A 72,089-nucleotide genomic window follows, 5' to 3' on the forward strand; every position below is an offset into this window, starting at 1 on the left:
AAATGACTATCAGTTACTCCCTCTCTCCTTTGTGATCTGGTATAAGGACAAGAATCAAGGGTTGTCGACCCTAGGGTTTCTAATATCTTCAATCAATTCTTTGGAACTCAACAATATTCTTGAGTTATAGAAGTTGTCCCAAAACACACCTGTGGAATTTGTAAATTTTGAGTTCGATTCTAACATGCTCGTAGCACGATGATCTACTGAATGTTTGATGTCTCCCCAGCCAAGTCACCAAAAAACTATTAGTGAACGGATCTTTGCCTTTCTTCAAATTAGTAAATTTCACACTGTGTCACCTTCTTTAAAAGATAAAGCTCACTAAACAGTTGGGTAAGTGTAACATATACCACTTCCCTTTAAATTTTTGATAGGTACAACTCCCTCCATTAGTTATTAAGCAAATAATCTAATTAATTTTAATTGGTATGCTTTTAACTTGAAAGCAAGTAAGGCTACCTACTTCATTCTTAGATGAGAGGCTAAAGATTTATACATATTTCAGAGACAATTTAGTCTTTACAAATACTTCAACATGAGAAATGAAAATGATTTGAAACAAAGTTTGAATCACCAGTTCAATGGTCCATAAATAAAATAGACGAGAAAATTAAACTTCTTCTCAAACACATATCTTTTGAAATTTCACAGGAAGGAGTCTCAGAATGATAACAACTTTCTGTATCAGAAAGATGATCACTGTTGTTTGATTAAATCAACATATGCAAAGATATATCACTACACAGATTCAGACAAAAAAACTCAAAGGTTTTCCTTCTCCCAAAAACAATGCGATCTTTTGTATATAAATATATTTCATGTAGCAAAGACACAACAATATATTTATAAATCCTTTTCAACTTCAGATTTCCAAAGTCTGATGACTTCCTTCAACAAAATAGAACTTCTAAAAACTAGAAAAGAAAACTAAGTAAAATCACAAAATTCTAATCAAAATCTAACCCCTATTCCGCCTATCTTAATTTAATTTATAGTTTATCAAACAGAGGAGGTCTCCCTAAAAACCTGACCTCCTCAAATTAGTTATGAAAACCAACGAAGTATATTTGGGATAGATGTCCCAAAGTCATTTTCATAAACATGAAAAATACATAAAAACAGAGTCCCAATCAACGCGTCATGATTCGTTTCCATCGCCATCTTCTCCTCCGCTTCTCTAGGCATCATGGGTGGTTGCAAGTTCCTATATTATGGATTGGTTCAGATTATTCATAGCATTGAGTTTTGCCTTGGCAGCCTCCTTATTCCATCTTTGCCTCACTATCTTTTCGATATGCTTCGGTAACTGATCATTAATGACGAATACTATGGACTCAATCTGGGAAACCTTTGTTATATCCTCTAGGGTGAAATTGCCTTTTGCTTTGATTTTCTCCATGCATATCCTAAAAGTCTTTATCGCATCCTGCATGTTCAGCCCACAAAACTCCAACTGCCAATCATGGTCCAAATTAACCACTTTGTTGTTGTTAACTAGACTGCATTGGAGGTCCTGAAGTTCATACATAGAAGTTTTGGCATCGAAGATCACGGATTTGAATGTGAGTGCCCGTCACATTATGGTCTTCTTCAAAATGAAGAGCTGGCATTCATCATTTACCAACTTGATGGAATGCTCCGTCAAGAACTGAGTGACTCCATACTCTTCAATCTTAGTGAGCACAGGCAAAACATTCTCCCATTTATGTTCCTCTTTCTCCCATGGTGAAGTTTGGTTCTTAATTTCTGTAATAAGGACCTATATCTCATCACATAACTTCTGGGAGCTTGTGATGTATTTTTCTCCATCTTTGATTACTCCTTCAATCCATCCCTCGTTAGCCTCTGCAATACTTTTAGCTCATTGAACCTGACTCATTATCTTTTTGTTTTCTAGTGAAGTAGGATCAAAGTTTTCTATAGCATGGGATACGGGAAGTGCTCCAAAGCAACGGATACTGTCAATGAACTAAGCAAGGATGTTTATGTGTCACTTTAGCTCTTTCTTCTCCCGTTCGTCTTTTTCTGACCTGGTCAACATTTTCTTAGTCGACACTTAGAAGAAATGGTTATCTAAATCCCTACTCATGTTTCCAAGCTCCACGTTAGTGATCTCAAAATCCTTCGTACTGACTTCTTTATCTTCATCCTTGGGCTTGTATGAGGCAATCTTGGCAACCCACTTTCCAGTTGCTTCATTATTATCTAGTCGAGCAGTCATTTTGAACCTTTTCGTCTTGGGGCCCTTCTCTGTGTATTTAACTACCATATCCTAAATTGGAATGGTCATAGGAATGAAACTCTACTTCTTGTTTATTGAAGTAGTTAGCCACCTAGGAGTTGTACTCGCACTGGTCGTTTCCTCGATCGCTTTAGACGGTAGTGTCATGGCTAGGGTAACTACATGGGATTCCATGGCATTAATGATATCATTGTCAAGATCTTCAACTTCAAATATCTGAGCATCAAGAGTTTTATCCTTCGCCTCTTTGGTCTAGTCCATTCTTTTATGCGCGACACTTCATGACTTGGTATATCAAGGAGTAGGGAAATCCAGAGCCATGTTAGGCTTGTGCTTGATATGAGATGGCTTTTTATCCTTACCTGCATGAACAGGCATAGAAGCAAGATTAGAAATAGACTTTGATGAACATAGAGTAACTTGACTATTTCTCATGGATTTAGACTTGGCGCCTAATTTCGCTTCTCTTTTCCTTCCGACCCCTTCTACGGTTCTCTTCAACACCCTTTCTATTTTTAGCTGAATATTGTCTTCTTCTCCCTCATCCTAGTTGATACAAGGCACTTTGGTTTCAGCCTAAGCTAAGTATCTCGGTTCAAACAGCTCTAGGTAATCCTCCTCAAGCCCATTTATGTCAAGTTTTACCTGTAGCGACATGACTTGCTCCAACACCATTCTCATGTTTTCCCTTTTGAACACCTTGAGTTCATCACTGCAATCTTCCCATAAGTCCTCTAATTGTTGAATCGGGAGATATGGCATTAAACCAAGACTTCGGGAGAAACCCTTATTATCAAAACCTTTCCTTTCATGATACAGTGAGAAATTAAAGTTTTTCAAATCCGCTCCAATGCTTAAAGCGTCTGACATCAAATTGTAGGATAAAGTCCTCAACTGAATAGGGAAGTGATCCTCCCATCTATCCCTAGGTTGTGCCTTCTTAATCATGGTAGCCAGCTGCCTACATACCTCTGCTAAAACAAAGCAATCTGAACAAAACCAAGGAAGCTTAAAGGGCTCTTCCTCAAAACTGCCTATTCTTATATAGCAAAAGCGAGGGAATTAGACGAAGAAGCTACCAAATCTCTTCACCAAAGCCTACATCCTCAAATATCCTCTTTGTTTTCACGCTCTTTAATTTATAGCACAAATCTCTCAGAAAGGTATTATGTACCCTTCTGAAGTCTTGCATGGCGTTATCTATTTGTAACATTGGATAAAAATCATATACAGAGACCTCTCCCTCAGTGAGCTGCCTAGGTATTCCTGCTATCTCCTTAACATAGGCCAAAAAATATATGAGGTATGACAACATGAAGAAATTTTGTTTAAACTGTTTGGCCATACTCAGCTACTCCCTCATGGAATTGGCAATCAACTCTGCCCAATCAAGGTATTGCTTTCCTTCTAATACCACTTGCACTTAGCAAGAAACCTAGTCATTGAAACTGTAGGCTTCCGTTGAGCCTCTGACTCAGTGCAACAATAACATGATGTCATGAATATGAGGAAGCATATGGTTCTTTTTGGGATTCTTAGGCAATCTAGAACCACCCCTTTGGGGAACCTTTAACCAATATTTTGCTACATTGTTCTGGTGCCCGACCCTATCAGAATTGAACTCAGTGATGGATTAGGCAGGAGAAAAGTTCAAAAATTGGTAGTCGGGTAATCTGAAAACATAGGAAATTACTTTACGGTTAATGGCAAGGAGGGTTTCGCCATTATCTTTCTTGATAGTCCCAGCAATTGGATCATATCTAGCGATGCATTCTCTAACCAATTCCAGGCAAGGGATAGCTAGGGGAAAGGTTGCCGCCTCTATAAGACCACTACTCAGGATTTCCAGAACAAAAGAACCATCAATTCCCTTGAACAACCTTTCTTTTAAAACTTCAAGATTTTCCCCTTTTAAATCTGTGTCACTAACTATAGGCTCTGAACATGCAAGACTAAAAACATTCCCAAAAAGGTGCAACGTGGACTTCATAATTCATAAATGACCAGCCTTATTTTCTCAGCAAATTCTACCATGAGAGAAGGAAAGCAGGTAAAAATCACTGGGAGGGGCTGAAAATAAACTCACCTTCACAGTTGAGAGCAATCTGGCGACTACCAGTGAACAAACCTTCTATCCAAGAAAAATGACTCCGCAGCAATGAAGAATAGATTTTCAGAAGATTAATTCCTTCATACCTTATAACAAGAAGAAATGATACGTTCTTATTAAGTACATTAATTCCAATCGTCAGTTTGAATGTGTTGAGCTTTTGGATTGGACATCGCACGCACACATTGAATGCATGGCGACATTTTTGAAGTAACCACCAGTTCCCGAAATGATTACTTGCCTCGGCAAATCAAACAATTAACGTCACCCAAGATATGGTTCGACTTTCCTCATATTTGGCAATAAGTACACCATCATATCCTTTATCCCATGGGACCCACCTGAGTGAACACACATGAACAATCTGAACAGACTTCACTGGGGTTCAAGTAGTTCAATACGTACACCGCTCCTAGGAAACTTCTCTTCTGAAAGGATTGGCTATGTTAAGTGTTGTTGACCTTTTGAGCCACACTGAACATGTTGAACACCCCCAAACCGTCTGTACTAGGTTCAAAGAGTTCATTGCTTGGAGAGAGATGATATAACATATCGTTGAGCACGACCCGTAAAAGAACCGCTGCAAAAACACTTTGAGTGAATATTAGTATGAAAACCTCCTAGATACCTATGAACCTGCAGAACCTAAATGAACCTCATGAACCTACTTCAAAATGGTTCAATGAGTTCACGAGGTATAAACTGATCACTAAAACATGGCATTTCCAATTTAAAAGCAATCTATCAGCAGATTAAGGTTTTGGACCGAGGGATCCCAAGAAAAGTGAGGACTTCAAATCAAATTTAATAGGGTGATTTACTCGTGTTATGGAGGATAAATGATGAGGTAACAGATATGATACACTTAGGGAAGTGTGCACATAGGGATATAGCTTGTAGGAGAAATTCCACATTTTGTGGTCTTATTTTGATGTTACACTCCACATTCAGTGGGTCATCCACCTCTTATGGAATGTTATATTTTTTCTCCTACCTATGTTGGCATTATGTGAACTGGTATGAGGACATAATGACATCGTATGTTGTCATCAATGTCAATATGTGAGAAGAGAGAACCTGTATATATGTGAACCGATAGATGTGAGAACCGGTATATGTGCCAAAGTGAAGTGGTACATGTTTGTTCAAGGTGAACCGACATGTTGATATGGGAACCAGTACATGGAATCTTTGTATGACTACTGGTTGGTCGTCTCAGATTAGGTTTAGGGTTTCCACCTACCTCAGGAATATGCGACGTCTCCAAACAGTGGAAACACGTGATGGGTTATCAGCTGCCATGCAAGCGATGGAGAATGTACGATGGGGATTGTCCTGAAGAGATCAAAGGTCAGGATTGAATTGATTGGTTTGCTTAACCTAAAAGTTTAGGGTTTAGGGTTTTTGCAGTCAACCTATCTTTTTCCCTGTAAGGTTGCTATTGTAACTCTATCTAAAGTTGTTGGCAAAATTTGTGTGTGTGTATCCAAGTGAAGTGATACATGATTCTTGCCAGACTAGAGGATAGAAGTGATATCTACAGAGTGTAAGTGTAGAAGGTGAAGAGGAGCTAAAGTGGATCTGCATTGGCATTGAGTGCTATCATCAGATCATTATTATACCTGTTGATCTTTAACCACTTCAATAATTATGAAATCCCTTAATAGGGTAGCCTTAACCGGCTTATTGTAAATCCTTTAACAGGGTGACTCAAATCCATTGAGTTCTTGAAATCCTCTAACAAGGTAACCTTTAACAAGGTTTAACCCTTAACCGAGTATATAGCCATCCCCTAGTAGGATCAATTCCTAGCAGAACCTATTGTAATGTCTCTAACCGGACAAGGCTCCTAACAGAGCAGACTTCTAAAGAGTTCACAAACAGCTTGTGGGTATTCATCTCCACCGTGGCTTTTCCTAGTTGGGTTTCCACATGAAAAATATGTGTGTCACATGTGATGCTTCTTTCTTGTGATGCTTTGTTATTTTCTGTCAAGCATATGATGATTCAGTGTCATATGTTTGGCAATAAATCATGATGAACTAGCTGTTATTATGTTTTGATGATAGATTATTTGTTCATGCATAAGGGTGAAATGGAAGTGTAGTATTGAGTTGAGTGGATAGTGTGTGTGTGAAAAAGTGGACCTGTAGCTGCAAGCACAACACTTCAATTAATTCATTGTATGCATGGTTAATAATCAATAATCAATAAGTAAGAAAACCATACAAAGCGACTAATTGTCTTCTAAAAGATGTGAGTATAAGATTGCTCTCAGATTGTTATAAGCAATACCAGTGACTAGACTACACCAAGACAAAGGATTTAATCTATATGATATTTAACTATATGGATGCAAAATAGGATGAACAATTCAAGCAATGATGAATATAAAAATGGATGCAAAATAATCTAAAAAGCACAAAAATCTTAATGACTCCAGAGCGAAATTAGTGCGATAATAATCTCCAAGCATGTTCTCAAAAATCTCTGGGGTGTATTGGAATGAGAGCTGAAGACTGAATTTATAGAGAATTGCCAAGAGAAAAGCTGAAAGCTCAATTTAGAATAAATTGAAAATAATTGAGAAATCATATTTAATTAACCTTGAGATAGATTCCAATTATAGTTTAATTGAAATGCATTCAAATTAGAAGCCCAAGTTGCATTGGAAATAATATTAAATTAATTCCATGCATGTATGATAAAAATAGATAATTCTATGCATATATTTTTAATTTATTCAAGAAAAGTTTTCTTTGAATGCAAGGGAACTTCTTTTTCTGAAAAGCTTTTGAGTTCCAATTTTAGAGAATAATTCAATAATTCAATTTAATTTCTTTTCTGATGTCAAGTTCTAAATTTAGAAAAAGAAATAATATCTCAAGTTTGATTTCTCTCTCAATTCAATTTTTTTTTTTTTTTTTCAATTTAACTCTTTGTTTGTAATTAATTCATCTTTTGTAATAAATTAATTCCTTTTGCATGATTAAATGGCAAATTTATTAATTAATTAAATATGCAAGGATATTTAATAAATTAAAATGGGATAATTGATCAAAATGATATTATTGGAAATGATTCAATTAATTAAATAAATATTTAATTAATATCGAGTAGTTGATTTGCCATGTGATATTTGAAGATTGAAGAATTAAAAATGTGGTCAAGATTGATTTAATTGCCTTTGGTTAGGACCTTGGTGATGTTGTTGAGATTAGGGGCCCATGGTTTAGATGACCATTTTTAGGGTATTACATTTGCCCCTCTTTGAATTAATGTGCGAGCAGTGCATTGGTTCAAAGAATGTGTGATGTCTAGGAGATGCCAGTTCTGAACTTGATTGATCATGAACTAGATGAAAAGCAAAGTGTTTAGCTTAATTTGAAGTGACAAAGCTGAATGAAGTTTGATTAAAGCGATATCAATCCTAAACTTGATTTAACTAAGGATGATAGAAGACAAAAGATACCGAACTTGAACTTGATTGATCAAGAAGTGGATCTTACTGATCTAGAACTTGATTGAACTTAGATGCAGTGAGCGAAGACAAAAAGAATTGATCTTGAACTTGATGGATCAAGATATGATGAAGATAAACTGTCCATCTTGATCAAGAAATGAATACTAAACACATGCTTAGATTGGGTGTGATAAAATATACTCTTTAAACTTTTAATTGAGTTTAAACGAATAATCAGTTTGATTTGAAGCGATGAAACCAATTAACGTTAAGATATTAATTCAGATGAAAGACAAATATCAGCTTGATTTGAAGCGATGAAACTGATATGCCCCTAGCGATTGATTCGATTCAGACGATCGAGAGATATCAACTTGATGTGAAGCGATGAAGCTGAGATGCCACTTAGCAATAAGAATTAATTTTCTTTGGTTGAAAATATTTTTGCTCGACTTTTGATGAAGATTTGAAAAAATTTCTTGACTATGAGACGTGAAGTCATAAGGTTGTAAGTATGTCCCCTTAGGAGCGAAATCGAAAGATAATGAGGGTAAATGATTAAAGACAATGATGTGGCGAAAATAAGTTATTTGAGCACAAATTGATTCGAAGGAATATTTGAAATTTTAACGTTTGATTGATAATGAATTGAGCACAGAGTTGATCACAATGTTGATGTGTAGAATTGAAATTGAATTAAGATGTGAAATTGAGCGCAATTTGAAGACAGAATGAGCATTTGATGAAAAGAACACTAAGTGATCCAAATTGTGAAATTGACTAGCAAGATGAGCTCAAATTTTGATTTCGATCTCGAAAATGGAATCAGAATGGGCAAATTAGTTAAGGGTACAATTTTCGTGGCCATCGGAGCAAGTTGAAAAATTAGGTTTTTGACTATATATGGGACGAAAGTGTCATTTTCAAATCATTTTAACCCTCCAAGTTTGAAAATTCAAAAAGCCTTATGTGAGAAAAATGGTGGTCCCTACTCGTCAGCATTGATTCGAGCACCAGAGAAGACATAATCGACCCCAAAACTATGAGCCAGCGGTAAGTGATCCATCTTAAGCCTCTTGATGTTTTCAATTTTAATTTTTTCTATTCATTTTTCATGTTTTTCGAATGTGTGAGTCGGGTTTTATCGCTTTGTCGTGCGAGACAGGATTCTGTCTCGTATGAATAACTGGTAAAAATTCTTTTGTCGTTTAAGGTCATTTGGACCTCACCCTTGTGTCATACGACAGGTCTGTAAAAAGACCATTTGCTCGTGCGACACCCAAAAGTTTGTCGTTTGAAAATGATTTGTTGTACTGCACCTATTCTTTACTCGTACAAGGTGCTGCCCTTTCTATGTTTTATTGTTTGGGAAACAATGAGCATTTTTTAGTGTGTAAATGTTGAAATTTGATTTTGCATTTGACTTAGTTGGATTTGCGTGATCTTTTACTTCTCTTGTAGGCTCATTTAGAATGTTTTCTGATTTGTCTTTGTTGGTTTTTTGCAGGTTTGATTACCTCCAGTGCTATTCAGATGCGTTTATCCTCCCACTATGGCATTGGTTCGACATTTATATGAGGTTGAGCAGGCCCATGTTGACTTGTGTGGGTTTACTCATTTATTGAGATTACCTAATATCCGTGTAAACCACGGAATGCTAACAGCCTTGGTAGATCGCTTTCATTCAGAACATAATATGTTTCATCTATCAGTAGGGGAGTTGACTATCACTCCCGAGGATGTATATAGGATCCTCTGTATCCCTTTTGCTAGGGATAAGGTGGATTATGATTCAGGGCATCTACCAGGATTATAGGCAATCAGGCATGTCTTCAGTGATTCTGACATTTTGACTCATTCCATGAGTTGGGACATACTGATGAGCAGGTACAGTGAGGAGTATTTTCTGGCATGTGTCCTAGCAAGTTTTATTGGTTGCTTTTTGATGCCGGACAGAGGGCAGTAGAGTTTTCAGTGCGGATGGGGCCGAATGCTAGAGAAGTTGATAGAGACCCCTCAGATACTTGGCTGGGGCTCGTGTCTATTGGCCCACATGTATCGAGAGATGCATGAGATTGTTTATAGAGATGGGCATAGCATGGCTGTAGGTGTGGGCTTGGGAGAACCTTCCCGTGTGTCGACCAATAGTAGATGATAGTAGAGAGCTAGGGCAGCCAATTATATATAGGTATGCCAGTTATATTACGCAGCCCCATCTGGGCAAGATAGATTTTTGGTGACGACATCTTGATGACTTGATAGTTGTTGTCTGGAGACCTTTTAGAGGCTTAGAGCCATGGGATGACTGGCAAGGAGTATGCAGGGACCTTTTTGTGACACACCCACTAATCGGGAGATCACAGACGATTCTAGAGCGATTCGTCATATCTTGAGTGATGAGGCAGTATGGCCAGCCTTAGGAGATCTCGTAAGAGTATACCACTTATGCTCGATATGCAGATGAGGAGAGACAGGGATGGTTGCCTCAGTTATCATATGCTTTGGTGATGCAGGAGCTGATAGGATTACACTGGTTGAGATGGGATTACCTAGATGATGTTGCGGATGTGGGGGTATTGCCCCAGTATAGAGATCATTTTCAGCAGCATCCATTTCCACGATTCATAGATCCGGGTGAGCAGGCTCCTCAGATTGAGGATGTGGAGGATGATGCCCCTACACTGGCATAGGAATAGGGATAGAGGCAGGGATAGGGACAGAGGCCAGAGGCTCCATGATGGACTGGTTGTGATCCTGGTGCTAGCAGTAGCAGGGTGCCAGCTGATGTTGGACAGTAGAGGGGTGAAGGTGGATCCCTTGGGAGAGTAGGCGTGAGGCTGGGTGGCAGAGAGGAGGAGCGAACAACTCCGAGGTAGGTCCAATAGCGGAGGGATGAGCATGATGGAGCGACATGTGGAGATGGTGGGGGAGATGGTGGTAAAGAGCTTGCGAGAGTGCAGGGGGCTGACACGGGACGGTCGATGAGAGCACGTCTTGCAGAGCTACAATCATAGATGATAGTGGCACAAACTCAACTGGCAGAGCAAGATCTTCAGCTTGCAGAGCTGAGAGCAGAGCGCGATCATCAGGTCGCAGCGATGAGAGCGGAGCAAGACACCCTTCAGGAGGAGGTTTTGCATTAGAACAGCAGAGCAGCCTACTATGTCACAGCATATAGCGTTGCAGATCCAATAGCTCAGCAGGTCATTCCTTATTCCTAGTATATGGCACAGTTAGAGGGAGCTCGGGCACCTCATCAGGATCCTGGGCATCAGGCTCCTCCTCCTCCACCAGGAGATGAGGGAGAGGGCCAGAGCTAGATACTCTTTTGTAGCTCAGATATTTTATTTTTTTGTAGACACACCCATTTTTTTGTAGTCTATACGATTCTTGCTCCGATGGGAGTTTGTATATGTCATTCGACATCATTTTGTACTCTTATTCTTGACATTATATATATATATATATATATATATATATATATTTGAGATCTGATTTGACTTCATCATACTTGTGTTAATTCGCTTATGAGATGTCTCTTATATGATTTATTCTATATGTATGCATTTCTTTTCAATATGAATGTATGTAATGCAACTGATTATGAATGTACATTTTTTGTTTCTTTTATATGCAAATAAATGATAATGCAAATGAGTAATAATGAAATGTATGAAGTTATATGAAATGTTATGTATGTAGCTAAAACATCTCAAAACACAAGTACTCGATCAGAGAAATGATGATAAATAGACCACTTAGTGTAAGAAATGATGATGCTTCCAGCTCTCATTCAGAAGATAAAGAAATTATTACCATACCGAAATCACTCTAAATTCACAAAATATGCAGAATGAAATGTAGAATGATATGTAAAATGCAACCTAAACCTAGTCACTGGATTTAAAATACTTAAGATTCATCACTGAGCATAACAAACACCACAGGCAGGTTAGAGGTCCTTTCTTTTTCAATGTGCAATATTAATTTTCTTGTCCGTAATGACCCTTTTTTCGTTCATATCCTTGGACAGATTTCGTAGGGACCTGAATTGCATCATAAATAAATTCCCTCAAAACAAACAAAGAAATGATATGAACCTCCCTGTAGCATACAAATAAGCGGAGTTGAGGTATGTGAGGCGATTTCACCTTAATGTGAAGGCTCTTATCATAGACACCCAGCTAATTTATATGTTTCCAGATCATCGGGATCATTCCTACAAGTAGAAAATAAAGAAAATATTATGCCCCCAATCCTTGCTCCTCTTAGTCACAATAGACTTCCTCGAGTTACTCAGAGGGATAATAATCGAAAACCAATATAAAAGACAGCACACAAATAAAATTTTCATTCATAGCTCAAACTATTCAATGATTGTTTTCTATTATGTTGTTTTGCTTGTGAACTCAGTGATAAAACTCTTTGGTAGTTAGGAGACAGGTGACTGACTCAGAGTGGATGACCAAGTTTCACTGACAGAAAAATGACTTGGTTGACACTTCTTAGGATATGTAATGTGCTCTGTCGAGTAACCTAAGATTAAGAGGTTGATCGATTTCAAGTCATGAGGGTTCCAATGAACCAAGAGGTCACGAAAGTGACTGAAAATATGTACAAGCAAAAGCAAAAGATGCATGAAAGCGGGAAATGCCAATGTTGTGTTGATAGATGGAGCGCTTAAGTACAAGAGGCACCTATTTGCCAGGTTTTCACCTACTTGGCAGAGATTCTTTTTTTTTTACCAAGGTGCTTGTTTACCAGGTTTTCACTAGGGCAATTTCTCTCTTTATATATTTTCTTTTTCTTTTTCTTTTTCTTTTTCTATTTTTTTTCTTTTCTTTTTCTACTTTTTTTAAATTTTTTTTCAGGACTTTTTCAGCTATACATGTGGCTGGAGCAGAGAATTCTAAGTGAAGAATTTATTCAAGTGGATGGTGTTAATCAGTTCATAGAGCTGTTCTCCTTCCAAGTTTGAGAGTTGATAGGCACCAGAGCCGTATGCTGTAGTAACAATGTAGGGACCTAGCCAGTTGGGTTCAAACTTCCCTTTATTATCGCGAAATTGTTGATTTTTTGGATTTTCTCTCAAAACTAGGTCACCAACTTGAAATTCTCTTTGTCAAACTTTCTTGTTATATCCTCTGGACAATCTCTTCTAATACACTCTGAGATGATCAAATGCCACTTGCTGACACTCATCCAGTAATTTGAGTTCTTGCAATCTAGATATTCTATTATCTTTATTAGTAACAAGACCTTGCAAAGAAACTCTTAAAGATGGTATTTCTACTTCAATAGGTAATACTGCTTCAGACCCGTACACCAAAGAGAAAGGTGTGGCCCCAGTGGGTGTTCTGATACTTGTTCTATAAGAACATAATGTAGGATTGAGCTAAAGATGTCAATCCTTCCCTGACATGTTCACTGTTCTGTGCAAGATAGTCAGTAAGTTTTTGTTAAAAGCCTTGGCTTGTCCATTACCTTGCGGGTAATATACTGATGACTAGTGTTGCTTTATTTTGAATTTCTCACAAAGCTCATCTAGATCTTTATTCTTGAATTGTCCTCCATTATCAATCACGATGGACGAAGGTACCCCATACCTACAAATGATATAGTTTAGGATGAACAAGGTGACTTGTTTACCAGTTGCTTTAATGAGCGGAACTGCCTCTACCCACTTGGTGAAATACTCAGTGGTGGTTATGATGAATTTATGTCTATTGGATGAAGCTGGATATATCTAACCAATGAGATCAAAGGCCCATTGCTGAAAAGGCCATTGTGTAATGAATGGTATGAGATCCCTTGCGGGGGCATGTATGAGATTTCCATGAAGCTGACATTTCTCACAAGTCTTAGCAAATTTTATGGCATCTTTTTCCATATCTGGCCAGTAGTAGCCAGCCCGTAATAGTTTCTGAGCTAAAGTAAGACCATTCGAATGAGATCCATAAATACCTTCATGAACTTCCAATAATTCAAGTTTAGATTCTTCAGTTTCTAGACATCTAAGCAATGTACCATCCAAACCTCATCTAAACAAATCGTTAGCTATGATAAAATACCACGAAGCGTTACGAGCTAGGTTTCTTTTCTCATTTCAGGTAAGATTTTCAAGGATAATTTGACTGCGTAGATAGGAATAGATGTGGTTGTATCGGGATGAGTCATGTCCAATAATAGAACAGACTATTTGGGTCTCAGGACAATCATAAGAGGGGTAATATAACTCTTCCACCAGGAAATCAAAGCGAAAATTAGACTCCTATAGCTCAGGTATAGATGCCAAGGTGGCCATAGCATTCGCTGCTCTGTTTGTTGATCTAGGAATCTGTTGGAATGATACAAAAGCAAAGTACTTCTTGAGATCATCTACCATCCTCTTGTAAGGCATCAATTTCTCATCTTGAGTCTGATATATATCATTGATTTGATTGATGACTAGCTGAGAATCTCCATAGATATGTAATTCAGCTACCTTCCATTCAATAGTTAGTTTTATTCCATTCACCAAAGCTTCATATTCTGCAATATTGTTTGTGCAGGGAAACAAAATCTTGTAAGACTTTGGGATTGAATACTTTTGAGGATTAATAAATAATATGCCAGCACCTGAACCATTTTGAGTAAATGAACCATCAAAGAACATCTTCCAGGGCTGTTGAGTAAGGTGCATTATAGATTCATCTGGAAACTCTATATGAAGCGGTTGAGTACCTTCAAGTGGAGCTTCAGCAAGTTGATCAGCAATTACCTATCCTTTTATGGCTTTGCGTTCCACATATTCAATGTCAAACTCTGTAAGGATCATTACCCATTTTGCCAATCTTCCTGTAAGTGTTGCTTTATTAAGAAGATACTTGAGTGGATCGATTTTGGCCACCAGCTTTACTGAATGTGCTAGCATGCAGTGTCTCAGTTTTTGTGATGCAAAAACTAATGCCAAGCATGTTTTTTCTATTATACTATAGTTCATTTCATAAGACACCAATGTCCTGCTGATGTAATAAATACCTCGTTCTTTTTTGTTGTCATCCTATTGCACTAGAAGTGCCCCCAGTGATGAATCAGTTGTTGATATATATAGGATTAGTGGTTTACCTTGAATAGGTGGCATCAATATCGGTGGATTAGATAGGTATCCTTTTATCTGTTGAAGATGTTGTTCACACTGCTGATCCCAGTTGTATATTACTCCTTTCCTCAGTACCTTTGTGAAAGGTTGAGCTTTGTGTGCTAGCTGAGAAATAAATCTTCTAATGGATTGGAGACATCCCTGTAGACTTCTCATTTGACTAATGCTCTTTGGAGGTGGCATTTCCATTATAGCCTGGACCTTCTCAGGATCAACCTCGATTCCCTTCTTTGAAATGATGTAGCCCAGTAGTTTACCAGATGTCACTCTGAGTGCACTCTTCTTTGCATTTAATGGGAGCTTGAACTTTTCCATTCTGTCAAGTATAGGACCTAACTCTTGAATATGCGTTGATCTTTTCATAGTCTTCACTAAGGTGTCATCAACATAATCTTCCATATTCTTATGCATCATGTCATGAAAGATAGTTGTAACTGCTCTTTGATAGGTCGCTCCTGCATTCTTCAACCCAAATGGCACAACGTTCCAGCAAAAGGTTCCCCATGCATAGGTGAAAGTTGTCTTTTCTTGATCTCCAGGGGCTATTTTGATTTCATTATATCTAGAGAATTCATCCATTAGTGAGTACATTTCATACCCAGCAGTCATGTCGACTATCATATCAATATTTTGTAATGGAAAGTCATCCTTCGGACATGCTTTGTTAAGATCTTTGAAGTCAGTGCAAACTCTGATAGATTTGTCTACCTTTGACACAGGTACTATGTTTGAAATCCATTCAGCATAATCTATACTCTAATGAATCCAGCTTTGAGCAGTTTTTCTAGTTCAGCTTTGACCAATAACGCTACATGCGGGTGCATCTTACGGAGTTTTTGCTTAACTGGTTTTACTCCTGGTGTGATTGAAAGATAGTGCATAATGAGATCAGGATCCAAGCATGGCATATCAGAGTATGTCCATGCAAAGTTTATTTTCTTTTCTGAGAATAGATGAGTGAACTCCTTCAATTCTTTTGCTGATAGTGACTGAGCTACATGAATGATGTGTGGTGTCTCTTGACTCCCAATGTTCACTAGCTGAGTTGGCTCAATCAATATAAAGGACCTTTCATGAAAATGACTTGGCAGTATATCAAGTACCTCACCTTTGGGCGCCTCAGAGAGGTTTTCACCTTTAGGTACATCCTTTATTTTCTCTTTTTTAGATTCTGACACCATCACAATGTAGTTTTCACCATCAGATCTTTTATTTTTATTTTTCTTATTTTTGCGACTAAGATACTTGATATCCGCTTTAGTCATATTTTCACTTCGTTCACTGGTGGAAGAGTCTATAGGTTCGACTGCATTGAGATAATAGGCTAATGTATGGTCATTGGCAAAAGTCAGTATATTCATGGGTTGGTTCCGTAAAGTACAGTCAATCAATTCGGGACGTACTAAAGATAAATTTTGGATAGGTTCAAGAGCATTCACGGTATTGTTATCATAGTTGCGGATCGAAAAATCGAGTTCTAAAATGATACCTTGCACAAGTGTCTCGAGACTAGGAAGAGTCAAATCATGATTATGAAAATTCACGTTAATATTTAATAGATCTAATCCGATAGACGTACTTGTAACATCGTTCACTATGCCAGACTGGACTTCATATCGTGGTTTAACCATAATAAAAACTAGTAGAGAAGTTTTCATTGTTTGTATCTGATGATTCAGGATTTGAGGCTGAGTACATATTGTCTTGAATAGGACTGTCATCAGAGTCATCGAATGAAGTTTCCAAACCTTCTCCTAGTGATTTAGTAAGCATATGTATGGTATTAATACCAACATATTTAATACTGCAAGTTCCTTCATGTTGTGGTTCATTTGTCATTTGTATCTGACACACCTGTTGACATGATCTTGCTTTTTCTACTACTTGTTGTCATCTACTCCATTCAGCATCTTCTAGACTGATAACTGGCTCTTTTTCTGTATCTTCCAACTCTCCTTGTGTAGTACTATACGTGATTTGTTCTGTTTTAGGATAAGGGCACATAGATGAGAAGATTTCTGGTATTCTCCCTTCTTTCAGTCCTTGTTCATAATTTGCTTGTCTCCTTTGTCTAACTTCCTATATTTCTTTCTCTAGTTTTATGCATGCCAGCTCTTTAGTATCATCTATGGCACTGCTAGATCCTTTTGAAGTTCCTGTAGTGGATGTGTCTGAAAGATAGTCAGGACCCCATTCATACTCATTTGAATCAGTTTCTGAATCATCTACTAGTTGTCTGCCAGTATATATGACTAGAACTTTTAATGGTGCAAATAACTCTCTAAACTTTTCTACTTCTTCTTTCATATCTTCTGGGACCTCTACTTCTTGTAGTTCTACAGCTGACACCATCGAAGCTTGAGCACTGATTGTTTCTTCTTTCTTGATGGCCGATTCCTCTTTCTCTTTTCTACACTCTGCTTTTGTTTGTTCATGATCTGCTTCATGTAATATTAAGGGCGATATACTTTTCATGCATTTAAACTTAGAAACATGTTTTTGGTCTGATATCTTATTCGGATTGTATCCCAACCCATCCTTATCATGTGTGGATTTGGTTTGTAGCTAAATTAGTTTAGTAATACCTTCTTTTTATTTGCCCAAAGGACCAGTACCTGAGTACCCCATGCGCTGAATCATTTTGTAACCATGACCATATTGGTTTGAGGAAATCTCATAATGTCGTACCTCCTCATTTTGACTATCCACCTTAAAGAGCCAGTTAAGAACAACATCCTCTTCTATTTCATTTGCCAAGGAGGTAGAAGACTATACAAAGAGACCATCATATATAGTATTCAAAGCTGAAGTTTGTGTTCCCATAGCCTCTGATGGTTTACCCAACTATTTTGGTGAGGGAGGAAGAGAAACTAATGAAAGTATTGGTTCTATCTGGTAGTCATCCATGCTGGTATTTGTAATCTTCAATCTCTTTTCTAAGTCTTTCTTCAGCGCTTTTGGATCTTCATTTGGAGAGGCTGCCCTATTATGAGGCACAAAAGTATATGCACCTTTTGTCAACGCATTACAGATGACCTTTGTATCAGCAGGAATACTGACCTTAGCCCCGTTATAAGGAAACTTCAAGCATTGGTGATATGTTGACGGTACTGCCTTCATTTCATGAATCCACGGCCTGCCCAATAAAATATTGTATGACAATGGAATATCGAGAACCTGGAAAAGGACATCTCTCTCTACCGGTCCCACTCTGATTGGTAATGATACTAGACCTTTGGAGGTCCTTTCTTCCTCATCATAGGCCTTTATTGTTATTTTCTTGCCAGGATCAATAACATTTTTAGAGAATCCTAGTTGTGTAAGCAAATGATAAGTACAAATATTCAACCCCGCGCCTCCATCTATCAAAACACGTTTGACTCTGTGTTTGTGGATCATGGCTTCAATATGCAATGGTTGGTTATGTGGATAATTTGATGAATTGTCATCTTCTTCAGAGAAGGTCAAATAGTGAGGTGAAGTCAGATGACCCACCATAGACTGAAAATGATCAATGTCTAAATCTTTTGGAATGTTGGTAGTGAGCAATGCCTTGTCTAGGATTTCTTTATGAGCATATGAGAGTTGTAGCAATTCAAAAATTGATATTTGAGCATTTGTCCTCTTCAACTGTTCAACTACACTGTATCCGGAAGATGATGATGAAGTTATCCTCTTAAATTTGTCCAAGGTTGATTCTTTTTGTTTGTTTGGCAAGGCTGTAGGGTTTGATGTTTCTTGAGCCAAGTTGGAAGAACTAGCTCCTTGTAGGGTGACTTTCTTTTGAGATCGAGTCAGAGCTCTTGTGTATCGTGATTCATTTGGTTTATCTTGAACTATAATCACATTGCAATATTCCAAGTGTGAAGGCTCAATCATGTTGATAACGTTGTCCTGACTGGCATAAGTATAATTTACTTTGGCACCTCCTTTCATTTTTGAGGAATCACCTTGTTCATAAACAAGCAGAGGGTCTTTAAATGCTTTATGATCAGCATTAGTTGGATGATTCCCAGCAACAACTTTGCCAGTGTCTATGAGATCTTGAATCTCATGTTTTAACTTCATGCAATTGTTTATGTTATGACCCTTATTCCAATGGAAGTCACAATATTCATTTTCTCTCCACCATCTTGGTTTGACTTCTAGATCATATGGTCTGGAGTTATCTGGTAGTTTTATCAAGTTGTTTGCCAATAGAATTTTGAAAGAAGATTCATATGATTCTTTGAGAGGAGTAAAATCACGTCTAGGTTTGGAAAGCCAAGGCTTTTCTTTGAACCATTCCTTTGCTTTCTTTGGTGAATTCTCTATGGCAGCCTCAACAGCTTTAAGTGCTTGTGTACAACTAGCCAAGTTGAATATTGTGGATTTTGAGTTGGTTTTAACAGTGTCTACTACTCCATCATTAACAACATTCTTATTATTGTCTTTGCCAAATTTCCAATACTTGTTCTTCTCTTTAGAGATAGATCATGTTTGTGTTTCTTTCCAAGGTGCAATATCCCCCTTCTTTATGAGCACATCTTCCATTTGAATGGCATTATCTACCATTTTGCTAAATGATGGGTGTACTTGCATTTGTACGTTATATTTCAGTTCGGGGACCAAGTTATTAACAAATATATCCATCTTCTCTGAGTTTGGAATAGGTCGTGGGTACCTAGAAAACATCTTTCTCTAGCGTTGGAGAAAAGTAAGAAGAGGTTCCCTTATTTTCTATTGAGTATTACAAAGATTGATCATAGTCACAGGGTGTCGAATGTTATATAAGTATTGTTGTAAGAATAGTTGGATTAACTCTTCAAATGTTTTTATTCCTTTGGGTAGACTTGAGAACCATTCCATTGTTTGACCCCTAAACTCCTTGGGAAGAGACGCATGAGGTACGTTTGATCATGCATGAACTCCATACTAGCAGCACTAAATTCCCTAACATGATCTTGAGGATCTAAGGTACCATCATATTTGTCAAACTTTGGGATTTCCACTCGTGAAGGAAATGGAGGCATGTTTAGATTTTTGTCAAATGGAAAGGGACATATTGTTTCTAGAGAATATTGTTTTGGGATTTTGTCCTTATTTTTCAATTTAGTTACTTCCATCCATAAGGCTAGCAACTGTTTGTGTACCATGAGCATAGGCAAGTCTTCTTTTTTAGTAACAAGTGTCTGAACATCATATCCAATAGGAAGTTTGGCACCCTGTTTTGCTAGTTCTAAGAAATAGTCTTCTGTCTCTCATGTCAAGATAGCTTTCATCATTTTTCTAAAGTCTTTGTCCTTTTGACAATCAAGAATATCTTTTTCTAGAGGCTCTGTGTCTTCGTCAACTTCACTTTATGAGGTATCATTGTCATTTTTGGAAGTGTTATTATCATCTTTGTTTCCATCATGGTGTTCCATCTCATACATAGTAGGAGATTTAGGCTCATCATAAATTGGTCCATCTGATGACGATGGTATGTCAATGAGTGGGTCCTTCATGTAGAATGGATTATCTTGATATTTGAAGGTTTGTCCTTTGCCTTTGGCTTCTTTCCTATGAGAACTATTGGTTTGTGTAGGCATTTTTATGGATTAGTGTGACCTTAAGTTGTTTGTGATGTAGAGGTCAAGATCAATTTCAGAGCTAGTTTGTTCTGTTTAGAGTATTTTTTTGGGAGAAACAACTAAGATTCAGTCTGGTTTCAAGAACGATCTATCCTGTATAAGACGTTTTACCTAAGTTGATTCTAAGCGTAGTGTAAGATTTGGTCTGATTTCAAGAACAATCTATCCTGTATAAGACGTTATCCAAGTGACTAAATTTGATAGGTAGTTGATTGAACTAGCTGAAGAGTGATCGACCAAATTGTGCAATGCAAGTGGCAGAGGTACACTGTCTTGATCTGTTTATGCTCAGGAAAATTGATAACTAGTATTATGTTCACTATAAGCTATTTTTAGGCAAGTTTGACTGTTCTATTCTAACAAAACCAGAGACTCGTACAACAAGAATTTCTGGACCGGATGACAATATAGTAGTTACAGGACAACAATAGTTCTATTTCGTATGAGTTGCTACCTCTTACCGTTCGACAAACGGGTATGTGCAGGATGACAAAAAACTCAAGACTATTCTATTTCATACAACACAGGATACAGATCCAGATAAAAGATAAATGTGACTCGTACGACATAGGATCTGGCCTAGGATGACAAACAAGAAGACTCGTACGACATAGGATGTGATGCAGGATGATAAATTATCAGACCCATACGACTATTCATAGGGCAGAGCTTAGAAATTCTGAGTTTTTTCGATTGTTGAGTATGATAACTGAGTATGACCAACTCTGAGATGGACTGATTTTGGACCAGGATACAGAATTTTGACTTAAGATGCATAATTTTCTGGCATGGACAAAGTTTCAACTCAAGATGGACTAGTTTCTGACACGGACAGAGTTTCGACTCAAGATGGACTAGTTTCTGACACGGACAGAGTTTCGACTCACTGAGTTGTTTCTTGTTTTCTCCAATTTTGGTATTTCAATTTTTTTTTGTTTTAGGGATGAAAAACATAGAAAACAAGTAGTATAAATAGTGACTACAATCACAACATGCAAACCCTAAGGAATTTGGTGAGGAAAGAAAACCTTTGCTGGTAGACTTAGATACACACCCAATAGCTAATCAGAATTGTTGGAAAAAATGGTGTCTCAACCTTGCATTTATGTGAGGTTACTATTTATAGTAAGTTTTCATTTGAGCACGAAATGGTGCGAAACTCTCCCTGAAGCTTCTGGTTGGCTAGATAAGCATTTCGGTAAAGTTTCGTCGCAAGGTCACAGCTAGTTTTGAAGATATTAAAGTTTTCATCTTGGAGGGGTGCAATAAAATGTTTAAACTTAATTTTGGGGACTTTAGAGGCTCCGAAACACCCTGAAAAGTGATCGTAACTAGTGAAGTAGGTTACAAGGTGATAGAGCACTTCGCGAGCTTTCCGGCGCTTCAAACGGTTCGTCAATCAGACACCCGGTTCTCAAGTTATGGCCTCCGGAAGTTTGTACTCGTGAAATAGGAAAAAATAATTTGTATCGGATACATAAATGAGCTGTAAAAGGGAGCGACACGTGTTGATGTGTGCTTTAACATGTCATAGAAGGGAGATAAGGTCGGCTACACCTTATTGGGTGGTTTTAGCCCATGGTTTTGTAATACCGTTTGACGGTTTCTTGTATTGTATCTCCTATTTATGAGGTGTGTGAGATAGAGGTTGTGTGTAAGAGTCTTATGGCTATTGAGTTGCCTCTGAATCTCTGATTAGTGCTACTCCTGTGAAGAGCTTGCTCTGCAAGTATTTTGTAATCTGTTTTTGATTGCTGAATAAAATATTAAGCTGCTTTTGGAGGGTGGGGTTTTTCTCCCAAAAGGGTTTTCCCCACGTAAATCATTGTGTTGTGGTATGAATGCTATTATATCTATTTCTATTTTCTGTAACTATTGTAATGATTTGAAAAATTTTTGCATTACCCTCCTCTCAAGGTTAGTGTAGGAAGTTGTTTCCGCTACTTAACTTCCTTACAAGTGGTATCAGAGCCTGATCACCTTTGGTTTCAATTGTGGGCAGTTGGGTTTTTTGAACTAATCCAGATTTGAGTGGGAGCTTGTGCAGAAGACACTTTATGATCTTGTTGCAGGAATATTCAGATGGCGAGTTCGTCAGGGAGAATAGAGGTGGAGAAATTTAATGGAAGTAATTTTGAGATGTGGAAGCTGAAGATGGAAGATCTGCTAATAGATCGAGATCTTTGGGATGCTGTTGATGCGAATGTCCAAAGGCCCTCAGATCCTACTGCGGCAGCTCAGTATGATGTTATGGACCGAAAAGCCAAGGGTCTAATCAGACTGTGCCTGGCAGACTCTGTTCTAATCAATGTCCATGAAGAGAACTCTGCAAAGAAGCTATGGACTAAGTTTGGTGAGATGTATCAAGTGAAATCTTTATTAAATCAAATTTTCTTAAGAAAGAAATTGTATTCCTTGAAGATGGAAGAGGGTGGACGAATTGCAGACCACCTAGAAGCATTCAATATGATTGTGACTCAATTAGTATCCGTTGGTGTTAAGATGGATGAGGAGGAAAAATGTCAGATCTTGCTTTGCTCTTTGCCTGATTCGTGGGATTCTCTTGTTATGGCTATCGGTAGTACTTCTGTTGTTTTGAAATCTGAAGATGTGGTGGGTGCCCTACTCGGTGAAGAGATGCGAAGGAAGGTATCCATCAGTTCAAAGGAAGCCCTAACTGTTTGTGGAAGACCTAAGGAGAAAGGCAAGAAGAATGAGAAGCGTGGCAAGTCCAAATCCAAAGGGAGATCGAAATCTCCTGGAAAGTCCAAAGTCATTTGCTGGAATTGCGGTAAACTGGGTCACATCCGTAAGGACTGCAAAGAAGAAAAGAAGAAGAAAAAGGAAAAGTTCGATTCTGATTCTGAATCTGACAAGGACGATGGTGATGCCTTTATTGCGGCTTTGGTGACTCATGCAGGTAATGATGCCTGGCTAATTGACTCAGGTGCATCTTTTCATATGACTTCCAATAGAGATTGGTTTTCTGAATATGAAGGATTTAATAGAGGTAAGGTGTACTTGGGTGATGATTCACATCTAGACATTGTTGGTCGAGGTAAAGTTAGAATCAGGTTTTCTGATGGTAGAATAAAAAGGATTAATGGTGTGCTGCATATCCCTGGATTAAAACGAAACCTGTTATCTGTGAGCAAACTGATAGATGCAGGTGTGCAGGTAGTCTTTTCTGAAGCAGGATGTAAGATGATTAAGGGTGCTATGGTAGTTGCTAGAGGTGTCAGGTTTGGCACTTTGTATAAGCTTGAAGCATACACTGTTGAATGTAATAGCACTTCTGTAAAAAGCAAATTTGCGGATACTTCACTAGAAGATTTGAAGGTTTCACCTTCAGCAGATGGAAATGGTTTTTGGGTACCTAAGGGTGCTCTTTCATCTGAAGCAAAGTTACCTGCAGAGAAGACTATGTTATGGCACCAGAGACTTGGCCACATTGGAGAAAAGGGTCTAAGGACCTTGAAAAATAAAAATCTTGTTGAAGGTTTGAATGATTGTAATCTTGACTTTGATTTCTGTGAGCATTGCATTTATGGAAAACAAAACCGCGTTTAGTTTTACTCGAGTTCTCATAAAACTTGTGGTGTTTTGGATCTTATCCATTCTGATGTGTTTGGTCCAGTAGATGTCTCTTCGATTGGAAAATCCACATATTATGTTTCATTTATTGATGATTTTAGTAGAAGGACATGGGTATATTTTCTAAAGAGTAAATCTGAAGTTTTTAGTCGTTTTAAAGAATTTAAAGCAATGGTTGAGTTGCAGACTGGAAAGAAAATAAAATGTTTGAGAACTGATAATGGCGGTGAGTTTTGCTCTAATGATTTTGATAGATTCTATAAAGACTGTGGAATTAACAGGCATAAGACAACTCCGTATTCTCCACAGCAGAATGGAGTTGCAGAAAGAATGAACAGGACACTGATGGAGAAGGCTAGGAGTATGTTGAGTGGTGCTAGTCTCGAACAAAAGTTTTGGGCTGAAGCTGTTGCCACTGCTTGCTACCTGATTAACAGGTCTCCTACATCAGCTCTTGTTGATAAAACGCCTATGGAAGCATGGTCAGGTCACAAGCCTTCATTGAGACATCTTAGAGTTTTTGGTTGCGAGGCATATGCACATGTGCCAAAGGAGAAGCGAACAAAGTTGGAGAACAAGGCTGTGAAATGTATCTTCATCGGGTATAGTTATGGTGTGAAAGGATACAAGCTTTGGGACCCTGTTGCACAAAAGGTAATTCATAGTAGAAGTGTTATTTTTAGAGAAATTAAGTCTCCTTCTGTTACATTCCAGCCAGAACAGACTAAAAAGGAAGATGTGATTCAACTTCCTTCTACACCTGAAAGAGTTGAATCGAGACCCCTAGATAGGCAAGAATTTGAGGAGAGCTCATCTAGCTCTGAATCTTCAGAAGAAGAGGAAGAACCTCCAACTCAGCTTGTTCGAAGGTCTACAAGACATAGACAACCACCTGAAAGGTATTCACCTGATGATTGGAGATGTATTTTTGCTTTGAATACTAGTGTGGATGAACCGAAATCTGTAGAAGAGGCATTAGGTATGAATGATGCAGAATCCTGGAAGATTGCTATGGAGGAAGAAATGGCAGCTTTGAAAAAGAATGATACATGGGATCTTGTACCATTGCCTGAAGGACGAAAACTTGTTGGTTGTAAATGGGTGTTCAAGAAAAAGATTGGTTCAGATGGAAGCATTGAGAAGTATAAAGCAAGGTTGGTTGCAAAAGGCTACTCTCAGGTTGAGGGTGTTGATTACGGTGAGATATTTTCTCCTGTTGCAAAAATGACGTCCATTAGATTTTTGCTTTCTATTGCTACTGCTTATGATTTAGAGGTTGAGAAAATGGATGTGAAAACTGCTTTCCTTCATGGTGATTTGGAGGAAGATATTTATATGACACAGCCGGAGCACTATGTGGTGAAAGGCAAAAGTAATTTGGTCTGTAAATTGAAGAAATCTTTGTATGGCCTCAAACAAAGTCCTAGGATGTGGTACCAGAAATTTGATACATATGTGTTGAGTTTGGGATTTGAACGTTCTAAATCAGATCACTGTGTTTATTATAAATCTTATGGTGATCATTTCTTATTCATTGCATTGTATGTTGATGATATGTTATTCATTGGTAAAGGAAAAGGTATGATTTCAGAACTGAAGTCTCAGCTCGCTGCTAAATTTGAAATGAAAGATCTTGGTGCAGCAAAGCACATCCTTGGGATGGAAATTAGAAGAGATAGGGTGAACAGAAAGCTATGGCTAGGCCAGAGTAAGTATGTGAATTCAGTGTTACAGAGGTTCAACATGCAGAATTGTAGACCATTGAGTGTTCCTTTTACAGTTGGAATGAAACTATCTATTTCAGATTGTCCTACATCCCCATTGGAGATGGAAGACATGAGCAAAGTGCCTTACCAAAGTGCGGTTGGAAGCTTGATGTATGCTATGGTCTGTACTAGACCAGACATTGCCCAAGCAGTGGGAGTACTTTCTAGATATATGTCTAATCCTGGTAGAGTTCATTGGGATGCAGTCAAAAGAGTCTTCAGATATTTGAAGGGTACTTCAGAGTATTCTTTGTGTTATCATGGTAATTCAGTTGGAGACATGACTTCCCTTGATATCCATGGTTATGTGGATTCAGATTGGGCAGGTGATATTGATAGCAGAAGATCCACCAGTGCTTATGTGTTTACTTTGTTTGGTGGTGCAATTAGTTGGATGAGTAAGCGACAGGCTGTGGTTGCTTTATCCACTACTGAAGCGGAGTATATGGCAGCTACTCATGCTTGTAAAGAGGCCATTTGGCTTAAGAGACTGTGTTCGGATATTGGAATAAAACAAGGTACAGTGACAGTTTACTGTGACAGTCAGAGTGCAATTAGCCTAGCTAAGAACCCGACATTTCATGCCCAGACCAAACATATTGATGTTCAGTATCATTTTGTTAGAGATATGGTCGAAGATGGTAGGGTGAAGCTGGTTAAGGTGGAAAATTTGATGAATGTTGCAGATGCTTTAACTAAGGCTGTGAGCACAGAGAAGTTCAGATGGTGTTCAGAGTCTATGGGCCTTATGGCCCCTAGCAATTGATTCATTGTGTTGACATTCCCTTCCGCTCATGCAAGGTGTTCGACAAGTGGGAGATTTGTTGGAAAAAATGGTGTCTCAACCTTGCATTTATGTGAGGTTACTATTTATAGTAAGTTTTCATTTGAGCATGAAATGGTGCGAAACTCTCCCTGAAGCTTCTGGTTGGCTAGATAAGCATTCCGGTAAAGTTTCGTCGCAAGGTCACAACTAGTTTTGAAGATATTAAAGTTTTCATCTTGGAGGGGTGCAATAAAATGTTTAAACTTAATTTTGGGGACTTTAGAGGCTTCGAAATGCCCTGAAAAGTGGTCGTAACCGATGAAGCGGGTTATGAGGTGATAGAGCACTTCACGAGCTTTCCGGCGCTTCAAACGGTTCGTCAATCGGACACCCGGTTCTCAAGTTATGGCCTCCGGAAGTTTGTACTCCTGAAATAGGAAAAAATAATTTGTATCGGATACATAAATGAGCTGTAAAAGAGAGTGACACGTGTTGATGTGTGCTTTAACATGTCATAGAAGGGAGATAAGGTCGGCTACACCTTATTGGGTGGTTTTAGCCCATGGTTTTGTAATACCGTTTGACGGTTTCTTGTATTGTATCTCCTATTTATGAGGTGTGTGAGATAGAGTTTGTGTGTAAGAGTCTTATGGCTATTGAGTTGCCTCTGAATCTCTGATTAGTGCTACTCCTGTGAAGAGCTTGCTCTGCAAGTATTTTGTAATCTGTTTTTGATTGCTGAATAAAATATTGAGCTGCTTTTGGAGGGTGGGGTTTTTCTCCCGAAAGGGTTTTCCCCACGTAAATCATTGTGTTGTGGTATGAATGTTATTATATCTATTTCTATTTTCTGTAACTGTTGTAATGATCTGAAAAAGTTTTGCATTACCCTCCTCTCAAGGTTAGTGTACGAAGTTGTTTCCGCTACTTAACTTCCTTACAAGAATACGGCCGCTGAGTCTCACGCAATGGATTCTCAACGTCGTATTATTCGACTCCAAATGCTAATGGGGGCACGAAATGACAAATATCTTGGGAGAGTTACTATCTCTTTTGCACAGAGATTATCTCCCTTTTGGAGATGAAATGGGTAGCTTCTAATTTTGAATTGGATTTAGTCAGGGATCCATTCGGCGCGTCGAGGTATAAACTCAATTACGAGGTCTCCCAACCTTGAAAACCAAGGTTTAATATACCCAAAGGTACAGAGGAGAGCTATTCCTGAGCACTGTCGTTGACTTGATTTTTATTAAATCATGTTTATTTTATAGTGGGTTGGAGTACTTGGCATTTAGCCATTCCCACTTAGGTCGTTCCCCTCTCACCAACCATTTCTGGCTAAAGAGTTATTAGCTCCTCAGGAGGGCAGGCTTGCTAAAGATATACAAATCTCAAACAAAGAAAAAGCCTCAAGGGTCTGGATTTCTGATTGTCTATGCAGACAAGAGCATACTCTCCTACCTCTCAGAATTTTCTAAAAACACGAAATACAGATTTATTCATTAACCAGATAGCAAGTTAGATTCCTAAAAAATGAATTTAAAGAATACACGATGTTTAGTTGATTTCTCCTTAGGCAAACTGCAAAGACAACCAATCAGTAGTCATATTGTCTTTGTGCGACAAGCATATTCTTTGATAAGCATTTTGCAAAAACTGATTAGGCTGCGAAAAAAAAATTCTGAGATAGACAAATAAATAGTCAAGGTCAGTCATCAAAATAATCAATAAAAATGAGGAAATTTGCCTTTTTAACCAAAAAATACAGATTCATATGACAGGATATTGACTCGTACGAGACAGAATCTAAGGTTGTACGATACAGGATCTGGACTCGTACGAGACAGGATCTGAGTTCATACGAAAAGTTTTTGGGCTCGTACGACACCTGCAATTTATCATTCTGTGCTGTGGGAATTGTCATACGAGATGACACAAAAACTGTACGGCCAAAGATCCGAAAACCCAAAAATCTGAAAAATAACAAAACGAAAAAAAAATCAGTCTTGGAGGCCGAAAAATGTAGTCTTCTGCCCCACAGTGGGCGCCAGAAATGTGTGTGTGAAAAAGTGGACTTGTAGCTGCAAGCACAACACTTTAATTAAGTCATTGTATGCATGGTTAATAATCAATAATCAATAAGTAAGAAAACCATACAAAGTGACTAATTGCCTTCTAAAAGATGCAAGTATAAGATTGCTCTCAGATTGTTATAAGAAATACCAATGACTAGACTACACCAAGATGAAGGATTTAATCTATATGATATTTAACTATATGGATGCAAAATAGGATGAACAATTCAAGCAATGATGAATATAAAAATATATGCAAATTAATCTAAAAAGCACAAAAATCTTCAATGACTCCAGAGCGAAATTAGTACGATAATAATCTCCAAGCATGTTCTCAAAAATCTCTGGGGTGTATTGGAATGAGAGCTGAAGACTGAATTTATAGAGAATTGCCAAGAGAAAAGCTGAAAGCTCAATTTAGAATAAATTGAAAATGATTGAGAAATCATATTTAATTCACCTTGAGATAGATTTCAATTATAGTTTAATTGAAATGCATTCAGATTAGAAGCCAAAGTTGCATTGGAAATAATATTAAATTAATTCCATACATGTATGATAAAAATAGATAATTCCATGCATATATTTTTAATTTATTCAAGAAAAGTTTTCTTTGAATGCAAGGGAACTTCTTTTTTTGAAAAGCTTTTGAGTTCCAATTTTAGAGAATAATTCAATAATTCAATTTAATTGCTTTTCTGATTTCAAGTTCTAAATTTAGAAAAAGAAATAATATCTCAAGTTTGATTTCTCTCTCAATTCAATTCTTTTTTTTTTATTTCAATTTAACTCTTTGTTTGTAATTAATTCATCTTTTGTAATAAATTAATTCCTTTTGCATGATTAAATGACAAATTTATTAATTAATTAAATATGCAAGGATATTTAATAAATTAAAATGGGATAATTGATCAAAATGATATTATTGGAAATGATTCAATTAATTAAATAAATATTTAATTAATATCAAGTAGTTGATTTGCCATGTGATATTTGAAGATTGAAGAATTAATAATGTGGTCAAGATTGATTTAACTGCCTTTGGTTAGGACCTTGGTGATGTTGTCGAGATTAGGGGCCCATGGTTTAGATGACCATTTTTAGGGTATTACAGATAGCGAAGTGAGTAACCGATTAATGCTTATTCTTAGCTTTACCGGTTGCACTCTGTTTCAAACCGGTGTCACTGTTTGCCAGTCATTTGAAGTGTTTGTTGTCAAACCGGTTTAGGACTGTGTTTTAGTCTGTACCGATTCAACCCCCCCGCTCTCAGTACCGGTTTGGTACTATCTGTTCATCATTGAGTTATCAATTGGTATCAGAGCATCCTTCAGGTCCTCTGTGTTGTAAGCTTAACTGCTTGAGGAAAAGATCCTTATCTAATGATGAAGAGGGAAGGTCCAAAGTTCAACAGAGACAACTTCAAAATATGGAAGGACAGAATGAAGATATACATTAGAAGTATGGGTGCTCAACACTGGAACTATGTTGAAAATTCTTATGTCATCCCTACCGGTACTCTTACCGATGACCAGAGAAGAGAAATTCAGGAGAATGGGGAAGTCATGGAAGCCCTAATGAGTAGTCTTTCCGACATTGAGTTTATTGATGTCTGGGATAAAGATAATCCCAAGGAAGTATGGGAAGCTCTAGAGAAAATCTATGGTGGTGATGAGCATGTAAAACAAGCCAAGGAGGAAAGCCTCAGGGGTAAGTTTGAAGACATGCAGATGGTTGAAGGAGAAAGCATTCAACAATATCAGATACGAATCAAAACGGTTGTTGGAGACATTAAGAGTGTAGGAGGCAAAATAGAGGACTCCACCATTGTGAGAAAATTCTTGAGGTCCTTATTACTGGTCTATGCTATAAGGGTTGCTGCTATTCAGGAGCTGAGATCTATTGAAAACTCTAAGGTATCCCTAGACTCCATAATTGCTAAGTTGATTGCATATGAGTTGAACAGTTATGATGGTAGTGTTCAAAAGATTGAGTCATCTTTTAGAGTATCTATTGCACCATCAAGAAAATGTAAAGAAGCAAGTACCAGTGGTGAACCCAGACAGTGCAGAGAAATGAATGATGAAGAGTTCTTGATGGAGTTTGAAGCTCTTCTTGCCAGGAGATTTTTGAAGGGAACCGATAAATACAAAGGTAAGCTCCCTTTAAAATGTTTTTCTTGCAATCGGATTGGACATATTGCTGTAAACTGTCCTAATAATGATAACAAGGATAAAGTGGAGGGATTCAAGAAGTTCAAGGGAGGAAACCAAAGGAATTGCCTTGTTGCAATTGATGGAGTCACTGATGAGGAATCAGAAGATGAAGAAAATGAGGACATTGTGTTTGTAGCAGTCAAGGAAGATGTGTCAGACAAAAAGGCTCTTGCCTCTCATCTTGATAACTCCAATGAGTGGATTATTGATAGTGGCTGCTCTCACCACATGACTGGTGACCGGAGCAAGATTATGTCACTGGAGGAGTATGATGGTGGTGTGGTTCATTTTGGGAATGATGCACCATGTATGGTGAAAGGCAGAGGGTCCATCTCTCTAAATGGAAGAAGTAGTGCCGACAATGTGTATTGGGTTAAAGGTCTTAGACACAACCTATTGAGTTTTGCCCAGCTGAATGATACTAGACTCGCTCTGGAATTCAAAAATGGAATGTGAAAAATCAAAGGAAAAGATGGCGAACTGATGGCTACCGGTATGCAGACCAAAGGTAACCTATTTCAGTTGAATTCTAATGTAAGCACATGTCTTATGGCTAAGTTTGATGATAGCTAGATATGGCATAGGAGACTCTGCCATGTAAACTTTGATAACATTGTGAAGACCAGTAAGATCAAAGCAGTTAGAGGATTGTTGGTGCTGAGTAAACTAGAAAATACCTTGTGCGGAGAGTGTCAACTGGGGAAAATGTCTTCCTCAACCTTTAAAGGTAAACCTTTCACTACTGACAATTTGCTTGATCTTGTGCATACTAACTTGTGTGGTCCTATGAAAACTAGAAGTGTTCAAGGAGATAGGTACTTCATGATTCTCACTGATGACTTCTCAAGGATGATGTGGGTCACATTCTTGAAAGACAAGTCTGAAGCTTTTGGGAAGTTCAAAGCCTTCAGAGCATTAGTGGAGAAGGAAAGCAGTAAAAGGATCAAGTGCCTTAGAACTGACCAAGGAGGGGAATTCACTTCCAGTGAATTCAACAAGTGCTATGAAGATCATGGCATCAAGAGGCAACTGTCTACCCCTCGGACTCCACAACAGAATGGTCTAGCAGAGAGGAGCAATCGGACAGTGGTTGAAGTTGCAAGAACAATGTTGATTCAAGGAAAGGTTGCTCACACCTTTTGGAGAGAAGTGGTGAGCACTGTAGTCTATACAATGAACCGCGTACTCATCAAGAAAGGCAAGGATAAAACTCCTTATAAGTATTGGACCGGTAAGACACCTGTGGTCAGCTACTTTAGAGTGTTTGGTAGCAAATGTTACATCAAGAAGAGTGAACATCAAGGAAAGTTTTAAGCCAAATGTGATGAGGGAATATTCCTAGGATATTCCACCAAGAGTAAAGCTTTGAAGTGTTACAACAATAGGACTCAGAGAATTGTTGAAAGAATAAATGTAAGAGTTGATGAAAACTTTGGAAAATCTGAGGAAACCGGTAGTATACAAGTAAAAGATGAACCAGTTACAACTTTCTGGGAACCAGTTGCCAGTCAACCGAGTACCAGTAACAGTGTCCCTGCACCAGTAAATGCTGATGTTGACGAAGACGAGGATGAAGAGGAAAAGAAAGAAGAACCAGTCAAGACTATTCCTCAGTATGTTAAGCTGAACCATGACCCTAAGAAGATCATAGGGGATAAGGATGTAGGAATCCTTACAAGAAGGAAGATCAAAGAAAACTCATGTATGATCTCTGAATTTGAGCCTAAATCATTCAAAGAGGCACATAAAGATGAAGACTGGATCAAGGCAATGGAAGAGGAACTTGACCAGATACAGAAAAATGGTACATGGTCCTTGGTACCCAGACTGGAGCATAAAAATGTCATTGGTACCAAATGGTTTTCAAAAATAAGTTGAATGAGGATGGCACAGTGATTAGAAACAAAGCTAGATTGGTGTGCAAAGGCTATGCCCAAGAAGAAGGAGAAGACTATGGAGAAACCTTTGCTCCTGTGGCCAGATTGGAAGAAGTTCGTACGCGTCTTGCATATGCTGCCTTTAAAGGATTCAAAGTATATCAAATGGATGTAAAATCTGCATTCCTAAATGTTGTATTTGAAGAGGAGGTGTATATAGAGCAACCAGATGGGTTTTCCCTATCTGAAGACAGTGACATGGTATGTAGGCTACATAAAGCCTTGTATGATCTAAAGCAAGCACCTAGGGCATGGTATGAATGCCTGCATTCCCATCTTATTAAGATTGGATTTGAGAGAACAATTGAAGTTAGCAATATCTACTTGAAATCTAAAGGAGATCAGATTCTGATCTATGAGGTATTTGTTGATGACATTATCTTTGGTGGAGATGATAAGATGAGTCATGAGTTTGCAGATGAGATGAAGAAGGAATTTGAGATGTCACTCATAGGGGAGATTAAGTTATTCATTGGACTACAGATTCAATAGATGAAAGATGGAATCTTTATAACTCAGTCCAAGTATGTCAAAGAGGTGTTGAAGACCTTTGGCATGGAAGAGAGCAAACCGGTTGGTACTCCGATGGTGACCGGTTGCAAACTATCAAAAGAGGATGACTCTGCAATGGTTGATGAGAAGGAATATTGATCAATGATTGGTAAGTTGCATTATGTAGTGCATAGTAGACCAGATATTGCACATGCAGTTGGCATTACTGCAAGGTTCCAGAAAAGTCCAAGAGAATCCCACTTGGTTGCAGTCAAGCAGATTCTTAGGTATCTGAAGGGAACAGTTGATTATGGGTTGTGGTATCCATACAACAATGACTTCAACTTGAAAGTATTTACAGATGTCGATTGGGTAGGTAATGTGGATGACCGGAAAAGCACAATCGGTGGTGCATTCTTTCTCAGTGGTAGACTAGTCTCATGGATGAGTAAGAAGCAGAGTTGTATCTCTCAGTCTACAGTGGAAGCAGAGTATGTTGCAGCTTTCATGAACTGCACTCAGACAATCTAGATGAAGCATGTATTAAATGGCTTCAAAGTTCCTGTATCTGAACCAGTAAGCATATTCTATAATAACACAAGTGCTATCAATATTTCAAAGAATCCAGTTTTACATTCTAGAACCAAGCATTTTGAGCTTAAGTATCATTTCTTGAGGGAAAAGGTTCAGAATAAAGAGATTGCATTGGAACATGTTTCCAGTAAGGAGCAGTTAGCAGACATATTCACCAAGCCTCTCCCATAGGCTACATTTATGTACTTAAGAGGTGAATTAGGGGTACTACCACTTCAGGTGGTGAAATAAATGTATTTGCTCCACATCAGTCAGGTATTGCACAGCCAATTTTTTTTTTTCAGGATTGATGTGTTGAAGGATGCTACTCCTCAAGGGGAGCAGCATAACAGAACATGGAAGCTTGTGCCTCCACTTTGGCATTGTTTTCAAAGGGGGAGAAGAAGTGAAGCGGAGAAGATATCTGCAGAAATTGATATGAAGAGATGTGAAGCAGAGAGATATCTTTGTATATTGCCATCAATGCCAAAGGGGGAGATTGTTGGCATTATGTGAACCGGTATGAGGACATAATGACATTGTATGTTGTCATTGATGTCAATATGTGAGAAGAGAGAACCGGTATATATTTTAACCGATAGATGTGAGAACCGGTATATGTGCCAAAGTGAAGCGGTACATGTTTGTTCAAGGTGAACCGGCATGTTGATATGGGAACCGATACATGGAACCTTTGTATGACTACTGGTTGGTGGTCTCAGGTTAGGTTTAGGGTTTCCTCCTACCTCAGGAATATGCGACGTCTTCAAACAGTGGAAACACGTGATGGGTTATCAGCCGCCATGCAAGCGATGGAGAATGTACGATGGGGATTGTCCTGAAGAGATCAAAGGTCAGGATTGAATCGACTGGTTTGCTTAACCTAAAAGTTTAGGGTTTAGGGTTTTTGCAGTCGACCTATCATTTTCTCTATAAGGTCGTTGTTGTGTCTTTGTCTAAAGTTGTTGGCAAAAGTTGTGTGTGTGTATCCAAGTGAAGTGATACGTGATTCTTGCCAGACCAGAGGTGAGAAATGATATCTACATAGTGTAAGTGCAGAAGGTGAAGAGGAGCTAAAGTGGATCTGCATTTGCATTGAGTGCTATCATCAGATCATTGTTATAACCGTTGATCTTTAACCACTTCAACAGTTGTGAAATCTCTTAACAGGGTAGCCTTAACCGACTTACTGTAAATCCTTTAACAGGGTGACTCAAATCCATTGAGTTCTTGAAATCCTCTAACAAGGTAGCCTTTAACGAGGTTTAACCACTAACCGGGTATATAGCCATCCCCTAACCGGGTGATCCCTAGCAGGATCAGTTCCTAGCAGAACCTATTGTAATGTCTCTAACCAGACAAGGCTCCTAACAGAGCGGACTTCTAAAGAGTTCAAAAATAGCTTGTGGGTATTCATCCCCACCATCGTTTTTCCCAGTTGGGTTTCCACGTGAAAAATATGTGTGTCATATGTGATGCTTATTTCTTGTGATGCTTTGTTATTTTCTGTCAAGCATATGATGATTCAATGTCTTATGTCTGTCAATAAATCATGATGAACTAGCTGTTATTATGTTTTGATGATAGATTTTCTGTTCATGCAAAAGGGTGAAATGGAAGTGTAGTATTGAGTTGAGTGGATAGCTAAGTGAGTAACCGGTTAATGCTTATTCTTAACTTTATCGGTTGCACTCTGTTTCAAACCGGTGTCACTGTTTGCCAGTCATTTGAAGTGTTTGTTGTCAAACCAGTTTAGGACTGTGTTTTAGTCTGTATTGATTCACCCCCCCTCTCAGTACCGGTTTGGTACTATCTGTTCATCATTGAGTTATCAACCTACCCTTTTTTTCTCATTGAGCCACATGTCATGATTGTGTGCTCGTATATCTATATGGCCTTACCTATATAAGTTGGCTCATATTCATTGTATTGGTTAATCTGGTTGATCATTTGTATATTGATGAGAATACAGATTGTTCTTGTCATTCTATTGTCTCTCTTTATTCTTTTCATTGTGCCCTTGATCTTGGAAAAATCTCACATGGTATCAAAGCTATTGGGGTTTCATTGATTGGTTTTGGGAGACATTTTGGAAGGCTTCTATTTTCCGATCTGAGGGACTGTGCATTTTGGAGGCATCCTAGAGCATTTTTGACCTCACCATTGTGTCTTGGGGACCATTTCCATAAAAATCGAGTATAAGCTTGGCCTATTTTGGCAAAATTCAATTTTTGGGTGTTGGAGAATTTTTTTACCCAATTCAGGCGATACGGTACGGAATTTTCATATTTTTTTTAGGGGGTCCATACCTTCTGTCTAGTCAGCAGTGCACAGTCAATACACAGTCAGCCTGGTCTATGGGTGCAACGGCCATTTTGATGGTTAGACAACCATCAAATTTAACATGATTTTTTGTTGACGTCAGCATTTTTTGAAAATTTTAGACCCCTCTCCATTGAGTAGTTTGGATTTTTGGGTCAACTTTGGAGGCTCATAACTTGCTCAATTTTGCTCCTTTTTGGGTGCAATTTTCTTTGATTTGGGCTAATTTTTCGTGCTCTTCGTAGTGGTATTGTTATTTTCTAATTTTGATGCACAATTTTTTAAAAAATTTTGGATTCTCTCAATTGTACTTGTCCAATTCTCAATTTTGCAACTTCAAAATCTTCGTTTGGGCTCATACAACCTCCTTTTCAGATACCATTTTTTTTTGAAAGTGCATATTTTTTCATCTACTTTCATAATTTATGATCAGTTTTTAGAGATATTGATTGGATATTGTACATTCATATATTGGTATTTTTTGGCCTACTTGGTACTTGTAATTTGCTTGGATCCTAGTTTAGATCTCTTACATTATTAGTTTGAGTCTCCTTTGGCCTTTTTGAGGCAATTGTAAAGTTGAAATTAGAAGTCCACTTTGCCATTTTTTGCAAGTGGCCCATTGTACACACACTAAGTATAAAGTGTCAAATCATCATTTTATTTTTTGGCAAGGGGTTCTTTGACTGAGTGAATTTGGGGGGGTGTCTTGTGTGATTGTGTCTCTCTTTCCTTTTTCTCATTCATTTTTGTTGCAATGAGTCCTCATAAACTTCCACCTTTAACTCCACATAACTATGCATCTTGGAAAATTAAAGCACGGAGCAAATTAATAGAAAATGGTCTCACGCATTACATAGATGGAACAATAGCAGCACCACCTGATCCAAAGACTGATCCTAATGCTCAGTTAGAATGACTCACTAAAAATTGCATGGCTCTTGGAACTTTGCGCAAGTATGTATCAGATGACCTCATCTTTCACATTGATAAGTGTACTACAATCAAAGAGGCTTGGGATATATTTTAGAAATTGTATGGTCAAGTTGATGAAATCAGAGGTTACAAGATTGACAATGAGTTCACCAACTTGGATCCCAATAATTTTGATACAATCCAAGGTTATGTCACCAAAGCAAATGAGCTAAGAGGAAAGCTTAAGGATTGTGGAATTGACAAAAAGGATGCTCAGTTGATATTCAACTTGTTGGACAAGCTTGCACTAGAATATGCAGCATTTGTTTCTAGCTTCCAAACTCATAATTTGATAGTGGGGAGTTCCTACACTATGCCTTCATTTGATTCTTTCACATAAATGTTGATGTTGGAACAATCTAAGTTGTTGAACATGGGGCTTCTCAATTCTTCAAAGTCCAAGGCTTTGGTGGCTAGTCAAGGGAATCAAGGAGGTCAAGGCAAATATTCCAACAAGAAGAAGAAGAAATCTAAGTCAAAGCCACAACAGGAAAAAGGCCAATCATTGTCTCCATCACAAGGCAATTTTTCATCCTCTTCCAAGAAGGGGACTCGACCTAAGAAGGATAAACCAACTTGTGTATATTGCAATCTAAGTATGGTCCTGATGAGCATCAATGCCACACCAAGCAAGTTGATGAGTTGACAAATCTTCCTAAGAAAAACAACATCAACTTGCCATCAGCCTACACAAAGAAGGATTCATCTCCTTCCTCTTACTCACAGTCTAAGGGAAAAGGGCAAGCATTTGTGGCTACAACAGGTTATTCACAACAGTGGATACTTGACTCAGGTGCCTCTTATCACATGGGTTCTACAAAGGAGCAGTTTTCTTCATTGCAGCCATCTAAGGTACCTCACATTTACATAGGTGATGATACACAAGTTAAGGTTGAAGGGAAAGGTTCAGTTGACATGGATGATGGAACATTTGAGAATGTTCTCTATGTTCCTAACTTGTCTACCAATCTTCTCTCTATCTACCAAACCACTCTATGGGAATGGGAAAAATATTGATTTTACACCTGATTCAATTGTGGTAAAGGAACTTGATAATGATGTCTTGGTAGCAGTGGGACAAGTCAATGACAACTCAAGGCTTTATTCATTCTCCCACTTTGTGCCAAGTTCTCCTTCTAGGGCCTTGCTTACTCATTCAAATTCAAAAAGTAAGCTATGACATGAGCTAATTGATCTTTGGCATTCTGTTGCATAAATTCCACAACAGAACGGAGTTGTAGAACGCAAGAATAAAACTCTCAAATAAATGGCTAGCTATATGATACATGCACATTCTCTTGATCCCACCTTTTGGGCAGAGGCTATCAGTTGTGCCACACACATCCAGAATCGGGTTCCTCACAAAGCTTTGCAAGGTATTACTCCTTTTGACGCTTGGGCTGGTAGGAAACCGATTGTGAGACATTTCAGAGTCTTTGGGTGTCCACCATGGGCTCGCATACCTCCATAGAAATGCAAGGCATTGGAACCTCAGAGTAGGCCTTTCAAGTTTGTTGGATATCCTGAGGGTGTTAAGGCATATAGATTGATGGATCTTGATACACATGAGGTGTTTATTGAGAGGAGTGTTCACTTTGAGGAAAGCTCTCCTACCTTAGCCTCTATACCTCCTCCACCTTCCTCCATTGTGGATAGTGATACCAGTGATTCAGATGATGAGACTCCTTCCACTCTGACTCTCAGGGTTACACCTCTGCAGGGTCCACTTGCAGTTGAGGAGCCTCATTCTCCACCTCCACCTCAACCTCGTTGGTCTCGACAAACACTTGAGCCAGCGGGTTCTCTTGTTGGGGAACCTTCAGATACATGAAGGACTCGATCAGAGCATCAATATCTTCCACATGCATTCATTGCTATCGCTTTCGATCCACAGACATTTTGGGAAGCATATGGGGTTCCTGAGTGGGACCAAGCTATGGAGGAAGAGTATAGTTCCTTGATGAGGAACAACACATGGGAGTTAGTCCCTCTCCCTAAGGGGAGAAAGATGGTTCGATATAAGTGGATCTATCAGACCAAGCTTGCAGTGGATGGTAGTGTGGATAAGTATAAGGGTCGACTTGTTGCAAAGGTTTCTCTCAAGTTTGAGGTGTTGACTATACTGAGACCTTTGTGTCCGTAGCCAAGATGAACTCCATTCGCTTGACACTTGCTATTGCCACAACTCATGGTTGGGTTGTACATCAAATGGATGTGAAGAGTTCTTTTCTTCATGAGGATCTTGATGAGGAGATATATATGGAGCAGCCACAGGGTTTCATCCAGGATTCTTCCTTAGTTTGCAGACTAAGGAAATCTCTTTATGGCTTTAAGAAGGCCCCCAGGGCTTGCTATGCCAAGATGGATTCCATTCTTCTCTCAGTAGGATTCAACAGGTGTCATTCCGATCCAAATGTCTACATTTTGCGACAGGATGACTCACACTTGATACTTGTGCTCTATGTTGATGATTTGATCATTACAAGGAGCACCGCATCCATCATTGACAATGTCAAATCTTCTTTGCATGACAGATTTGCTATGACTGACTTGGGTCTTTTGCACCACTTTCTCGAGATAGAGATTTCATAGTCATCTTCCAAGATCACTCTTTTGAAACCCAAGTATGCTCTTGATCTCCTTGCACACTTTCATATGGTTGATTGTAAGCCTGCTCCAACTCCCTTTCTTTCAGGAGTCAAGATTGAGGCTCAATGTTCTTCTCCACCAGTTGATGCCACATTGTATCGTCATCTTGTGGGTAGTCTCATTTACTTGACTCACACACGCCCTAATATTTCATTTGCAGTTGGCATGGTTTTTTGTTTCATGCAGGAACCACATGAGCTTCATTGGAAATCTGCCAGACACATCCTTCGTTATATCCAGGGTACACATCACTATGGGATTCACTATGCAGCAGGCACAGGACTTCGCTTGGTTGGTTACACAGACTCCGATTGGACTGGTGATCTTAATGATCGCAAGTCTACCTCAGGTTACAGTTTTCACCTTGGTTCATGCCCCATTTGTTGGCAGAGCAAGAAGCAGCATGCTATTTCTCTCTCTTCGACTAAGGTTGAGTATCGAGGAGCTATTAACATAGCGACTGAGACCATTTAGCTTCAGCGGATTCTCACAACGTTTGGGTTCACCACTCCATGGCCGACAATTCTCCATTACGACAATCAGAGTGCTATTGCAATCTCGAAGAACCCGGTCCAGCACTAGTGGACCAAACACATTGAGATCCATATGCACTATATCTGAGAGCTGATTCAGGAGCAGGTCAGTGATTTGCAGTATTGTCCTAAGCGGAGCAGGTTGCTGACATCTTTACCAAACCTTTCACAGAGAGTAAGTTCCAACAGTTGTGAGCTCTCTTAGGGGTGTGGGGTGTCTCATTAGGGGGGGTCATCTGACTTCTCCTTCCTCTCTTATGGGGGGGACTTTTTCCTCTTTGAGGTTTTGTCCTTCTTCTTTGAGAGTCTTTTGTACATTCATCTCTCTTTTTTGGGGGGGGGAGGGTTTCCCACTAGGTTTTCTCCCTTTCTCCATTTGTGAGAGATTGCATTGCATAGTTTTGCTTGCATTTGCATATTGTACATAGGTACCTATCATGGCCTCATAGCCAGGACCCATCTTGCATTATTGACTTGAGTCTTCATTCCCCTAAGTTGCACTTAAGGGGGTTGTTGGTGTAAATAAATATTCATCATGGATATTATTACACTTTACTTAAGTTAACTTAGGATAATGCATCTCTTCGTAGTTTGGATATGAGACACTTAGGGAAGTGTGCACATAGGGGTATAGCTTGTAGGAGAAATTCCACTTTTTGTGGTCTTATTTTGTTGTTATAATCCACATTCAGTGGGTCATCCACCTCTTGTGGAATATTATATTATTTCTCCTACGTACCCCTAGTATTTCTTACCTACCCTTGTTTCTCATTGAGCCACATGTCATGATTGTGTGCTTGTATATCCATGTGGCCTTGCCTATATAAACAGGCTCATATTCATTGTATCAGTTAATCTAGTTGATCATTTGTATATTGATGAGAATATAATTTGTTCTTGTCATTTTATTGTCTCTCTTTATGCTTTTCATTGTGCCCTTGATTTTGGCAAAATCTCACAGAAGTAAAGAAGACAACCACTAATGCTTGAGTGGTGAGGAAACCCTCGCCCAGTGAAGCTCAATCAATAAAGAAGCCTAAAACTCAAGGTGAGCCATTCGATAAAGCCAAACCAGGTAAAAAAATAGAAATTAGAACTTGATGAATCTCTAAAATCGGGTAAGCTTGAAGGTCCTTATACTGTTGTGCCTCTGAAATCCTTGGATGAAATTATTAACGAAATTATGAAGGAAGGAAATCTCAAGAACTTGCCTATATATTATGAAAATTTTGATGACAAAGATCAAAGGGCTATTGAGGAACTTGTATAATATATGAATATTTTTAGTAAAGCATTGATAGAGCTAGCATGTATTTTGAACCAATCTTCTTGCCTTTTCTAAGGATTTTTTATCTTTGTTCGCAATCATTAATAATTTTATAATAATTTTGAAGTGTTGAAAAATCTCCATACAATACATCTAATCATAATGATTTTTTTCATTAATTGTAGGTAAAGGAATACCAATCAACTCCACTATGCTAAATTCACCTTTTTATTACAAGAGAATGAAATTAAAAATTTCCTTTAGATTCTTTGATGCATAATTTTTTTGTAAACTGAATTTTTTAAAATTTGGAAATCCCTCACCTCTTTTTATGTTGATATTTTATTCTTTATTGCAATGTCATTCACTTCCTTTTTCACAAAAAAAATGCTACTATTGCTCACAACCAAATTGTAACCTACTACACTACAAAACTCACATATTACTATGCAATATTTAAAGATACTCTAATACCATATTGAAGAAATACAATATAAAAACTAGAAAAATAATAACAAGTCAAAACGTAAATATATAATATCTTATCAACAATTAATTACGTAATAACTTGCTTGCTTTTTTTACAGTGGTAAAATAAATATTTTTTTAAGGGTAAAACGCTATAAGCAGACATATAAATATTATTAAATTATTAGATATACATAAGATAGAAATAATGCCATGAGGAGGCATAGTAGAATACGAAACTGGGGAGCAGTGCTCGACCCAAACAACATGAGATGAATTAGGGGGCCTAGCGCGACCTAACATAAGGAAGATAGCCTACAATAAACATAACAGAGAAGAGCCTGCGAGTTTCAGAAAAGAGCCATGACATTTCTAGCGAGAGCGCATAACAACGAGTAGGAGCAAATAACAGGCAAAAAAACCCGTACATACATATGTATTAAAGAGAACCAAGGAAAACAAAGGAGATTGAAGTTTAGCCAGCCTAATTCTCACCATCGATTCCTTCATGCTCCTTTAGCTTGAATTTGAACATAGAAATGAGCCATTTTGCAGTAGCATCGATGGTCTTCTTAAATACCTCTTGACGTTCCACTGGCAAATTGGTACTGAGGTTCTTTATGTATCTTTTAATGTATGTCAAAATTTACTGATTATCAAATGAAGCACTAATACATTTGGGGTCAAATTCTGATGGAGGTTTCCGACGGACAAGGAGCATTGTGTGAAAATTTGATTTTTTTTTTTTTAAAATGTCCGTGTTCGTTGGAATTCTGACGACCTCAGACATTTTATTAAAAAAAAAAAACACAACGCATTTTCATTTTGAAAGCAAACCGAAGCCACTGCCCCCCCCCGCCGGAGCGATCTCTGCACTGCAAGCAAGGTAAGATCGGACATTTAAACTTGCTTTGCACTCCTTAACATGATCGGCCATATTAGGTTCCTTTGCAATTTTTCACTTGGGCAGATTTTGAATGTTTCTTTTGTGCAAGCAATTCGGTGTTTCCTCGTTCTTTTGTGTAAACAAATCTGCATTTTGATCTTCTTTGTTTGATGAGTTCACTATTATCTCCCTCAGATATCAAATATGTGTGCTATGAAGGGGAAGACCAGTTGCCACTTATAATGAACATAGTTGATCAAGCGCTGAGCGAGCCCTACTCCATATTCACTTACAGATACTTTGTCCACCTCTAGCCTCATCTTTGTTTCCGAGTATGTATGTATGGTGGATTCATTGTTATTCTCGTGCCAATAAAATCTATTAGCTAATCTAAAACAATGACAATCACCTTCTTAACTGACTCAAATCTGTGTTAAGTGGTAGATCTCTGATACCCCTTTTGAAAAACAATGAACCAAACTTCAATAAACCTTAGGAGAACGCTGTTTCTATATCTATATAAGCTAGCACGCACACACTTTTCAATCTTTCTATTGGGTTTACTATTTGATTTTTAGTAGAGTCCTTCAATTTTCTTTTGTATGGTTAGGGTTCTGCATGGTCATAATATATGTTTTTTTTTTACAAGAATGGCATTTTAAAAATGAGATGAATTTATAGTGAATTCTAGATGGTAAGCCATGCCAAACTTGAATTCCCTGTTAGATTTGCGAGTTCTCCATTAGACCTGGGTAACTGTACTATGTCATTTTCATGAGAGATTATTAACAAACGTCCTCCCTTATGAGAGACAAGGAATCCTTAAGCTTCAGCATTAATATTTGGAAGAATTTGAATAATTGATAACAAAGCACAATTGTATGGATGTAGAACTTCAGGAGAAGTACACATCGTGTAGTTAGAGAAACTTAGCTTTCAGTACAAAGAATTAATCGTAGCTCCATCTCAGATTGTTAGACTTGAGGAAAATGTCTTTATCAGGTGTACAAGGTTCTACATATTAGATCACTTACCCAAAATCCTAGCTAGGCAAAGAGACCTACCAAAAGAATTTATAATGATGTCGCCTACTTGGAAGCTGTCATATTTCCAACAATTATTATACATTATTGAATGCATTACCAAGTTATTATGCCTTTTTACAATTAATTCTACATTTCATAATTCATAGCGTTCTATATTATGATCTAACCTTGTTACTACCAAACTCTAAGGGAGGAAGGGGTGATTGTGTTGCCAGGGTGCTGAGAAACCAAACTACAACATGCTCCCTCAAGGTTTACGGATGCAAACCCTTACCCCATCTTGGGATTATACCCTCAAGGTTTACAGAATCTGATCCTTACCCCATCTTGGGACTACCTAATTGGTTGGAATTTGATCGTCCCTACCTGAGCACAAATCTAGCCCATCCTCCATAGGCATTAGCAGAAATAATAGAGATTAAATCAGAAAGATATGAATTTCATCTAATATTTAGTTACATAAGAATTCCTTATAATTATGATATTTAGTACTGATACTGCTAATGAAATAACCAGATTTCTATAGGAAAGTATTTTATTTCTTTTATGCTCTTAACCTTATTCTAAGAATTGCATTTATATATAAATCAGAAAGAACAATAAATCCATATTGTAACAGCAAGGGTATGCTCAGCGTACAAGGTTGTAAGTCCAATGTTGTTTGCTCAGCATTCAATAACTTAACTTGAATATCTTTTCCCTTATTCGTTGCCTTTGGAATGGTCAATACGCTTGCTTAAATATCTCTCAAGGTAGACGGAAATTTGTGTCATTTTGAACAAACATCTTCCTTGCAAGGGTGGCGACCCTTCATCGCTTATTTCACATTCTTAACTAATGATTGTTTTGTCCGATATTACTAAGAATATTTGCATTAATACTCATTAATACACACATAAATTGCTGTCATAAATTATGTTATTCTTTGCATATACATATCTTGTTACTATTTATTCCCTGCAATAGAGTTGATCTTCATAGAAGTAGAATCGCTGCATCTTGGATCTCCTGCATAGTTAAGATCACTCCACTACTATATCTCATCCTTAATCCAATTGCTTAAGTATAGCATGGTTGCCTCTTGCCAGATACATTACTTTCTAGGTTCTAACACCTCAGAAAATTGTGAAGTCTCATAAATGAGACAATTTTTTGATCAACAAGTTCTCTTTATTTATTTGTTTCTGTTTTCGTTCATGCTAGAGGGCAGATAAGAAGTGGTTGATAGGTGGGGACATGACAGTCCTCCCCTCCCTAAATTGCTTGTCCCCAAGCAATGATTTTGAATAAATCTTCTTAATCTGAGGATTCCTCTTGATGATTTGTAATCTTAAGACATCAATTGTATTTTGTAAGAACTGTTTTGTTGTTCCTATGGATATCTCTTCGAGACAAAGCAAGACAAACTTCCCATATGTTGAGAAGCATGACATACATCTACACACATCCTATTCTAAACTGACCAAAAAAGTAGAAATCTCATGATGATAGAAATGCGTTACAGTAACCATAGATATTCATGTAGACATGCTAGAAATGCATCATGTTAATGTTTGTAGCTTCAGTCGAATGATCATTTAGAATACATATAATATATGTTGATTAATAATAATATATTATTATGTTATATTATTATATTATTATTAATCATATAAAATTTAATATTCAATATTAATCTATTATATTATTCTAAATTAATAGTTGATTGATGAAACATTATAATATTGATTAAATTATTATAATTAAAGAAGAGACATGTCCGTTCAAGGACATGCCTCTCCAAAGGAATATATATAGTATAATGTTATTCAATTTGAGAACATATAGAATTCCAAGAATGCAAGTTGATGCCCTCCTAAATGGCACAAGATTAGCTTAAGATCAAACAACACAAAACACACAAGATGTCAGAGTTAATCAATCAAAAACCAAAACATGAAGGCATTCCAAGAGAGATACTAAAAGAGACATGCTAAATATATCTAATAAATAGAACAAATGATCATGAGACATCTCCAACTGCCTCTTAGCATGGCCTTAGCTTCTTCTCCCTTGTTCCTCTCCTCTCCAAGTTCCAAAATAGTGTAGCTCTCAGCAGCTTTTTGCACTATGGATGCTTATGGAGGATTGAGATTGTAGCATAGCTCCTAAACATGAAATAAAAAGCTATTTTAATGCTAAAATGATGAGTTTTAACCAAAAGACAATATTTAGTTATGCTATGCTAAATGCTCTCTAAAATGGCTATAGTCTAAATGCATACAAGTTTTCTGGATCTGGATTATGAAGGAATGGGCTCTATTTATAGGAAAAATGGAGCAATGGATGGTTGAGATTGAGTAATCTCAACAAGGGTCAGGATTGAATGATTTCAAATCCATGTGAGGGCTTTCAACCCAATCCCAGGATGACAAGTGTCAATGTGAGATAGGTTGAGAGGAGAGGGAATAAGCATTAAATGCCTGACATGACTCTGGGATTTTAGAGTCAAGGTTGGTTGAATGAATAAACTCTTTATTCAAAGAATAAAGCTTTTATCCAATGGATAAAATCTTGTGCAAATGTGAAATGGATGAATATGGTCAAACAATAAATGTTTGGGGAGACAAGATTTGAAATAACCATAAATGGTTATGTAAGAGACATAAATGGTCATGTAAGAGCCATTAGTGGTCTTGGAAGACTTTGGGGGTTAATTTGGTTGAAAGTTGGAAGCCTTTAATGGTTTTCAAAGACTTTGGGGTTTTTGGTGGTTGAAGGTTGAAAACCTTCAATGGTTATCCAAGACTTTGGGCCATTTGAGAAGTGACTCCATTTTGCTTAGGAATGTGACAATATTTAGGAGATGGATTAGGCTAATTAGGAAGGGTTTAGAAGAATCTAGAAGGGGATTAGATTTTGCAAGTGGATTTGGTGGGTGAGGGAAAATAGGATTTTATTGAAATAAAAATTCATTTATTTCAATAATGTGTGCAAGTTGCATTTGTAGGAAAATGCAAGTGGGGGGGTTTTTAAAATGATTTAAATAAATGTTAATTTATTTAAAAGAGGAAAAGGGGGATTTAATTAAATAAATTGATTTTATTTATTTAATTGATTTGAATTGGATTTAATGAATTAATTAAAATAAATTGAATAATTTATTTAATTAATAGAAGAATGTTTGGGGATGAATTAATTAAATATTAATTTAATTAACTGATGGCTAGTGGATTTTTAATCAAATAAATACGAAATATTCATTTAATTAAAATGGATAGATTTATGTGACTACATTTGCCCCTCTTTGAGACGGTGCGGTTTATCGCGTCGTTTCAAAGAAAGAAAAATAGGTGTGAAGAAATGCCCCATAAAATGTAAATTTAATGGGTGGTAAATGATGCCCTCCTAAATGGCACAAGATTAGCTTAAGATCAAACAACACAAAACACACAAGATGTCAGAGTTAATCAATCAAAAACCAAAACATGAAGGCATTCCAAGAGAGATACTAAAAGAGACATGCTAAATATATCTAATAAATAGAACAAATGATCATGAGACATCTCCAACTGCCTCTTAGCATGGCCTTAGCTTCTTCTCCCTTGTTCCTCTCCTCTCCAAGTTCCAAAATAGTGTAGCTCTCAGCAGCTTTTTGCACTATGGATGCTTATGGAGGATTGAGATTGTAGTATAGCTCCTAAACATGAAATAAAAAGCTATTTTAATGCTAAAATGATGAGTTTTAACCAAAAGACAATATTTAGTTATGCTATGCTAAATGCTCTCTAAAATGGCTATAGTCTAAATGCATACAAGTTTTCTGGATCTGGATTATGAAGGAATGGGCTCTATTTATAGGAAAAATGGAGCAATGGATGGTTGAGATTGAGTAATCTCAACAAGGGTCAGGATTGAATGATTTCAAATCCATGTGAGGGCTTTCAACCCAATCCCAGGATGACAAGTGTCAATGTGAGATAGGTTGAGAGGAGAGGGAATAAGCATTAAATGCCTGACATGACTCTGGGATTTTAGAGTCAAGGTTGGTTGAATGAATAAACTCTTTATTCAAAGAATAAAGCTTTTATCCAATGGATAAAATCTTGTGCAAATGTGAAATGGATGAATATGGTCAAACAATAAATGTTTGGGGAGACAAGATTTGAAATAACCATAAATGGTTATGTAAGAGACATAAATGGTCATGTAAGAGCCATTAGTGGTCTTGGAAGACTTTGGGGGTTAATTTGGTTGAAAGTTGGAAGCCTTTAATGGTTTTCAAAGACTTTGGGGTTTTTGGTGGTTGAAGGTTGAAAACCTTCAATGGTTATCCAAGACTTTGGGCCATTTGAGAAGTGACTCCATTTTGCTTAGGAATGTGACAATATTTAGGAGATGGATTAGGCTAATTAGGAAGGGTTTAGAAGAATCTAGAAGGGGATTAGATTTTGCAAGTGGATTTGGTGGGTGAGGGAAAATAGGATTTTATTGAAATAAAAATTCATTTATTTCAATAATGTGTGCAAGTTGCATTTGTAGGAAAATGCAAGTGGGGGGGTTTTTAAAATGATTTAAATAAATGTTAATTTATTTAAAAGAGGAAAAGGGGGATTTAATTAAATAAATTGATTTTATTTATTTATTTGATTTGAATTGGATTTAATGAATTAATTAAAATAAATTGAATAATTTATTTAATTAATAGAAGAATGTTTGGGGATGAATTAATTAAATATTAATTTAATTAACTGATGGCTAGTGGATTTTTAATCAAATAAATACGAAATATTCATTTAATTAAAATGGATAGATTTATGTGACTACACAAGTATCAAATTGAAGCTATGGTGACATATTGTGGCATTAGTAGGGATTATCTCTATTGACCACACCTTTCAAAGATAGTATCCCCTAGTTCTCTTCATAGAATGGACCATTGGATGGCTCATAGTGGTATCCTATCCTACATTTATCTTGATGGCATTGCCTTGTCTAGGAAATTGGCAAGGATGCTTGACCAACTTGGCTTCTTGAAGCCCTAAATGTTCATGGCTTCCCAAGAACCAGTTGGTCAACTTGTAAGATATGTATATACATGTTTTTATATCCAAAATGTAGGTGCAAGAAGTTTTGTGGCCATGGAGCCCTACGCAAGTGTGTCATTTGGCTAGGGTCTTTGAAGAAATTTGATGCTTTGCTCTTCTATAGCAAATGCATTTATCAGATGGACAAACTTGCTTTGATGTTTAAGGTTGTATGTCAAGGCAAAGAGGCTTCCTAAGCCATAATGAGGATGATTGCATTTTTAGTTTGTGAAAATGATGTAAAAGACAGTGAGTCACTATTTTGGAGTTGATTTCCATTCACTTGCTTACTCTCCACCATACATTGGAGTTTGTAAAGCTTTAAACCTCCTTCTATTTGTTTGCAAACAAGATCAAGGAGTGGTTTTTGACCCTGCCCATGGGTTTTGAGGTTGCCAAGATCAATTAATGATCTTTTAGGCAATGTAGTAATGCCTAGCTGGCTGTCACTATCAATTATGACTAATTTTTACACTTTTGTTGAAGTTGTTTATGCTATCTTCCTCTTCCAAATAGCAGGTATGAAGGACAACAAGCATCCAAAGATAGGGCATTAATAAAGAGCACAAATCAGACCTTTGGGAAAGAGTTTAGATAGTGTAAAGTGCAGGTCCAAAGTGAAAAAGCAGTGAAAGGGCAAAAATGCAATCATAATTAACTTGACAGTGAACAACTTATTGTTTTGTAATTGCCAATGCCTTTTTGTGCAGGGCTAATGTGATTCTCTTGTGTCTCGAATGATAGACATGTTCTCATGTTCTAGAATGTAATTGGTTTTCATACTAAAGATGTGTTTGTAGAAAGCAAGAAAGGAAAAGTTGTCAATGTTGCATACTCCTTATGAGCAACTTTTGTAAACCTTGTTCTCTAACCCTTGGAAGGTGTAAAACTGTCTTTTCATGGCCTAATTAGCTTAGAAGACTCAAAAATGTCTCTCAGAAAGTCTACAACAGGCAAACTTTTAGTAAGAATTTGCAAACACAATGCTCAGAAATTCACACAATCAGCTACATTAAATATGTTCTCTATTAAGTTCAATGTTTTAAGATGAAAAAGAAGAGTTAAATGGTTTTCGTTCGATTTACAAAGGCTCCCAAACAACTCTTCTCTCTACTGTATTGTTGTTGGTGAACTTGAAGGTTATGAATGGTTTATCCAACATAACAATCTCAAGTATGTTAAGGTGTGCCATACATGTCATTACAGTTAATAAATGGTGAATCATGTACCATTAATATTCTTTATATTAACACCTCAAACTTTTTTTTTTTGCTGTAGATTGATAGGTGAGTTTTTCTTACCACCATCAAATATTCTACCTCGCTCATACCGAGAATTATCTGCCATTATGAAAGATACTAGAATGGAGTATCAAACAATAGATGCTTGTCCCAATGATCATATTATATATCATAAACAACATGAATTTGGAACAGAATGCCCTGAATGTCATATCAGTAGATGTTGAACAGATCAAATAACAAAAAAGGTGTCTCTCAAGGTTCTCCGTTATATTCCCATTATTCCACGTATGCAACGATTATTCAAGTGCACTAGCTTGGCACAATTTATGGATTACCATGCACGCAATAGAAGTCGAGATGACATTATTCGAATGCCTGTGGATGGTTCAGCATTTATGGACATAGAGGAAAAGTGGCCACACTTTAAAGAAGAACCTCGTAATCTTAGGCTTTCATTGGCAGCAGACGATGTCAATCCATTTGGAGAGTTGAGATCTGTTTACTCAGTGTGGCCTATTTTTGTTATCAACAATAATATTCCTCCATGGATGTCAATAAAGAGGGAGCACATAATGTTGGCAATGATTGTTCCAGGTATTTTATCATTTAATAGTCATCTACATTTAATTATAAATATTGCAGTAAAATGGTCATAATAATTATGTAATGTTTTTGTTCATTCCACTAGGCAAGTACCAAGTTAAAGATATGAATGTATATATTGAGCCTCTTATCGACGATTTGCTGGAGTTATGGAATGGTGTGACCATGTATGACATCTCTAGACCAATAGGACAAAGACAATTTCAATTCCATGCAATGCTTGTATGGACAATACGTGATGCCCCAGGGCTAACACATTTTTGTGGTACGTTATAGTGTTCAAGTTGCACATGATAATTATAATTATAAAAATTAACAGATTTAATAGAATTATACATTATCTTGTAGGTCTTCCACCAGTTTGTGGTCCAAAGATGAAATCCTATCATTCAAAAAGTTTAGGAAAGCAGGTGTTTGATGAGTATAGGCACTTCCTTCACAAAAATCATAAGTACAGGAATACTGAAAAACATCTTTTCAATGGGAAAGAAGAGACTACATCAAAGCCACGAAGAATGACTCCTCACTTATGGAAGTTGGAATATAATAGAATTAATCATCAAGGTAATGTCATTCCATTTGATGGTTTATGTTTGGAATTTGAATTTTTCTATCATGTTTTGTTTACTGATGATGTAATTGATGATATTGAAGGTCGTCAAGGCATGGATGGCCACCTTCCAAAGGGACTAAAAAGTTATCCCAGACAATTCAGTAGGTTGCCTTACTACGAGCAGCTACAAATTGTGCATTTGTTTGATACAATGCATATTGGAAATAATATAACAAAGACATTATGGAAAATATTGGATGGAAGGCGTGACAACTAAAAAATTGTCAAAATTTGTAGTGACATTGTGGAATCCAATCATGCAATGAAAAATGTCATTCAATCAAATAGCAATGGAGATCATATTAATATAAGTGCCCTTCCTTGGTTATTAACAAAGTAGCAAAGCAATTCTATAAAAGAAGTCATACAAAAAATTCGATTTCCCACAGGATTTTCTGCGAACATAAACAATCTCATATCAAAGAAGAGTGAATTTGGGCCAGGGATGAAAACGCATGATTGGCATACCTTCATTAAGGTAATTCATGTTCTTGTGTATTTACTATATATTTGTATACTGCGCATGTACTTTTCATTTTATTATGTTAGAAAACAATGAAAAGATCATTTTATAATTGTTGCAGTACGTTCTACCTCTATCTCTCCCAGACCACTTCGACAATAATATCAAGCAAGTCATATATGATCTTGGAAAATACATGAGGTAAGTAGTGATGTTTGTTCAATTTGTTGTATAGATATTGTATTTGCCAATTGTTTTACTTGTTATGCAATATATTGTATATTATTTTGTAAAGTCTCATTTATATATTTTTGCATCTTCAATCTCTTTTAGGTGGTTGTCATCTAAAGAAATCAACAAGGAAGATATAAAATATTGGAAGAGAAAAATCCCTCATCTAATGTGTGAAATGCAAAAGTGTCTACCTTCAACTTTTTTCAATGCACAAGAACACTACCTCATACACCAAGTTGAGGAGATCGAATTGTGTGGACTTGTACACACTCGGTCAATGTGGATTGTTGAGAGGCACTTGAAATTTTTGAAGGCTTTGGTTTGACAAAGAGCACATCCTGAGGGTTCTATGGTGGAGGGATATATGGTATACCAAACTATGGTGTACATTACTGAATATCTTCCTAAGTTTGCAGCAAAAATCCATGTAGATCGCATTTGGGATCCCAACCCCATTAAAAAATTCAAAGGGGAGCACTTGATGGGGAAAGGTAGATTGAAGAAAGTGAGAGGTAATTATAAGATGTTATTGTAGTAAATTAATTCTTCATCTTCTAAATAAATCAGTTGTAAGTGGTCTATTAATTATTTGTACAGTTGGTCGGGAGTGGGATGCGCTACATTTGTATATTGCAAACAATTTTGATTGGATAACGGTGTGGATTGAACGATGTCAACATTCTAGTCGCACATTAACATGGGATGGTGTCACTTCATTGGTTAAATAAGCTCATCGTAATGGAGACTCCAATGTTACACAAAGGGAAATTGATTTAGCATATGGTTTAAGAGATCAATAGGTACGTATAATTTTATTAATCACCCGTATGTTTATCAACTCATGATGCAATAATTTTAATATGTTAGACATATTGCAGGTCAAACACCACAAGGCTATGTGTTGCAATGGTCATAAATTTCGCATCAAACAATTGGATGACACGAAGAAAACTTGTGATTCTGGGATAACTGCAGTCTTTGAGGTGACCAATATTTCATCTAGAAACGACATACATCCTCAAGTGTCTCAAAATCGATACTATGGCATTTTGGATGATATACTTGAGTGTGACTTTAATTCCTTCAAATTAGTTCTGTTCGTCGTCAAATGGTATAGGCTACGACTAAATAAAAATGATCCTGATAGAACTGTTATCGAACATGATAATGGATTTACAATGGTTAATACAAGGTCATTTGAATGAGTTGGGGATGAGCCCTATGTTCTTCCAAGTCAATGTGAGCGGGTATTTTACTCAAAGGTTCCACATAAACCGGGTTGGTCATTTGTTGTTAGACATGATCCAAGAGGAAGGCCAATAATGTATAATGTGATGGAAGAAGAAGATACCGAAGAAGTAGAAGATGATATAGATGATCACGATCGACAATTACTTGATGATGTTCTTGATGGAAATGTACACGAAGAAGAAGCTGATGATGGTGATGGTGATGGTGATGGTGATGACAATGACGATGACGAACATAATGACGATGATGATGACGACGACGATGACGAGGATGATGATGATTGTTAGGGTTTCAAGCAGATTCGAAGCAAATATGAACTAACAATTATATGCAGATTTAAATATAAAAGATAAAGAAATAAAACAGGACACAGATAACATAGAGATTTAACGTGGTTCACCCAGAATGGGTTACGTCCACCATACACAGCCATCCAATCTTTCTTATTATCTAGCAAAAATAGTACATCAACCTTACAATGCCTTAAGCATCCCAGCCACTTATAACATGTGTTTTTAGGGAAACAAACAAAGTCATCCTTTTTAGGATTTTATTACAATGTCGGTTTTCATCAATGAAAAATGGCAAAAAAAAATTTCTCAGGGGCTACCGCCCCCGACCCGACCCCAGACCTCGGCGAGGATACATGCTGAGTGTACAGTACTTTGCTAATCAGTCGTCACATTTCAACAATCTCCCACTTGGAGACTAATACTACACGACACCACTGTACATGCAACATCCGCTGGATAAAACACAAGGACTTGACTGGTATAAATTCCACAATTATCAATCAAGAAGACCAACAGAAACTAATGAAGAAATCAGCTTCTCCTGTGGAACTACCTTTGTGAACATATCAGCAAGATTCTCACTTGTGTGAATCTTCTCAAGCCGTAACTGACCCTCCTCCAAAACAGTCCGGATGAAGTGGTACCTGAGCTGAATGTGCTTTGTCTTTGAATGAAAAGCAGAATTATTTGCAAGATGAATGGCACTCTGGCTATTAGCATACAATGGGCTATCCTCTTGTGTCTGACCCAATTCCTTCAGAAAACATTGCAACCAAATCATCTCCTTGCTGGCTTCTGTAGCACCAACATACTCGACTTCAATGGTTGAAAGTGCAACAACCTTTTGCAACCTAGAAATTCAACTGACTGCAGTTCCCCCTATAGTAAAAACATACCCTATAGTACTCCTTTGTGAGTCAATATCACCCACCAGATCAGAGTCAACAAATCCACTCAGAGCAACATTAGATCCTTTGAAACATAATGCCTTCGTAGTAGTTCCTTTCAAATACTGAAGAATCCATTTCACAGCATTCCAATATTCCATACCCGAATTACTCATAAACCTACTCACAACTCCCACTGCATGTGAAATATCTAGCCTTGTGCATACCATTGCATACATCAGACTGCCAACAACTGATGAATACGGGATGTTAGACATTTTATTAACCTCTTTCTGTGCCTTTGGGCACATCTCCTTAGTCAATTTGAAATGACTAGCCAAAGGTGTACTAACTGCTTTTGCATCCTACATGTTAAATCTTTTCAACACCTTCTTTATATACTCACTTTGGGACAAATTCAAGGTTCTATTTTTCCTATCCCGTGTAATCCTCATACCAAGAATTTGCTTAGCTGCACCCAAATCCTTCATAGCAAATGACCTGGCTAATTTTTGTTTAAGATCATTTATATGTTGCATGTTAGACCCAGCAACAAGCATGTCATCAACATAAAGCAATAGGATAATATAACTGCCATTATCAAATCTCTTAAAATATACACAATGATCAGAATGACATCTATGATAACCATGTTCAGCCACGAAACTATCAAATTTTAAATACCATTATCGGGGTGCCTGCTTTAGGCCATACAGACTTTTCTTCAACCTGCACACCAAGTTCTCCTTACCATCATTTTTATTTTTGTCTCCTTCTTTGTTTTTCTGATACCAATAGTCTTTCTTTAGATGACCAGGCTTTCCGCAGTACCAGCAATCTTTCTTTCCTCTAGATTGAGAGCGTCCTTTCTTTGACTTCCCTCGTGACTTCTCATTCCCAGGGCCTTTTCCTCTTTCCTTTGATCTTCCTCTGTTCTCCACATTCAAAACACTACCTGATGATGTTGAAGTCTCACCTATGCTTTTCCTTTGCATTTTCTCGCTTAGGATAACACCAACAATATCATCAAATACCAAAGTATTTTTACCAGAGACAGAGTTACTTACAGCCATAACCAAGCTATTCCAGCTTTCTAGCAAAGAACATAAAATCAAGAGAGCCCTAACCTCTTCTGCAAAGGTAATTTTTACCGAAGATAATTGACTGGTAATTGTATTAAATTCATTTAAGTGCTCTGTTATAGATCCTCCCTCACTCATTTTCAAATTAAACAAATGCTTCATAAGAAATATCTTATTCGAAGCGGAGGGTTTCTCATACAACTTAGCCAATGTTACCATCAAATCTATAGTCATTTTTGCTTCTGTTATATTGAATGCTACAGACGGTGCGAGGCACAATCGAATGGATCCCAGTGCCTTTCTATCTAAAATGTCCCACTCTTCATCTGACATTGTGGTCGGTTTCTTTGCCTTTCCTTCCAATGGCCGCCACAAATCCTTTTGATATAGGTAATCCTCCATCTGCATTTTCCATAACTGATAATTATGGCCATTAAATTTTTCAACCTTCAATTTGGAATCCTCCATTGCTCCCACTCAAATTTGAAAGTCCTGCCAATTTACAGAAAACCTCGCTCTGATACCAATTGTTAGGGTTTCAAGCAGATCCGAAGCAAATATGAACTAACAATTATATGCAGATTTAAATACAAAAGATAAAGAAATAAAACAGGACACAGATAACACAGAGATTTAACGTGGTTCACCCAAAATGGGTTACGTCCACCATACACAGCCGTCCAATCTTTCTTATTATCTAGCAAAAATAGTACATCAACCTTACAATGCCTTAAGCACCCCAGCCGCTTATAACATGTGTTTTTAGGATAACAAACAAAGTCGGCCTTTTTAGGGTTTTATTACATGTTAAGTGTACAGTACTTTGTTGATCAGTCGCCACATTTCAACAATGATGATGATGATGATGATGATGATGGTCATGATGATGAGTGGGATGAAGAAGAATATCAATGACATGAATGAAATGTATGAGATGTGATTATTATATTATCTATTTAATATTGATATCTTGATAGAAATTGATTTGACTTATATGGTTACATAAATAATTCATATGTTTTGAATTCTAATGCCATTACTTAATTAATTCATGATGCACCTCTAGCTATGTGATAGATGGTGATTTAAAATACATATGTGATGGATTACATTCTTATGATGATACGTGTGACATTTTTTGAACTTTGTGTTTATTTATGGAATGTGGACTACTTATTAGCTATGTGATGGATGGTGATTTATGATATGTATGTGGTGGATTACATGTTTATGATGATACATATGTGATTCTTATGATGCTCAATTACATATATGATGATACATATGTGATGCTTATGATGCTTATGATACTGCAATATTTACTGTTTATCAAATTACAAATGTAATGCTTATGATGCTCAATTGTTGGTATAGGAACCTGAACCCCTTTGACGAGGATCCTGCACAGTCTCATGGATCAACAGGTATAAGTCAATACACCTTATAGAAATAATATATTTTAAAAAAATTACAAGAAAAACAAACTTCCTCAGTTTTTCAAACCTCAACATTAGCAGCAAATCTAATACAGTTATCAACACTTGAGGCCCCAGTTGGACTTACTCAAATTTTAATCTCAACATCAACTTTATGGCCAACTTCTTCATCAATATTACCCTCATTTGCAAAATATCTCTCTCATTACCAGCTAACTCTCTCATTTGATGGTGTACAGGTATCACTAAATAGGTATTTGTCAAATGTGTCTTCCTCGAGTGAGGGAAATGCAGGAATAGAAGAGGAAAGTGAGACATGTAGTAGATCTCAAATAGGGAGATCAACTAGAGGTCAAAAGATTAGAAGAAAATTCAATAAACGCATGGAATTTTTTCTTGCTCAAGGGGGGTCATGTTCTTATGATGATGAGACCAAAGGCAACATTGAGGTGCCCTTGAGCTACAAACATCTACTGAAACAATGTATACCCAAGGAACTTCCTCCAATAAACACTGATTTTTGTGTTAATGAGAGGATATATCGCATAGCACCTTCGTCGTTACATGGTTTGGGCCTATTTTCCATGGACAGCATAAAGGTCTGTTACAACAAAGTTGCTGAATTGATGGAGTTTGTTGGACCTTGTTACAATTATAATGATTGGATGCAGATTGTTCGATATAAAAAAAGTATGCGTAGGTATGCACTATAACCCAATTATATATAACAAAAAGATAATGATCAAAGTAAACGAGTGGCTATATACATTGATGGAAGGCCAAAAGCAACAGGGAATATTGCAGGTTTTATAAGTAGTACAGGACTTGGGTCAACTAATAAGCAACCCAATTGCATATTTGAGTCACGTGAGGGAAATTGTGTGTTTGTATGTGCGATAAAATCAATAAGTGCAGGGGAAGAGCTGCTAATCGATTACAATTTGAATCATATAGATACAAACAAAGTTACTATCATGGGGGTGGTACGTACTATATATATACCATTTAAGCCAACTTCCAATTAATGAATCCAATAAACCATTGTATTATTAAGTTTTTTTGCTAAGTCTATTGGTTTCATTTCGCTAACGTTTTTATATTTTTTCTTTGTCACGGGGCCACATGGATCCACCACATAGCACAGATAGGGGTGTAGGTCCTGACACTTCTACGGAGCAGGTAAACCTCATTGTAATTGTACAAATTAGATAGAAGCAAACTGTTGCATTATGATCTTTTCTTGAGTGTTTTGAAGTAATTTTGATAGTATTAATTATATTCTTGTCACAGACGGATGTTCAGGATAAGGGAAAGGAACCTACAGTACCTGATTAGCACCTCCATAGGGATGTGGGGCACTCGACAGTGTTATGTGTTGATGACATCGCACTTAGCGCAAACCCTATACAATTTGTACAAAAGAATATTAGAAAAATTAGGCAAGACATTCTTGATTTGGCAACCATAAGCCCTCAGACTGATGAGATAACAAAGAGGGTGCAACTATTGTTGAAGACAATGGAAAACTTGCAAGTAAGCAGTAATGAAAGCTTTAATCATAACAAAAGTTTGATAATGGTTTATATTTTTTTCTCTTTTATGTCATTAACTAAAATATGTATGTGTTGTTTTTATAGAAATTTATAGGGCCTCATCATCCTGGTGGCGATGATCAGGGTATTGCAAGTAGTTCAAGTGATGACCATGTTCTATATATTAAAACCACTCCTTTGGACTTGTGAACTTTCTTTTTTAATGTTTTACATATTTAATGTATTACTCTTTAGGTGCTGACATGGGTCCGAGGTCAAGCCCAAATGTATTGCCAACTGCAATGTTGGCAACACGTAGCATGCATACATTGTCTATTGCACCGGTTTGTGTTGACCCGCCCACTGGTGGTAGATCCCTCTTTTTCTATCTCTTTCATTATGTGTTTATTACCCTTGAAGTGTTCTTTCTTGGAGGCATTTCATAGTGGATTCATTTACTGTGGCAGGAGATGCACATGAGGAAGCGTCGAAGGCGAGTACTATTGATAACATACCATCATTTCTTGGATCTTCTCGTATTGCTAGTACGAGAACGTCGCAGGCCACATTGGTGGTGAGCGACAAAGAATTGATTCCCTTGAAGATACAGAAGGTTCCAGGTACTTCAAAAATATTATTATATATAGTCTAATTGTAATTTACTTACTGATCACTCATTTTGGACTAATGATCCTATGTTTTTTTTGCAAGAAATGATATTTTTTATAAAAATCTCAATGACATTTCATGGCAGATATTTGGGCCCACCATACGTAAAAGGTGGAACATCATACGTGAACTAACCCTTATCCACTATTTTGATTTCATATCATTGCTAGAATCATTTTCCTTTTATCCATTTCTTGAACTATATCAAAGGTAGCTTCAGTTTCTTTCTAAATCTAATAGGTTTGTTTTTGCTTTAAAGGTGGAATGACCAAGAAAAAAAGTTAAAAGATGAACTCACAAACCGTATGGTAGGGTTGTTTGGAAATGACACATTCGACAAGACTAAGCTCCTGGAAAAAGCTAGCACATATCTAAAGTATGTGAGGGACCAATACAGGACAAATTTAGAGAAGAACGTAAAGTATGAGCGTCCCCCCATGATTCCAGAGAGGGAGTGGAAGGACCTGATTTTGGATGCAAAGGAGAGAATTGAAAGGAAAAAAGGAAATACACCACCAGACACCAAAAGAAGGTATGTGATACTATTAAGAATGTGAATATGTACTAATTATTTATTATATTTATATAATCTAACATATTTCAAACTTTTCATAGATTGAGTGACACGTCAAAGGCAACCAAGGAAAGACAAGAAAAGCATGGGCAACACAAACTCAGCTCTAGTGGTTATATGAAACTTGCCGCACGAATTGTAAGAATCAGTAAATTAAGTATCACATCAAAATATTTATAAATTGTAAACAATTTTTTTTGATCAAACAATACAAGCAAAATTCACAATACTAAACAAAAATGCAGGGCTCTGAATTCAATAGGGTGCCCACTGAAGATGACAAGAGAATTGGCTACCAGCAAGGCTATATAGCCATGGTTGAATGGCTACGAGAATAGAGTGGGCAAACACGAGATTCTGATGCATCTGTCATAACGGTAATTAAGCTAAATGAAAATTATTTCAAATTGAATACTTAACCAATAATCTATTTGATGTTAAGTTTCAACATAAAGTGACTATATTTTTTTTTAATGAGCAAGCAATGATAACACTGCGCGTGACATTGGAATGCAGCATGATAATCATGGAACAGAACCTGTACATGAAGGTCCGGATGTGCATCCTAGTAGTGGAGGTATTCATTTGCTATTCAAATTTTTTTATGTAATTATTAATACAATTAAACATCTTAAATTGAAAATTAGTGTAGTAATTAATGTAACCTTTATTGTTAATAATTTAGAGTATGTAGTCGGTGGTGACCAAGTGGAGCATGATCCGGGTAGACAACATCAGGAACGTGATGTTCCCCAATCAGGTAAAGAGGACCACTATTATTCCTTTAAACAAATTTAATTGCAATTGGTGTATTTATTAATGTAACGTTTCGTATTTCAACTCCAAAGGATCTAGAGGGTGCTCAGCATGTCGAGGTTGAGGCTAGACAAAATGATGTAGAAGATGATGTGGCCCCATCAGGTAAAGAGTGTAACGATTGTGTTCTTTAAATTAATGAAACACTTGTAACAATAATAAAAAAATGTTTTGAATTTAACCCAATTCTTTGTTATTGCAAAGGACCCCCCTTTGGTTCAGCATCCTCGTCCTTTGTATAGGACTAGGAATACATCAAGAGCACGAGAAGAGGACAAAACATCCGAAGATGGGGGAAGTAATGAAGAAACCGATGTTCCACTTAGTCTTTTCATAGCTTCAAAGAAAAAAGAAAGAAAGAAATGATTGTAATCTACCTTATTTGATAATGACTGATTTTTATGTGTAATGAATGTAGTTATGTGCTAATGAATGTTCATGAATGATATGTGTTGATGATTATTGATGAATGTTGCATTTTAATGAAAGTTAATGAATTTTATGTGTTAATGAACGTTATGTGATAATGAATGAATGTTATATTTTAATAATGGATGAAAGAGTGAATGAATGAATGTTAGATGTTAACGAGGAATTTAGAGTGATGTTAGGGGGGGGGAAGGGGCCAAATGAGCTTCCACCTTCACGTGGTTGGCCCTGTTAAGTAGAGAATATTAAACTATTCTTGAAACAAAGCAAAGCTCAATAAGCTGTGAAATGTTTGAAAGGTGAGAGTCCACAAACAGATGTGAAATGTTTAAGTAGGCCTCCCAATGAAGTGGATCTCATAGACACGAAGAATCCTATATAGAGAATCATTGAGAGCCCTTGAAGAAGCAAATTTGAACTTCGATGAAGCAATACATGATGGAGGAATATCTTGCAAGAGGAAATCAAAGTCATTATGGTGTCATCTAGATCTGAAATGTGGTCTACTTTTCAAAAAAGTAAAGATGCTTGATATGAATGTGTCCTAGTGGGGTGAATCTAGAAAACATATAATCCTATTGCAAAGAATCATGGAAAGTTCTAGAAGAAGCAACTTTTAATTCTGAAGTAGCAATGTGTACAAAAGATGTTCTCATTTGTAGATGAAGTATCAAGAGGAGGATCACTAGTCCATGGACCATGTCATTGTTGTTAAATACCTACGCTTTTGTTCATAGTCACTTGGTGTAGGATTGAATTCAACGAGATAGGGTAGGAGATCCTGCATAATGTAATTGTGGTTTCCCCATCAACCTCTACCATTGTGATTAAAGGGGTCTCAATCATAGAAGGGTGGATAAGGTAGCATGGATAGGGAGGGCAAGTACAAGTTTACCCACTAAGCACACCACCTCATATGGATGGCGGACTACCACATGGGGCCAAGAGAATTGGTATATCCGCTCTTGGGCTTAGCATGTGGACAGCTTCGGGTGCCCTATCATGTTTCTCATCCAAGCCCTATTATGGTTTAACTCCAATTATGCATTATAGATATTGTGTAGTTCACATAAAATTTAAATAGTTATGAATATATGCTATCTAAACCTAGTTGAAATGGTTTCTCTATGAATTATACTTTCAATACTTGTCTAACATGATTGCAGGTTTTATCTAACATGATTGCAGGTTTCAAAAATTATTCTAATACCCTGATGGTATTGTTTCTTCATTGGGACTACTCACATGCATTCGAGGACTGCTAAACTATCATATTCACATAGTATTGACTCAATAGTAAAAAGAGAACCCTAGGTCATCTTTACCATTATATGATTTTGATCTTGCAACTCTGCGACTGCAAATAAGATTTTAGTGGGATTCTAGGACTTCTCCTATGTTTTGATTTTTGCTTTCTCCATTGGGGCTATATTGTTCTAGGGTCTTAAATTAAGACAGTGATTGTCTCCTGTAGCTTCATCCCTAGTTGTCATTTGTATAATTTGATGCCAATAAGGACTAATATGCTACTCCTTTCAGTGAAGTGTCATAGTTCTTTGGACTGCTCATACCATATTCTAAAATTTTATGAAAACCCTACAATGAATGACTCCTTGACTATCATCGTTGTTAGTATCTTACCATTGTGGATTTGAGTCTTGATTTTACTATATGGCTTCTCTCAATAGAAAATTGTTTAAGGCATTTGTAACTTCTAATCCATGACTTTTCATCAAGCTTTGGCACATTGAGATTGGAACAGGGATCCCATACACCATCACTAGAGATTATCAATAAGAGAAGATTCACCTATTGATCCTTTGAACTGATAATTCTTGATTGCCTTTTTGACTCATCGTGCTTTGTAATGGTGATTATCTTATTTATGGCTTGATGGATATTGATCTCTCTCTCACAAGTGTTTCAACTAATCTTTGATGAATACAAACCCTTCTCTTTTGTTGAGTGCAAATATCATGAATGCATTTATTTTTCTTAACTATCCATAATGACATTTTCAAATATCTGAGACTACACTTAGGCCTGTTGTCTCCTAATTCTTCATTGGACTGTGGTTTCTTTGATAGTTCTTTGTAGCTTTATCTTTGAATGGTCACTGTCTTATTTGTAGCTTTGTATTTCCTTTATGGTGGCAGACCTCATGCAATGTTTTCACCTTTAAAACCAACACTAAACCTTTCAACAACCATCTTCATAGACAGTTTGATATCAAATCGTGATACAACATTAATCATTTCACCACTGTTATCAATTATATTTTTGCATTCTCAGTGTCCATGCCTTCATTATGCTTGAGTTGACGAATGCTGCAACTTTATTACTGTCAAATCTGCTTCATGATGTCTTGTATGCATATGACATAATGCTAACCTATTTATTAGTGCTATAGACTTTTCACTTTGTGTCATGGCATCCTTTTATCTTTCATCAAGATCTGGGGGTGAAGAAAATAATTATGATACTAAATACCTATGACCTTGCACTATGAACCCTAGCAACCAACACTTAAGAAAATCAACCCTAGCAACCAAGTACTTTGGGAAATATCTTGCAACTTGACAACATGGGTAATGATGGAGGAATGGAAGGTGAGACCTATAGAGGTGAGAGAGAGAGAGAGGGTGAGAGGAAGAGATAATGACCTAGAGAGGGTAGAGAAAGAGAAGTAGAGAGGGAGAGAAGAAGAGAGGGATGGAGAAAGAGACCTAGAGAGGGGAGAGAGAAGAGAGATAGTAGAGAGGGATAGAGAAGAGAGATAGAAGAGAGATACCAATGTCAATCTTTTTCTATAAAAAAAAAATTTCTGAAAAATCGGCCTACCGTCGGAATTCCGACATGAAAGGGTAAAAATTCTGACAGAGGAGTGTTGTCGGATGCACAGCATCCTCGTCGGAACTCTCCTGGAGGCTGTCGTAATTCTGACACAAAAGGGTTAAAATCACGATAGCCTCTAGGAGAGTTCCGACGAGGATGCTATGCATCCGACGGCACTCCTCTGTCGGAATTTTTACCCTTTCATGTCGGAATTCCGACGGTAGGCCGAGATCATGACAATATTATTTCTAGGTATGAGTATCCATGGTGGCCATCAGAAAGGTTGGGGCTGATGTCGGAATTGCGATGACCACAAGGATAGTCGGAACTTCCAACAAAAAGTTTTCGACGGCTTTTTTTGTCGGTAGTGCGACGAAATTGCATCGGAATACCGACGATTTACAGTCAAAATTTTGACCCGAATGTACTAGTGAAGGACGGGTGTTCCTGAAGTCTATATCAACCATTTTGATGGCTTGATCAATTATATCTTCATCGAATAGCTTAAATCACACACATTAAGTTTATACTTCTAGACTTAAATGAAACACTTAAAATTGATTGATATTCTTTAAACTTAATACATTGTTTAGTATATGAAATTTAAGACTGACCCACCTTCATCAGTCTCACCATCTTCAATTGAGGGGTTGGCTCCAAAGTCAACATCAAGTGCCCCTTGGACTACCCACTTTCACTCTACTTCTCATAAAATTCCATCGTAGAGAACACTGAAAGTAAATGAGTGAGAAAGAAGCTCATCATTGGTGAAGATGTCTAGTAAACTAAAAATTTGCAAGCAAATTTTTCTTCTTCCCTTTAGAGGATAAATAAATGATATTTATAGATTTCATACATAATTTTAGAAGTCTTATAAATTGTTGAGTACAAAATAATATTTTTTATGTATCAAATAGATGGATCCATAGATTCGTAAATAAGTGCAAGTATGGAGAGATGTCTCTTTCATTAGACATATCTATCGATAAAATACAGTTTATATTTTTAACACCTATCATAAATTGTATTTTAGCACACAACTTGCTAAATAATAGAGGCCACCTAAAACAAACAATTTTGTTAGCAACCTATATACAAATGAAGAATATTTAATGTTATTCCCTTTAAAATAAATATAGTCTAATCCTTGGTTTGAACTCCATTCATTACTATTATTCATCATTATCCATAAAAAGATGTCCTTTATGATTATTGCAAAAAGAAGGTGAAGCATTTCCAAAGATCTTTAGGATCAAAACTTTCATAGGAATCAACAAAATATGGTAACACATTTCATAAGGTTTTTGCAACCAAAGCCTTGAAAGATATTAATAAAAAAAGTGAAGTGTTTCCAATGATCTTTGCAATCAAAACTTTCATCGATATCAATAAAATAAGGTGAAACATTTATAAGATCTTTGTGACCAAAATCTTCATAGACTTCAATAAGGAAAGTGATGTGTTTCCAAAGATCTTTGTGATAAAAACTTCACAAATATAGCAATGATCATCACGATCTTTGCGATCAAATCTTTCACAATTTTAGTAACATTTTCCACAACTAACACTACAACCTCAATGATCTTTGCAACTAATATTATAACATTTCAACAATGATCTTTGTGATCAAGACTATAGCTTCTTAGGTTCAACCATTATGTTTGCAATTAATGCTACTTATTCTTTCATATATGCTATTTTATCTAACATGAAAATATTTATGTTTGTACAACATTTTGAACATTCTTGTAACCTTTTTCCTATTGGATCCATTAATCCGTCTATAATCAATACATACATACATACATACATACATACATACATACATACATACATACATACATACATACATATATATATATATATATATATATATATATATATATATATATATATATATATATATATATATATATATATATATATATATAATCTTTCATAGATTGTTCATTCCCCTCTTTGTTCAAACATGAATTTTCAGAGAGGTTCTTCAACCCAAAAAATTAAACAAGAGTGAATATCCCAACATTTCTCTGTTTATACTATTCCCAATGATAATGCAAACACTAAATTCTTTGAGCTAATTTGCATGAGCTTGCAATACTAGCAACATCACTTCTATATTTCTTAAACCATATTCAAGCTCTTCATTCTTTGACCTCATAACTGGTTGAATGAGCTTTCTTATTCCTTTCCCATGGTTGTCCAAACCTTTTCCATCATAACCCATTTTCTTCATTATCTTAAAACTAACATTTGTTAAAAACATCCTTTGTTATTATCTTGACAACTAGCATCACAACTAATAGGCATTGTAGATTCAAATATATTGTTATTTTCAATTGTACACTTTTCATCAAATGTACATTTGATTATATCAAATGATTCATCACTTTAATAAAACAAATCATTTGTATCGCATGAAAATATTATATAGTATAAGCTTAAACTTTAGACGTCAATTTTCTTTTACATATGTTTCCAGCAAAATATTGAAAAAAAATAGTTTCTTCTTTCAATTTTGATATTTCTTTATTTTAAAGACTCATTTTCTTCTTTTAATTCATTATTTTCTTTTCTAATTCTCTAATTCATTTTTCAAAGTATCTTTCATATACTTATAATTCTCTATTTTTTTATAATTCTCTATTTTTTTTTTCGTTCTTTTACTACTTTTTAATTGAAACCAATGATTTAAACTTTACATAATTGACAATAATTCTCTTATAATAATTTAGATTGCCTTACTTCAACAGCTTTGCTTGCTTTTATTCTTGATTTTGAAATAATCTACTACTGATATCTCTTCAGATTTAGACTAATAAATATTATAGACAGAAAAAATTATAATCACTTTTTTCTTTGATCAATTTTCAATAAGATGTAGATAGACTTTCTTCTAAAACTATAATCTCTTTCACTAAATCTTTTAGCATGTGCCTTTCTTTCACTAATGAATGAGACCAGGGTGAATTCACAAAGCTAGTTCCCACTTTTGCCAACGAAGGAATTTGGCGAAAGTGGGAACTTCGATTTTCTCGGTGTTCGAGCGAAATGGCAATGTTCGCTCAGACTACCCCTGGGAGTCCGAGCAAACCCAACTGCGGACGTGGGTTCGTACGAACCACAGGTAACTTTTGGGTTCGAGTGAACACCCCATTCGCTCGAACCCTTTTCGGTTAGGGTATTTTATAAAATTTATAAATAGTGAAAATGACAGTTAAAAGGTCATTATAAAATTTGTCTTTTTCTGTCTGGTGGGGTTTGGATCGAACCAGTCGTCAGCATCACGTCACCGAGCTTTGTCTGCAGCAGTTAGCATCTTTCCTATTTCAGTTTTCGACCTTTATTATATCAGGTGCACAAAATAACCCTTTGTTTGGTTTAATAATGTCTTTTTTTATTAAATTTGTAAATAATTTGTTTGTTAATTTATTTTTTTAATTAAATAATTGTATATAGTTATTGTTTTTCAACATTTTAGAAAAATGTTTGATAATTTATTGTTTTTCATTATTTTAAAAACCAAACATACCCCTTAGTTCATCACATAGTGTCTTAAGCGGCCGTATGTGGTCCTAAGGTGTCACACATGCATTGACACCAAGCATGACCCCTTAGTAGGTCACATATGACCCCTTATAACATCCTACTGTACATATGACATTCCCCTTAGGATCATATAGTGTCCTAAGGGGTCATATGTGGTTTGGGGTCATATGTGGTTAGAACCACATATGACCCCTTATAAAATCCTAGTGTGAACGACATACCCCTTAGTTCATCAAATAGTGTCTTAAGGGGTCGTATGTGGTCCTAAGGGGTCACACATGTGTGACCCCTTAGTAGGTCACATATGACCCCTTCTAACATCCTACTATACATATGACATTCCCCTTAGGATCATATAGTGTCCTAAGGGGTCATATGTGGTTAGAACCATATATGACCCCTTATAAAATCCTAGTGTGAACGACATACCCCTTAGTTCATCACATAGTGTCTTAAGGGGTCATATGTGGTCCTAAGGGGTCACGCATGCATTGACACATGTGTGACCCCTTAGTAGGTCACATATGACCCCTTATAACATCCTACTGTATATATTACATTCCCCTTAGGATCATATAGTGTCCTAAGGGGTCATATGTGGTTTGGGGTCATATGTGGTTAGAACCACATATGACCCCTTATAAAATCCTAGTGTGAACGACATACCCCTTAGTTCATCAAATAGTGTCTTAAGGGGTCGTATGTGGTCCTAAGGGGTCACACATGCATTGACACATGCATGACCCCTTAGTAGGTCACATATGACCCCTTATAACATCCTACTGTACATATGACATTCCCCTTAGGATCATATAGTGTCCTAAGGGGTCATATGTGGTTAGAACCACATATGACCCCTTATAAAATCCTAGTGTGAACGACATACCCCTTAGTTCATCACATAGTGTCTTAAGGGGTCGTATGTGGTCCTAAGGGGTCATGCATGCATTGACACATGTGTGACCCCTTAGTAGGTCACATATGACCCCTTATAACATCCTACTATACATATGAAATTCCCCTTAGGATCATATAGTGTCCTAAGGGGTCATATGTGGTTAGAACCACATATGACCCCTTATAAAATCCTAGTGTGAATGACATACCCCTTAGTTCATCACATAGTGTCTTAAGGGGTCGTATGTGGTCCTAAGGGGTCATGCATGCATTGACACATGCGTGACCCCTTAGTAGGTCACATATGACATTCCCCTTAGGATCATATAGTGTCCTAAGGGGTCATATGTGGTTAGAACCACATATGACCCCTTATAAAATCCTAGCGTGAACTACATACCCCTTAGTTCATCACATAGTGTCTTAAAGGGCCGTATGTGGTCCTAAGGTGTCACACATGCATTGACACCATGCATGACCCCTTAGTAGGTCACATATGACCCCTTATAACATCCTACTGTACATATGACATTCCCCTTAGGATCATATAGTGTCCTAAGGGGTCATATGTGGTTAGAACCACATATGACCCCTTATAAAATCCTAGTGTGAATGACATACCCCTTAGTTCATCACATAGTGTCTTAAGGGGTCGTATGTGGTCCTAAGGGGTCACACATGCATTGACACATGTGTGACCCCTTAGTAGGTCACATATGACCCCTTATAACATCCTACTGTACATATGGCATTTCCTATGTGTCCTAAGGGGTCATATGTGGTCCTAAGGGCTCACGCATGCATTAACACATGTGTGACCCCTTAGTAGGTCACATATGACCCCTTATAACATCCTATTGTACACATATGACATTCCCCTTAGGATAATATAGTGTCCTAACATATGACGTGTTAGATCTCTCTATTCTTGAATTTTTTATGTATGTCAAAGATTTAAATATGTACACGTGTTAGATCTCTCTATCTCTCTGAAATATATGTTATCTCTAGATCCAAAATATATGTTCTCTCTCTCTCTCTCACTGAAATATTTGAAATTTTTACATGTATTTTTTGAAAATGAAAATGATCTCTCTCTCTCTCAATGAAATATTTGAAATCCTAGTGTGAATGACATACCCCTTAGTTCATCACATAGTGTCTTAAGGGGTCGTATGTGGTCCCAAGGGGTCACGCATACATTGACACATGTGTGACCCCTTAGTAGGTCACATATGACCCCTTATGACATCCTACTGTACATATGACATTCCCCTTAGGATCATATAGTGTCCTAAGGGGTCACATGTGGTTAGAACCACATATGACCCCTTATAAAATCCTAGCGTGAACGACATACCCCTTAGTTCATCACATAGTGTCTTAAAGGGTTGTATGTGGTCCTAAGGTGTCACACATGCATTGCATGACCCCTTAGTAGGTCACATATGACCCCTTATAACATCCTACTATACATATGACATTCCCCTTAGGATCATATAGTGTCCTAAGGGGTCATATGTGGTTAGAACCACATATGACCCCTTATAAAATCCTAGTGTGAATGATATACCCCTTAGTTCATCACATAGTGTCTTAAGGGGTCGTATGTGGTCCTAAGGGGTCACGCATGCATTGACACATGTGTGACCCCTTAGTAGGTCACATATGACCCCTTATAACATCCTACTGTACATATGGCATTTCCTATGTGTCCTAAGGGGTCATATGTGGTCCTAAGGGCTCACGCATGCATTAACACATGTGTGACCCCTTAGTAGGTCACATACGACCCCTTATAACATCCTATTGTACACATATGACATTCCCCTTAGGATAATATAGTGTCCTAACATATGACGTGTTAGATCTCTCTATTCTTGAATTTTTTATGTATGTCAAAGATTTAAATATGTACACGTGTTAGATCTCTCTATCTCTCTGAAATATATGTTATCTCTAGATCTGAAATATATGTTCTCTCTCTCTCACTGAAATATTTGAAAATTTTACATGTATTTTTTGAAAATGAAAATGATCTCTCTCTCTCATGAAAATGATCTCTCTCTCTCATGAAAATGATCTCTCTCTCTTTGCTTACGTATTTATTTTAACTTTATGACATTTACCTAGATAGATGGCATCCTAGGATATACCTTCGCAGGCTCCTAATCAGGATCCACCTACGTAGGCTCCACATCAGGATCCACCTTCACAGGCTCCTGATCAAGATCCACCTATGCAGGCTCCACATCAGGAGCCACCACAGCAGGATCCTCCATAGCAGGATCCCCCCTTGCCTGACATTGCTACTATTTTTCATTACAGTGATCGGGAGTTGCATAGGTTGAGGGCCATACTAGATGACCCTCATACTGATGGCGTGTACAAGATTACATGCACATCCATTTTTGATAGTTTGCAAACATTGAGGGACTGCTTAGTATCTCATACCTCATTCTCACTTGAGGTTATAGAGGATATATATAGACAGTTGAGGAGTGAGGTGAGGGGTCCTCATTCTTTTGCTGATGTGGTGGGGGTGGTCTCGAAGGAGACCATCAAGGAGAGATGCTTCCCACAATATCAGGAGAAGAGTAAGGTGAGGGTATATCAGGTTACCAGATGTATCGACCCACAGGTTGCATCACTGATTTACCCATGATTCTTAGCTGCCCATGGTTGTTATCCTAATAACAACCAGATTCCATTATACTTTGCATAGTAGGTATTTGCTAAGGTTCATTGTCAGATGAAACCAAACTACCTTGATATTCCAGGATATTATGGACAGGGGAGGGGCAGGATTGCTGATAGAGATGCATATCGTAGGCGTGATAGAGCTCCGCCTAGACATAGGGACCTTGTTGGCCAGAGATTTCCTGCAGTAGTCCCAGCCATGGCACCCATAGCGAATCATGTTGTGATTGCTTCTCAGAGAGAAGCAATTGATAGGATTGGACAGATTGCATCAGTAGCAACCAACATATCTTCTAATAGGGTGGGCAGATATATGATGAGTCGACCACGTTCACGATCATCCACAAATCATGCATCTTCTAGTCATGGGGGGGCTTCAGATTCAGAAGATCGGTATATTTCTGCTGGCATCCCCTCCCCAGATGAGGTAGCAGCTATAGTCAGAGGTAGTAGACATGTACAGATGTCACAGTATTTAGCCGAGGACCTACTACATGCTTATAGTTTTATTTCATCTTGACTTGGGATACCATTGGCTGATGTTAGAGAGGAGATTTTCAGAGATGGTCAAACTATAGCGGCATCGACGCATACCCCGAGGCAGTCACAACATTCTCATCACTCTACGCATGCTCTAGGCACTGACCCACCTACAGATCACTCTGTTGTTGCAGAGGAGGAGCTACAAGCTGATCAGCTCCATATCATAGATGAGGACCGATTGGATTCATTTGAGGAGGAGATACGAGCTGATCAGGTACATATCACAGATGAGGG

The sequence above is a fragment of the Cryptomeria japonica genome, chromosome 4, assembly GCF_030272615.1.
Source record: "Cryptomeria japonica chromosome 4, Sugi_1.0, whole genome shotgun sequence".
In the NCBI taxonomy this organism is placed as follows: domain Eukaryota; kingdom Viridiplantae; phylum Streptophyta; class Pinopsida; order Cupressales; family Cupressaceae; genus Cryptomeria; species Cryptomeria japonica.